At 32.8% G+C, this 72089-nt stretch overlaps 2 long non-coding RNA genes across 8 annotated transcripts; both read right to left on the bottom strand.

Annotated features, from left to right (window-relative positions):
• Window positions 1-19752: 19752 nt before the first annotated feature.
• LOC140875339 (uncharacterized) lies at window positions 19753-23344 on the bottom strand. Its single transcript, XR_012148406.1, has 5 exons — window positions 22594-23344; window positions 21245-21428; window positions 20794-20908; window positions 20063-20327; window positions 19753-19961 (listed from the first exon to the last, which is right to left on the bottom strand). It is a non-coding gene; the product is annotated as an uncharacterized lncRNA (long non-coding RNA).
• Window positions 23345-49135: 25791 nt separating this feature from the next.
• On the bottom strand, window positions 49136-53074 carry LOC140874953 (uncharacterized). 7 transcript variants are annotated; one of them, XR_012148270.1, is made up of 8 exons: window positions 52406-53074; window positions 52166-52215; window positions 50991-51174; window positions 50280-50653; window positions 50017-50068; window positions 49801-49874; window positions 49622-49699; window positions 49136-49534 (listed from the first exon to the last, which is right to left on the bottom strand). It is a non-coding gene; the product is annotated as an uncharacterized lncRNA (long non-coding RNA). The 7 variants fall into 7 exon arrangements; XR_012148268.1 differs by having other exon boundaries at window positions 49801-50068; window positions 52406-52458; window positions 52597-53074; XR_012148269.1 differs by having other exon boundaries at window positions 49801-50068; window positions 52406-52458; window positions 52749-53074.
• Window positions 53075-72089: the final 19015 nt, after the last annotated feature.

The following is a 72089-nucleotide window of genomic DNA, read 5'->3' as shown; positions in this document are numbered from 1 at the left end:
TTCAGAATCTTGACCAGTTTTTCTTCTTGCTCGGCTTCCAAGCTACTGGAAATTATGACAGGTAGTGTTTCTCATTCTCCAAGGAAAACATACTTAAGGTGGGTTGGAAGCGTTTTTAACTCAACTGCTGGTGCCTGCAAAACAGATGGAAGGCGCCGAGTGTTAGAGATCGATAAAGACAAATAAGATACATCACCTGACTGTGGTAGCTCAGGAGCATTGTTCAGAATATCCTCAATTTCATCCACTTCTCGGCTGCATCTAATTCCTTCTTCCGTCTTCATAGTGGGTGCTGTAATAGCCACCTCTAGCTCATCTTTTCCTGCATGCTCAAAAACATCTTGGGCCAAGAAATCCACAATGTCAACAGAGAACACACAATCATCACTATCAGGAAATTTCATAGAATCATAGATATTAAATTTCACGACCTCGCCATCAAATTCCATAGTGAGTGTACCACTGTGAACATCAATTTTAGTCATGGATGTTTTCAAAAACGGTCTGCCTAACAAAATAGGACTATTATGATCACCGTTTTCCATGTCTAGCACATAAAAGTCCGCAGTAAAAACTAACTCATTCACTTGCACTAGTACATCTTCGACCACGCCCCTAGGATATGCATTAGACCTATCAGCTAATTGTATGACAATTTCAGTTTTATTCAGTGGCCCAAGTTTCAAGGATGCATAAATAGAGTATGGCATGACATTGATTGATGCTCCTAGATCTAACATGGCCTTTTCAAGTCTAATATTTCCTATAGTGCATGGGATGGAGAACATACCTGGATCCTTGCATTTGGCGGGTAATTTCCTTTGGATCACTGCGGATACATTCTCACCTAACTCCACTTTCTGACAACTCTTCAAGGTTTGTTTCCTCTTAGCTGTGCACAACTCCTTCAAAAACTTTGCGTATCGAGGTACCTGCTTAATGGCATCTAGCAATGGAATGTTAACCTCACATCTACGAAAAATTTCATATAACTCTTTAATTCCTTCACCTTTCCTAGAGTCCTTTAGAGCTAAGGGGAAAGGGGCAACAGGCTTATATTCAGATAGAGGAGGAAACTTACCTCTTGGTGAATCATCCTTGGATGATTTTTCCTCACTTACCTGTTGCTCATCTTCGTGTAGCTTCTCTTTGTGCTCAACCTCAACTTCCTTCTCCTTCACTCTCAACTCCTTCCCATTCCTCAAAGTTATTGCACTCGCATTCTCTCTTGGGTTTATCACAGTTTGAGATGGCAGAGCATTAGAGTGCTGTGCTTCTAACTTGTTGATGGCAGTGGCCAATTGTCCCATTTGGGTGCTCAAGTTCTGAATACTTACCATGGTATCCTGTTGAAAAGATGCAGTTTTAGTGGCAAGTTCTTTAACTATATTTTCGAGCATCTCACCTGGAGTTGGCATCTGAGCTCGCTGCTGTTGCGGTTGAGGATACTGCGGCCTAAAAGTTTGATTATGTGGTGGTCCTTGAGGACCGGATTGACTTGCTTGGGGATTCCCATATCTTAGAATTGGATGATCCTTCCAACCAGGATTGAATGTATTGGAGTAAGGATCATACTTCCTTTGTGGTGGTCCAGGAAATCCGCCAGTAGCATTTACCTGTTCAATTGAGTCCTCTTGAAGTGTAGGACACATATCAGTAGCGTGTCCTATTGCGGCGCAAATCCCACATACCCTTGCAGTCTGTCCATTCCCTACAGCCATCTGACGTACAAGAGTCGTCAATTCAATCATTTGTTGTTCAAGGAAAGAAACATTTACCTCGTTGTCCTTCATGGGTACATGCTCATTCCTGTTGGTGCCGAATTGTTGAGAATTGGCAGCCATATTCTCAAGTAAGTTCCTCTCTTGTACCGGTGTTTTGTCCATGAAGACACCTCCACTCGCCGCATCCAACATGCTCCTGTCATGAAGTAACAAACCTTCATAGCATAACTGAATTAACTGGTTTTCACTTATCTGGTGTTGCGGATAGCTAGCGCAGAGCTTCTTGAACCGCTCCCAATATTCGTTCAGTGATTCCCCGGAATATTGCTTGATGCCATAAATCTCTTTCCGGATGTTAGCAGCTCGAGAGGCTGGGAAATATTTGTCCAGAAAGATCCTTTTCATCTCCGTCCACGTGGTGATAGAGCCAGAGGGCAAGTAGTATAGTCAATCCTTAGCAACACTCTTCAAAGAGAAAGGAAAGGCCCTCAGTTGAATCTGTTCCTCTGTTATTCCATGAGGTTTCATACTCGTGCAAACCACGTGGAATTCCATCAAATGTTTATTCGGGTCCTCACCTGCAAGACCATGAAAAGCAGGCAGTAAATGAATTAAACCAGATTTCAGTTCAAAAGTAGCATTATTTTCTAAAGTAGGAAAAGTAATGCAAAGAGGTTGTTGATTAGGATCAGGAGTGCCCAATTGTCGCAGACTCAGATTAGCATTAGTGTTAGTGTTAGCGTTAGCGGCCATCTCTTCTTCTGGAAAGGCAGCTCGAGCAGCAGCTTCTTGTTGTTGCCTTCAAATTTCTCGCCTTCGCCTATGCAGAGTTCTTTCGATCTCCGGATCGTAGAAAAAACCTTCTTCAGCAGGATCACCTGAAAGCATGAACAAGAAAAACTAGAAACAAAGAGAAAACAAGAGAGTGAGTTTAAACAAATAATAATAAAACACAAAAAGAAAAAGAACACAATAAATTAACACCGATTCCCCGGCAACGGCGCCAAAATTTGGTCGCGCTTATCGTGTACGCCCAAATTAACCCGACTCAATCAGATCAATAAATTAATGCAGTAGTGTGAGTAGGGATCGTTCCCACGAGAAAAGGTAAATCTAAAGTGTTCTAAATAAATAAAATAAGGGGGTTTTCAAATTTTGATTAACTACTAAGAAATTTAAACAAATAAAATTTACTAACATTCAAGATTAAATAAAATTCTGGAGAAATTCGATAAGAAACAGGCCTTGGTTTCGGTCAACTACACCCTTGATTTCATTCGTTCGATCATCGATTATCTAAAAATCTTTAATCACGTTGAATATTCATCATTGGAAATTAAATTCCTGTTTTACCTTAATATTAGTTAACTAGACACAAGCGTTCTAAGATAACCCTTATCAATGAATCAACCCAATACAAGCGATTAGATTTAAACTCATGATAGCATGCAAACTAGTAAAACTGATAAAGCTAGACAACCCATACACAAGCGGATGAATTTAGCCTAGTCAATTATTATCCCTACAATTCCTAATATCACAAGCGGACGATTATTAATTGTAGTTGCTTCGCAAATCAGATAATTTGAACAATTACGGATTCAAACTCCAATTTAGCAGTAGATTATACATAAGAATTATTAAGTGATCAATCTAATAATCAAACATACAATCATGAAATAATTCAGAATAATAACTGATACTCAACAATAATTAAACTTTATAAAACAAAAATCTCACAATTAAATTAATCAAGGGCTTCGTTTTCCTTAACCAAGGATTAAAAACTAGCCAACACAATTCATACTAAAATTCATAAAAATTCAATTAACAGAAGAAAACTTAGGAAAATAGTCTTCAAGCACCAACCCTAGCCTCCAAGAAGTCTCCAAAATGTCTGATAATCTTCGTAAAAACGGAATTATGGTCTAATAAATGCTAGGGAATAAATTACAAAAGTTTCCAAAATTAAATTTTTCTTCCCGGCACACGGCTCTCGCTCGATCGGTAAAAACCTGTGGATCGAGCGAGAGCAATAAAGATAGCCTACTGTCTTGAAAAACTTGGGTCTCGCTCGATCGGTATAATCTTGAGGATCGAGCGAGACCATCTTCATCACCCTACTATCTTCAGTTCTTTTGTGCTCGCTCGATCCGTAAGATTCTGCGGATCGAGCAAGAGCTTCTCTCAGAAAGTTTTCGGCTTTTTCTTTACTTCAAATCTTCGTTTCTCCGGAGTTCCTTCTTAGCTCGCAAAATAGGTGACCTAACCATAAAATTAAGAATCCCGTCATGCAAACACTGAAAATGCAAAATGAACAAAATGCTAAAATAAAACATATAAATGCATGCTAAACGACACTAAAATGAAACTAACAAATGCAACAAAAACAACACTATCACCTAAATCCTTCATCGAGAATCTACCTGATAACCATATCTTTGTTGACTGCAACATCCCTTCATCATTCCCCATGAGTAGGATGTCATCAACATAAAGTACTAAGAACGTTACCATATCCTTAACTACTTTCTTGTACACGCATGGTTCCTCCGGGTTCTTGATGAAACCAAAATCCTTTATTGTTTCATAAAATTTCTGGTTCCAACTTCTTGATGCTTGTTTGAGACCATAAATTGATCTCTGAAGTTTGCATACCTTATGCTCGCTTCCCATGGATGTGTATCCCTCAGGCTGCATCATATAAATCTCTTCCTTAATGTTTCCATTAAGAAATGCAGTCTTCACATCCATTTGTCATATCTCATAGTCATACCAAGCTGCTATGGCAATAAGAATTCTTATAGACTTGAACATTGCGACTAGTGAAAAGGTTTCATCATAGTCAACTCCTTGTCTTTGAGTGTAACCTTTTGCTACCAATCGTGCCTTGTAGGTCAATACATTTCCATCAGGCCCAAGTTTTCTCTTGTAGATCCATTTACACCCTATTGGAACAATTCCATCGGGAGGATTTACTAAAGACCAAACTTGGTTTAAATGCATCAAGTCTATTTCCGACTGCATAGCTTCAAACCATAAATTTGAATCCGCATCAGAAATTGCTTCCTTGAAGTTTCTTGGATCACATCCAATGTTGGTTTCACTTTGATCCCCTTAAAGAAGAAGACCATATCTAATAGGAGGCCTAGAAGTCCTCTCGGATCTTCTAGAAATAGGCGTGTCTTGTGATGATTCCTGAGGTGTAGGATCGTTATTTTATATCTCGGGTTCTTCTCGAATTTCTTTGAGTTCCATCATCTTGCCTTTCTTATCAAATAATAATTCCTTCTCCAAGGTGGCATTCCTTGAAACAAACACTTTTGTTTCAGTAGGATGATAGAAATAATATCCGATTGAATTCTTCGGATACCCTACAAAATAACATAAGGTGGATTTGAAAGAGTGGGTGCCCGGATAGCCAACTTGTGGCTAAGGGCTTTGATGACTCTTTATGTAAACAATCTTTTGTTTAAATATAATTTACACTTTTATCATGACATTGACTTTATCTTCCTTCATATTGTTATATTATGATATACTATTGTTGTTTTGATAAAGACCTTGAATATACTATAGTGTATGTAAGATGTGGTAGCACATGGGGATGGCTGTCATGAAACACATCTTATAGTCACTGTATATTCTAAACAGTTCCTAGTCAATTGAGCCGTCCGCTAATAAGGATAAGGATCGCTCGAGATTGAGACTAGCATTTGCGATGCCGAGTACCACGTTTTATTGGTATGGAACATAGAGATGTTCAAAGCATGCAAATGGATATTCATATGATGAATGATCGAACTATCCTATCCGGACTTTCCAAGTGGTTATCACTTATCGAGTGGATAAAGTCCGCGGTTTTGGTTGTACATCATTAGTCCTTATTACTTGAAACATCATTGAGACTCTATATGCTAGTACTGTACTTTGACTCGTTTAACGACTCTATTGGGGTCATCAGGTGTCGGGATTGGATACAGTTACGACACATATAGGAGTCGATGCTTTATTGTCAAGGATTCACCACATACTTGCGAGTGTGGATATCCTATGCGATCTGAGGAGATATTAGTGTGACGAATCTCTGGCCAGAGTACTTGATGTGTTTTAGGTTAATGGGTTTTCCTAGTAACACATGCGATGTCACTATTTGATCTTCAAGATATTATGCATAGTTATCGAATCTCGAACGACTCTCGATGTACCAATGGTTGTTGATTCGATCGGGATATTTGGATGAAGGGACCGTACTGTACGCTAACCAAAATCTACTGGTTCTTGCAGGCACTATCAGTAATACCTAGGGAATCATGGGGCGATGTTGCTAGACGCTCTTACCATGATTCGATGGGTAAGTCGGAAATTGTTGTTTCGAGTCACAAGGAGTTGTGAGCCCACGGCTAGCTGTATTCCTGAATCATTGAGGGTTACACAAGTAATGGATTACTAAAACCCCGTAGAGATAGTTAAATTTAAAGAGTTAAATTTAATGAAAGAGAAGTTGGACTTCTTAACTAAAGAGAGTGGGATTTCCTAAAATGACATAGGGATGGGCATTTTTGGAAATCACTGAATTCGGATTCAGAAAAATTATCTTGACTCTAAAAGATGCAGAAATGGTTTCTGTGCACATTGGTGAAATCAGTTTATCAATCGGAGTCACGATGAATTTTATATTAATTTCTATAACAACGGGCTTGGCTTGTTGGGCTTAAGTTATGGATTGTGGGTCCTAAGGAGTTAGAGTCCAAATATAATTATAACTTAATCTAGTCTAGAAATTATCTATAAATATGTATGCAGTGTTCGAAAATTCTCATGATTTTCAGTCTTGCAATTTTCGAAAATTACACTGCATATTTTGAAGAGAGTTTTCGAAAATCTCTCTGTCCCTTTGGAGAAATTCTCATAATCCGAATTAACAGATCATATCTGTTTATTCTCTACGCAAACTTCTGATTGATTTCTAGTGCAGTCAATCAGAGAGTTTCTGTTTTCTGTTCGTGGACCTTATTCCGGTGATTGATCGTGACGCCATCGGTTCTCGGGATATACAAGAAGAGCAGATTAAATTCTGTTGGTGTCCATAATCTCGCTTCGAGATTTCAAGGTAAAATATTTAATAGTGATTATTATTTCACTTACACATATTTAATCGTAAAAAAGTTTTGATACCCAGATATGTAATCGTTCCATATTAATAAAATAAATTTTTTAAACTTCCGCTGCACCGGGTATCAATTCTTGATTGATCTGAACACAGTTTTCCAACAGTGGTATCAGAGCCAGGTTGTCGTTAAGATCAAACGATTAAATTAATCGATTGTACAAATTTTTGGCCTCGGTTTTTAAAACAAAACAAATTTTTTAAAAATCAAAATTTTGACGGGCAAAACACGGGCGGGCAGCGATTGGATCGCTGCCCGGGGCAGCGCACGGCGCTGCACAGGGCAGCGATGAGATCGCTGCCCAGGGCAGCGCACAGCGCTACCCAGCGCAGCGCTGGGCGCTGAGCAAGGCAGCGCACGGCGCTGCCCAATTGGCAGCGACGGGCTGCCCGGGATTGTCCCGGGCAGCCCGGAAAATTAAAATTTTATTTTTTAAAAAAATTTTAAATTTTTGAAATTCTAGTGTTTGATCCGATCGAAAATTATTTTTGATTAGATCACGAGGCATCGGATCGAATTGTTCGAGTCCGAAATTTTTAAAATTGATTTTTGGATAAATTAAATTTTTGGAAAATTTATAAATTTTATCCGTTAAATTGAATTTTATAAAATTAATTATTTTGGTACAATTGATGATAAGATATGATCTTATGGATGGATAAGATAAAATATGATTTTATCTTTTAATTATGATGTCATTGCATGTTTATCCAATTATTTTAATTATTGAATTAATTATTGGATAAAAGGATGATCGATTGCCATGACCAATATTTTAGGTGTATGTTAGGTGATTTACATTTGTCTTATTGTTGTTGGTATTTATTAATGGGCTTGGTTTATAGCCCAATATCATTGTCTGCTGGGCCCACCCCTAAAAATGTATCTCATATTTGTCATTGAAATTTATTGTAAATTTATTAGACTTAGTGGAAGATAATATTTTGAAGAAAAGGTGGGCCCAGCAGACAATGAAGACCGAAAAAATGTAAATTGGAAGCTCAATGTAATAGGATTGCATTGCATACTTGCATAACCTAGGATTGGACTAAGACTCGTGATTGGCAACCACGGGTCGATTAGTAATGAAATCGATCATCCTAAATAATATATGATATTATTGATGTATGCATGTTTAGACATTAATTGTATGAATCCCGCATGCATACATAAAATGCATGATGAGACAAATTTTCAAAATAAAATCCCTCATTTTAAATATGATTTAAAATTGATATCAAGATAAACAAAAGGGAATTTTAAATATTGTTTAAAAATTCCTACCTTCCATCAACGATCAATGTATGAGATGCTACCCGCGGATACGGTCCGGCTCATATTATTGGGGGGCCCGTCCGTCGGAAAGCTGTACATTGGATCGACACATGTTGTAAGTTGGGTGGAACTCCCATGGGATTGGCTCATATTATTGGGGATCCATATGGCGACCGTCCATCACAACTTAATATTGATGGGTCATCTTGACATGTCACAATAAACGGCGTCATATTATTGGGCCCTTATTGGACATAAGGAAAACATGGGGATTGCTTTGGAAGCAATTGGGCTCTACCTTTTAAAAATTATGGTTGGCTGATATTATTCGGGACTATAGTTTGTCAATTGGACTCCATGATCCCACTAAAGAAAATGTTTCTCGTTTTCACTAGAGGGTAGTGAAATCGTCAAAATAGTGGGAGTGTGATTCATAAAATAAAATTCGTCATATTTTATGTCTTAGTAAATTAATTAAACAAATCATCGATTATTGTCTGTTTCATCTCAGTATATCATTATGGTGAATCTTCGTAATCCACATGTTTCAATTCTCGAACAAAACAAACGTTCTGGCGCAAAATATACGGAATGATTCTATAAGTTTAGATTGTCCTGAGTTCGAAAAAGATTTTCTAAGTGTTAAAAAAGGCTCCTCCGAAAACAGCCCCGGCTGATGTAAAGGTTGGCCAAACTAGAGAAATGGTAGGACCATGATCTCAAGGCCAAATGTTACATGCAAAATGGACAAGTTTAAATAAGTTTGCCATCACTGCAAGAAACCCGGTTATTGGAAGCGCAACAGCAAAGAATATATATATCGAGCAGTTACGAACTGAAAAGGATATATTTTATATTGAAATAAATGTTTTACTTAATACTACTTCTTGGGTATTGGATACCAGATGTAGATCTCACATTTGCAATGAGTTGCAGATGACGACAAGAAGTAATAGGCTAAGGATGGGTGAGACCCAGTCAAGACTCGGGAATGGTTCCAGAGTTGAAACCAAAGCTATGGGAAACATTTGTTTAAATTTGCAAAACACTTTTAAGTTATTTTTGAGAGATGTTTTATATGTTCCGGATTTGGTCAAAAACATTATTTCTATTTCTATGCTTGATAGAGATGGTTTTTCTTGCAATTTTGTGAATGGGATTTACAATATTTACAAGAATAAATGTTTGATTGAAAAGGGACAACTTGAAAACGATCTATATAGCTTAAAATTAAAAGACGTTCCAATTAATTATGTTGATAAACCGGTAACAACAAATAAAAGGAAAAACGATAGTCAAAACCCAGCAAATCTTTGGCATGCTAGACTAGGTCATATTTCCTCAAGTAGGATGAACAAGCTAGTGGGAGAGGGCATGTTTGATATGTCTGATATTAACTCTCTACCTACTAGTGAGTCCTGCCTAAAAGGAAAAATGACTAAATCTTCTTTCAAGGGGAAGCCTGAGCGTAGTCAAAATCTATTGGATTTGATCCATACGGATGTTTGCGGACCATTTAGTATTGGTACTAAATTTGGTCACACCTACTTCATTAACTTTACTGATGATTATTCGAGGTATCGGTATTTATATTTAATGAAATATAAGTCTGAATCATTTGAAAAGTTCAAAGAATTCAAGGCTGAAGTAGAAAACAAACAAGGTAGAAGTATTAAAGCACTTCGATCGGATCGAGGTGGAGAATACTTAAGTACCGAGTTCTTGAGCTATCTAAAAGAGAATGGGATTCTCTCTCAGTGGACTCCTCCTATGACACCTCACAAGAATGGTGTATCGGAGCGTCGCAATCGAACTTTGTTGGACATGGTTCGATCTATGATGAGTTTCACTGAGCTCCCACCTTCGTTTTGGGGCTACGCGCTTGAAACAGCGGTATTGTTGTTGAACAACGTCCACACAAAAGCAGTAGATAAAACAACATACGAGTTATGGAATGGCAAAGCTCCTAAGTATTCATACTTGAGTATTTGGGGATGTCCTGCTTACGTGAAGCAGACAGTGGGAGATAAGTTGGATAGTCGATCCACCTTATGTTATTTTGTAGGGTATCCGAAGAATTCAATCGGATATTATTTCTATCATCCTAATGAAACAAAAGTGTTTGTTTCGAGGAATGCCACATTCTTGGAGAAGGAGTTCTTATTGGATAAGAAAGGCAAGATGATGGAACTCGAAGAAATTCGAGAAGAACCCGAGGTACAAAATAACGATCCTACACCTCAAGAATCATCACAAGACACGCCTATTTCTAGGAGATCCGAGAGGACTTCTAGACCTCCTATTAGATATGGTCTTCTTCCTGAAGGGGATCAAGATGAACCCGACATTGGATGTGATCCAAGAAATTTCAAGGAAGCAATTTCTGATGCGGATTCAAATTTATGGCTTGAAGCTATGCAATCGGAAATAGACTCGATGCATACTAATCAAGTTTGGTCTTTAGTAGATCCTCCCGATGGAATTGTTCCAATAGGGTGCAAATGGATCTACAAGAGAAAGCTTGGGCCTGACGAAAAGGTATTGACCTACAAGGCATGATTGGTGGCAAAAGGTTATACTCAAAGACAAGGAGTTGACTATGAAGAAACCTTTTCACCAGTCGCAATGTTCAAGTCCATAAGAATACTTATTGCCATAGCAGCATGGTATGACTATGAGATATGACAAATGGATGTAAAAACTGCTTTTCTTAATGGAAACATTAAGGAAGAGATCTATATGATGCAGCCTGAGGGATACACATCCATGGGAAGCGAGCATAAGGTATGCAAGCTTCAGAGATCAATTTATGGTCTCAAACAAGCATCAAGAAGTTGGAACCAGAAATTTGATGAAACAATAAAGGACTTTGGATTCATCAAGAACCCGGAGGAACCATGCGTGTAAAAGTAAGTAGTTAAGGATGCGGTAACATTATTAGTACTTTATGTTGATGACATCCTACTCATGGGGAATGACGTAGGGATGTTGCAATCAACAAAGATATGGTTATCAAGTAGATTCTCGATGAAGGATTTGGGTGAGGCCTCCTATATTCTAGGGATACAGATTTATAGAGATAGATCTAAGAGAATGATAGGACTTACTCAATCAACCTACATCGACACCATATTGAAAATGTTTTCAATGGATGGGTCCAAGAGAGGACATCTACCTATGTGTCATGGAGTTTCTCTATCCAAGTCTATGTGTCCTAAGACTGATGAAGAGATAGAGAAGATGACACACATACCATATGCGTCAGCCATAGGTAGTATCATGTATGGGATGATATCTACCAGACCAGATGTGGCCTATGCTCTAAGCGTCACGAGCAGATATCAAGCCAATCCCGGTCAAATGCATTGGAAAGCCGTGAAGGATATTCTTAAGTACTTGCGAAGGACTAAGAATGTATTCATGGTTTATGGAGGAAGAGAATTGAAGTTGGAAGGCTACACCGACTCTAGCTTCCAATGTGAATGGATGACTCGAAATCAACCTCTGGATTTGTATTCGTGCTCAATGGCGGTGCTGTCTCTTGGAAGAGTTCCAAGCAGGACACCCAGCGGATTCCACCACTGAGGCAGAATACATTGCAGCATCAGCTGCTGCTAAAGAGGCGGTTTGGATAAGGAAATTCATCCAAGAGTTGGGTGTAATTCTTGAAGCTGTTGGTCCAGTCCCGGTGTACTGTGACAACACGGGTGCCGTTGCTCAGGAAAAGGAACCAAGGTCTCATCAGAATTCCAAACATGTACTGAGGAAATACCACATCATCCGGGAGATCGTGGAAAGAGGAGACATCATTGTCGAGAGAGTGGCCTCTACAGACAATATCGCTGATCCGCTTACTAAGCCCTTGTCAGGACCATTGTTTGACAAACATCGCGAAGCAATGAGATTACGTAGTATGACTAGTTGGCTTTAGGGCAAGTGGGAGATTGAAAGAGTGGGTGCCCGGATAGCCAACTTGTGGCTAAAGGCTTTGATGACTCTTTATGTAAACAATCTTTTGTTTAAATATAATTTACACTTTTATCATGGCATTGACTTTATCTTCCTTCATATTGTTATATTATGATATACTATTGTTGTTTTGATAAAGACCTTGAATATACTATAGTGTATGTAAGATGTGGTAGCACATGGGGATGGCTGTCATGAAACACATCTTATAGTCACTGTATATTCTAAACAGTTCCTAGTCAATTGAGTCGTCCGCTAATAAGGATAAGGATCGCTCGAGATTGAGACTAGCATTTGCGATGCCGAGTACCACGTTTCATTGGTATGGAACATAGAGATGTTCAAAGCATGCAAATGGATATTCATATGATGAATGATCGAACTACCCTATCCGGACTTTCCAAGTGGTTATCACTTATCGAGTGGATAAAGTCCGCGGTTTTGGTTGTACACCATTAGTCCTTATTACTTGAAACATCATTGAGACTCTATATGCTAGTACTGTACTTTGACTCGTTTACCAACTCTATTGGGGTCATCAGGTGTCGGGATTGGGTACAGTTACGACACATATAGGAGTCGATGCTTTGTTGTCAAGGATTCACCACATACTTGCGAGTGTGGATATCCTATGCGATCTGAGGAGATATTAGTGTGACGAATCTCTGGTCAGAGTACTTGATGTGTTTTAGGTTAATGGGTTTTCCTAATAACACATGCGATGTCACTATTTGATCTTCAAGATGTTATGCATAGTTATTGAATCTCGAATGACTCTCGATGTACCAATGGTTGTTGATTCGATCGGGATATTTGGATGAAGGGACCGTACTGTATGCTAACCAAATTCTACTAGTTCTTGCAGGCACTATCAGTAATACCTAGGAAATCATGGGGCGATGTTGCTAGACGCTCTTACCATGATTCGATGGGTAAGTCGAAAATTGTTGTTCCGAGTCACAAGGAGTTGTGAGCCCACGGCTAGCTGTATTCCTGAACCATTGAGGGTTACACAAGTAATGGATTACTAAAACCCCGTAGAGATAGTTAAATTTAAAGAGTTAAATTTAATGAAAGAGAAGTTGGACTTCTTAACTAAAGAGAGTGGGATTTCCTAAAATGACATAGGGATGGGCATTTTTGGAAATCACTGAATTCGGATTCAGAAAAATTATCTTGAATCTAAAAGATGCAGAAATGGTTTCTGTGCACATTGGTGAAATCAGTTTATCAATCGGAGTCACGATGAATTTTATATTAATTTCTATAACAACGGGCTTGGCTTGTTGGGCTTAAGTTATGGATTGTGGGTCCTAAGGAGTTAGAGTCCAAATACAATTATAAATTAATCTAGTCTAAAAATTATCTATAAATATGTATGCAGTGTTCGAAAATTCTCATGCTTTTCAGTCTTGCAATTTTTGAAAATTACACTGCATATTTTGAAGAGAGTTTTCGAAAATCTCTCTGTCCCTTTGGAGAAAAATCGGCTTGTGATTTTTGTGAAAAATCATAATCCGAATTAACAGATCATATCTGTTTATTCTCTACGCAAACTTCTGATTGATTTCTAGTGCAGTCAATCAGAGGGTTTCTGTTTTCTGTTCGTGGACCTTATTTCGGTGATTGATCGTGACACCATCGGTTCCCGGGATATACAAGAAGAGCAGATTAAATTTTGTTGGTGTCCATAATCTAGCTTCGAGATTTCAAGGTAAAATATTTAATAGTGATTATTATTTCACTTACACATATTTAATCATAAAAAAGTTTTGATACCCAGATATGGAATCGTTCCATATTAATAAAATAAATTTTTTAAACTTCCGCTGCACCGGGTATCAATTCTTGATTGATCTGAACACAGTTTTTCAAGAGGATTGACTATCCAACTTATCTCCCACTCGTCTGCTTCACGTAAGCAGGACATCCCCAAATCCTTAAGTACGAATACTTAGGAGCTTTGCCATTCCATAACTCGTATGGTGTTTTATCTACTGCTTTAGTGTGGACGTTGTTTAACAACAATACCGCCGTTTTAAGCGCGTAGCCCCAAAACAAAGGTGGGAGCTCAGTGAAGCTCATCATGGATCGAAACATGTCCAACAAAGTTCGATTGCGACGCTCCAAAACACCATTTAGCTGAGGTGTCATAGGAGAAGTCCACTGAGATAGAATCTCATTCTCTTTTAGATAGTCCAAAAACTCGGTACTTAAGTATTCTCCACATTGATCCGATCGAAGTGCTTTAATACTTCTACCTTGTTTGTTTTCTACTTCAGCCTTGAATTCTTTGAACTTGAACATCAATAGAAACTCGTAATGCCCATATCATGTACGGAATGCAGTCTTGGCTATATCTTGATCTCAAACCCTATCTGGTGATAACTAGATCTCAAGTCAATCTTGAAGTAAACCGAAGTACCCTACAACTGATCAAACATATCATCAATACGAGACAAATGATACTTGTTCTTCACAGTAACTCGATTCAACTGCCGATAGTCAATGCACAGCCACATCGACTTATCTTTCGTTTTTCACGAAGAGAACATGAGCTCCCCAAGGAGATACACTAGGATGATGTACCCCTTATCCAAAAGATACTGTAACTGATTCTTCAATTCACGCATATTTGACGGAGCTAGAGGATACGGTGCTCGAGAAATAGGCTAAGTACCCAACATCAACTCGATGTCAAACTCGACTTCTCTAACAGGTGGAAAACCCGGAATCTCATCAGGAAATAAATATGGGAATTCATTCGCAACTGGAATAATCTATATACCAACACTCTCAGCGGACGAATCAACTGCATAGATGAGATATCCTTCCCCGCCAGACTCTAGAGCTCGATAGGTTCTCAAAGCTGATACCAACGGCATCGGAGTCGCGCTCCCTCACCATAGAAAACCCAGCTATCACCCTCAATCGGATTAAAGCGTACCAACCTCTGATAGCAGCCCACTGAAGGGAAATCGCGGCGATGTTCGTGTTGCACCCATGGCTTATTCGACGGTGCTCTACTCGCACGACAACGCGGCGGATATCGGGCATATGTACAAGCTTTTCATTTAGCCCAGAATTCATCTCAGAGTTAATCTCCTCAGGTAATTCTTGTTGCACCCGTTCCTGAATTGATGTTCTGTGCATCTTCTCTGGTGAGTTCAGCGCCAATTTCTATTCGATTCTTAGTGTTCTAGCTTGATTTCTAAGCTTAAGTTAGTATTTGAGCGAAGCCCATAACTTTTTTTCTCATTTCAGCTACGATTTTAGGTTCTCCGGCGAGCTACCGCCACTACACTACCATGGAACAAGTGTTGTTCGGTTTCTATCCTGGTTTAGCTTCGATTATTTATGTTTTTTTAGCTATCGAAAAGATCCACTATTAGACACTCAAGGTATATATACATAGCCGTTCCTATGTGGAGTCCAAAGATTCAATGGACTCAGGCCCACAATTTTTTAGGGCCCATATTTTTTTTAAAAAAAATCTCATTATATAGATATAGTAGTATTTAATTTAAATTTATTATACATCAATTTTTTTTCTAAAACAAAAGTAATACGGCTCGCATAAAAGATTTGTGTTTCCAAACAGTTTGTGATGCTTATCGAGACTAAACTCAAGGCCTCGATGAATATTAATAAAAAAAATATCATACTGTTTTCAAACTTAATTTGGATTTTACCGAATTTTTTCTTGTAATTTTTAATTATTTTATTTTTAGTATTTTCATTCAGTTTTACATACACAGATCATTAGGGAGGAAATGTTAAATCTAATCATGTTATTTAGAGAATTAATTTTAAGTCAAACTGTTCAATTTTAGGTCAATCTTATGTCCCAAGTACATGCCCGAGTTTTAAAAGAAGAAAAAAAAAGCTAAAAATTGAAAAATTAATTCAAAGTCAAGCCGATAATCTATTCTATATTGTTAAATTTGAGGCATACATAGTATAACTACTTTGGTAGGTTATGTCATACCAATTTTATCTTCGAAACTCATATCTCATAACTAACATAGTTCTTTAAATAATAATAAATTAATAATAAAAACATATATAACATAAATATAAATTATTCAAATTTTATTATATTTCATATAAAATTTTGTAATGCGCAAATATAAAACTATATTTTAGATATTAATTTATATGCACGCATCATGTGCATATAAATTACTATTATCAATAAGTAATTAGTTTTTAGTTATCATTTTGGACATCTTTTAACTTATTATTTAATTAAAATAGAAATAATTTGAATATCGCGTGTTTAATTTTTTTATATTGACTTTAATGTATTGATTTAATTTGAAATAGTTGTTATGTGACTAAAAAAATATGAACATACATTATGAATTAGAGGCCTTTTTTATATATGGACTCAGACCTAAAAGTTGTTAGGATCGGACCTGTATATATATGTGTTATTAAAGGTTCACTGATGTTTTATGATTGTAGTGATGGTTTGTTGAAAAATTTATGAAGGGTACATTGACTCAGCTAAAAGAGTGTTGAAAGATTACTAATGTATTGTTAACTTGTGTGATGGGTTTTTTAAAAAAGAGAGGACGCCAGACATATATTAGTGATGTATTCTATAATTTTTCATCCACAAGGGGGTGGTCAAGCATCAGATACAAGTTCCATATCCAATCTAGAGTTCACTTTTGTTCTTCAAGATGTTCGATCTAAGGACAAAATTATGTTGTGCAAGTTCACTTATTGTTTCTATCTGTTATGTGCTGACTTTTCATTATGTAATAGGTGTGTGACTATTGGAATTTTTAGAGTTCCAAAGATGGGGCATTAGAAAGGAATATTGACAACGATACTCAACTTTTATTAATTGTTGCCGAACGATGCAAAGGATCAGTTCTATGAATTATTGGGAAGTATAAGTTAATTTCTCTTGTGTAATTAGTCTATGAACGTGAAATTTGTAAAAGTGGAAAATTAAGAATAAAGAATAAGATTTTTATAAAAAAATATTTTGTTAAAGAAAGACAAGCAATAATTGTTTGTGAAAAGTAATAATTTTTCAAAAAAATTTGGGATCAAACTAATATTTAATGGTTGCGTGTAAGACTCCGTGTAAAACTCTATGTACATCTAGCATAGCCATGTATGTATAGGTGGACTAATATATTCTTGGTTGCCTTTTCTATTTTTTTTATCAAAAAGAACAAAATGATAATTTCACATGAAAAACTTTATCACTCTCTCCATAATTTCCTTCCACGTTTCTCAATCTCTCATCCATCATTTTGTTACATATTATTTCATAAATATCCTCTTAATTTAGTGTTCCTCCACAATAAGTTTTAAATTTTAACTATTAAGTATCATTTAAATCATAATATTAAAATTAGAATACTGTAACAACACATAATATTTTCAAATAAAATCATATGTATTCCCATGTCTAATAAAATATTCATGTATCATGTTATACACACAATACGTATGCTTCGTTGGTTAGTTTTTAGTAATCATAAGTATTTTTCTCTATTAACATAAATAATTTAAAATAATATTTAAAATATTTTTAAAAAAATTAATAAGATTTAAAATCTCTGTACGCACATGAAGGGAATAGAAGGTAAGAAAACGAGGTGGTCGGTTAGGGACAACACGACATAATTGGATCGGAGGAAACTTTTACGCGATAATTTGGTCCGAGCTATTACGTTTTATTGATTTGGTATCTATTATATGTTTTAATTCGATTTCTCCAGAGGAGGGAGACGATTGGATTTTGATTTCTTTATTTACAAATTGGGAATTTCGTATCCTAAACTTTGGTTAGTGAGAACGACGGTACTTTTGGTTTTGGAATCGTATATTTTGTTAATCTTAGGTTTTGTTTTGGAAATTTTTAATCGGAAGTTGATATAACACTAGAAAATACTGTCTGATATTATTGAAGTTTCCAATATTACATTAAAAGATGACAAGAATATTTTTTTTGTCATATATAATTAAATACTATTGAATGTATTTGATAATATTATTGTTGCTAATGTATGTAAATCAATTATATATAATATATGTTTATGGTAACTAACAAATTAATATGAATGAATGGTCATCGTGGAGAAAAAGTAGGTACGCAGCGCTGCAATTAGCTAGGAGAAATATGGAATCCGGGGATTTTGTAATTAAACAAAGTCTTGATTAAACTATTTAAATCATAATAAATAAGGTAACAAAAAAATATAGTATGTATTAATTAATAGAGTTTTGATATTATTGGATATTATTGTGATCTTTTATGTATTTGATATTTTAGATATACCATATTTAAAAAAGATTAGATCTTATATCAATAATATGATCTCATGATATTATTTGATATAGAATATTTGATATATCAAAGTGGATCCGCAGTTTGAGATAAGTATTTGATATAATATCAAATTGCATACACAGTTTGAGGTGAAATATAATTTTAGTTTGGTACATACACAGTTTGAGGTGGAGTATAATTCTAGTCATACCAAACTAAGTGTCTATAAATATAGATAGTCTCTAGTTGGTAGATATACATGAATTATACACATTGAATAATACACGTAACCAAATATACTTTCTAGCAATATTTCGACCACCGCAAATATGACCACCGGACGTTTCAAAGAATACTCTCCCCGACAGTTAGCCATAGAGAACGCGAGAACATACATAACTCGTTCTTCTTCTGATGAGTACTTTGAAGTAATCTTCAACTTTACTGGGAGACACATGTATCGTCAATGGAATATAAAGCGAAACAGGACCCAGTTAGATGAATGGTGTAATGCTAATTATGAATTAAGACCCAAAACAATCTTGTTCAAACCCCCATCAATTACCTCCACCCAAAAAGATAAAATGCATCGTGCGCTGAATGGAGGTCTGGTGGGACTTCGTTTATCGATTTCGGATCGAAGAAACCTGGCCATACAGGCAGTAGAAGAGGCCTGGAACAGTCTTGTCACCGCCGCCAACAAGCTGCAGTTGCATATTTACATTGATTTTACTCTCGTCCACAGACAAGTTGCTAATAGGAATCCAAACCATCGCGTAGATATTCTGGATTTGGAGCGTCACCCGGATTATAGCCGTCCTTATCTTACTGAAAGAGAGATGATCATGAGGCACCGTCGTCGTCCCACAATGGTTCCTGCTAGCAAAGCATCCATCCAATCTTTGAAGCCTTTTCATATTCATGATGCAATTAGTAGTCATGGGATAATTAGCAGCTGCTGCTACATCTGTTTGGAAAATTTCGTAGACAAACCGCAGGGCGGCGTATTTTTGCCGTGTTCCCATACGTTTCACGGAGATTGCATCACAACATGGCTCAACACCAATCACTCTTGCCCCCTCTGCCGCTTTCAGATGCCCACCCACACTAATTGATATATCTATTCTAGTTAATTACCTATAATATAACTTAGTTAATTAGTACGTAGTACTTTAATTTGACAGTTATTGATCTACTTCTTCATACATTTATATGTACGTAAGGTTTGATTTTCACTCTCTATTATAAACAATATTCAAGTTGGTCCTAACATTCGATGTTATATATATCATGCATTAATTCAAACTTGTAAATGACAACCAGGTGAATATATACGCAAAAGTAAATCTTATTTTAGATTAATTAAATTATGTGTATGAATTCAATACACGCACGTAATTTGTTATAGGTCAACACCTCATGTCAAGTAAAAATCCTCTCCCTGATGTCTTGCAGATGCAAGATTGTAGTTGCAAGGATAACAAGGTGCCGTCTTGTTCAGCTTTTCCACATGGTACTCTAGGTTGTCTAGACAGATCATAATACAATCACAGTTTAGTGAAAATTAAAGGAATCTCAATAACATTTAGAAAAAATAAATGTGAGCAAAAAAAACATTCAAATTAAACCTTATGGTGATCCCAATTCCTCGAACAAAAGCATATATGGAAGTAGCAGTGATCTGTCTACGGTGTAATCCTCGAACAAAAGCATATCATAAAAAACAGAATAATGAAAATTGTGTCAAGAAAATAAAGAAAATTAATACATCAGAAGCCAAAAGTAAACAAAAAATTAATACGTCAGAAGCCAAAAGTAAACAGAGTAGAAATTCGAGTCACCATCCTGTGTTTGTCCAGGTGGAACAAATGCTCCATCTTCAATGCATTAGCCCTGCATAAGTGCCAGAAGGAGCAAATAAGCTTTCAACTTTGCAAATTATTTCAGAATTTATAATTTATTGAAGGCAACTAAAGAATGTTCAAGGAATCAAAAGATAACCGTCCGAAAAAAGTTGTCTAAGAAACCGAACGTTGTAATATAAGCAAAACAATCTTCACCAATCCCAAAATCGTGATGATTTTGAACACGATTGCTGTACTTACTATAACCCATGAATTATGTGATGTCATGTTTGAGGTTCCAAGGGTCCTAGGCTATTTTTTCCATGGTGTATGGCCTTAAGAAATCCTACAGTTCTAGCTGGAATATCAATCCTATTATACACAGATGTCATGCTCAAGCTGAGTTAGATACAAGGAATATAAAATAATGTGAATAGCAAAAATAACCAACTTAAGATATGAGAGAACAGAAAACATTGACACAGAGACTTAAATAAGGAGATGGGTTACACAACCTCCCGCAGAGAAAAGACCCAAAGCCAGGAGATCTTCCATAGTGGTACTCAAGACAGATCTCAGAAGAGACGTAGATATACCAGCTACCCCGAGACCACCAACAGTACCCTTAAACTGACAAAAGAAAAAGATGACAAACCGGTAGTTAGGCTGATACATGATATATTTTCAAAACTACGAGTCTTTGCAATTTTAATCACTAAAGCTAGAGAGAGATATCCAGTTCAACTTTGTACATATCTACTTGGAATAAGATGCTGCTTTAATCTACTTCTAGAAATTAGACTTGACGAAATACAAAAAAAGATCCAACATCCATGTATACAGGTTATACGAGTAACTTGGACATCAATGACAATCAACTTGATGAATTTAATTTGATACACAAGAAGGCTGCCATTGAATGTCAAATGCAGTAAAATTCTATATTTTAAACATCCGAGAACTTACCACTTCAAGCATTTCTTTCTCCAACAGTTTAGAAGCAACAGCACCACTAAAATCCTCCATCACACGTCTGCCCAAATCATGCTTTGTTCTTAGCAACTCACTGGCCTCCAGTTAGGACAGGATAGATGGAACAATAAGTGAAGGCCATCTTTTCACAAAAGATTCTTTATAGAAGTATCCTTTCCTATGTCGATACAAGTATGCACATTAATTTCATATAAACAAGAACTTGTATGGAGTATATATAGCGAGGCACTATAATCAACAAGATCAAAATCGAAAGAAAATGAAGAAATTTACCACAACATTGTATAGTTACAATTTCAGATACTGTATTTGGCAGCGGAGTTGGCGGAACAACCCCATCCTTCAAATTTGTACGATTTTATGTTTCATTAATACTAAATTTAATTATTTTAAAAAGTTCATGTGTGTCAAATATGGTCAAATTTTCACTAACCAAATGTTGAAAAACACTGCAGAAAGGGAAGAATATATACACATCCAATATTCAAAAATGCATTGCGTGTACTGTTATTGTAACATACACATACATACATACATACATACATACATATACAAATGATATGCAAATAAAATAACGACAATAAAATAAAAGTAATTTAAAAACTGGGTCCATTAATTTTATTAAGTTTGGGAAATAAAGCCACATGGTTAAATCCACATGGTTAAATCTATATAGTACTTACTAACTACTGATTAATAAAATCTCAGTTTCATGAATATTTGATTCCTATGAAATACGTAGCATCCACTTCTATACAGCTGTCGAGTTTTTATTGATCTATATAGTTCTATATTTCTCGTGCATCAGTTGAAAAATCACGTATAAATAATGGAACCAGGTCTCAAATAAATAGTGATTATATACATTGTTGTTTAATTCTCACTTTCTTGGAATTGGCACAATAGCATTTTAGCACATAAGCATTCCGAAAATAATCAAACATATATCGATGATACTCTAATAGGTTAAAGCAGAAATGGTAGCACGAGATGCAGAAAAAACTTTAAAATATCATCGCCAGACAAGTGAAGGTATTAAAATTGATACATACTTTCGGAACTTTAACATACTAGCATGCATATATGGAAGAAATTTCGCTACAGCTTCGAGAAAGTTGACAATCAGATGCTGAAAAATAGACGCCGATGCAAATTATTATATAGAATAACAAATTGGATAAGCCAAGGCATTAACGATCATTCAGACTCGAGTCTTCATTTCCTTTCATCATCTTCGAAATAAGATATATAAACTAACCACAAAAAACATCAAAATAATTAACAATAGAACACAAATAACGAGAAGAAAATTAATTAATTACCGATTTCTCATAGTGATCCCTCTCAGCAGCAGCGCACACCTCCCCCGTATCACCATCTAGCATCAATCAAAACATTTTCAACTACCCTACTTTAAATATCAAACAATATTCAGAGCTAAAAAAACTCAAATTCGATCAATAAAAACTGAAATCATCCGAACTAAAGGCCAAAAAAGAGAAGAACACTGCATACGTAGAAGCTGAAAAGCAGCTAAAAGAACAATAAAGAGCGATGGATGAAGAATAAGCACGATTAACGATAAAATACGGGATTTATAAATAACCAATTAGAGTATGGTCGGAATAGGGGTGTTGATTTTTGAGTGGCGAGCTGTGTCTCCATCACCTGCAGAATATCACTCTTCGTCTCCTGTGCCGCCACCCGCTTCCCCATTTCCGCTCTTAAGTCGAAAAACCCATCACCTGCAGAAAATCAACAATACACGGCGGTCGTCGGCCCTTCTCCGACGAAGTACGATGATTGCGATGGTGACAACACAAAATCCGAAGGAGACGGGTTGGCGCTAGCTTTTGGACGGGATGTGATTTGGGTTCGATGGCAGATTCCGATCGAAACAGGGGTGATGGCTCGCCCGATCTAACCCCATTGTTTCTTGGATTCAAACCATAATCGAATTCATCGGGTGTCTTCGGCTAACATCCAGGGTGGCCTTCGGTTGTTTCGGTCGGAGTTACAGCTGCGATGGCGGCTGATTGGCGCTTGTCAGGAGGTGAATTTGATCACGGTGCGTTTTTTCTGTTATTTTAAAAATATTTAAATCGAATTGTCTTTGTGATTTTGTTATACTTAATTTTTTTATTTGCAATTTTATATTTATTAGTTTTGCGATTTTAAATAATTTTAAATGATTGGGGTCGGTTAGAGATTTTTTTATGATAAATAAAATTTAAAAAAATCAATATATTTAAAATAATTTTAAAAAAATAATAAATAACATATTTAAAGATAATATAACCATAAATAGTATAAAACATAAATAATTAGATAAAATAGATAACATAAAAAATGCATCAAAATAAAGTTAAAATAGATAAATAGGATGCTATAAGTTTTATTTTTAGTCCTGATTAAAATAACTTTGAATATTGGTGTTAAGAAAGAAATATGAAAAAATATCGAAAGAATGTTGTAAGAAAAAGTGACGGAGTGCAAGTTATAAATAAAAAATTTATTATATATTAAAGTACCGTTAATAACATTATTTAAACATCATTTGCGTCCATCTACGTGCATGCGAGTTCGGAACCACCAAAGTCGGGATCCTAACAACCAAACTATGATGTTAGGAAACATGACGAGCATGGAGAGATCCGAAGATTCGAAATCCAATTCTGAACTATCGATCTCCTTCTATAAAATAGGGGGCTTCAGACGACATTTTACTCACAATTTCAATAGTTTTTCTTCTTGCTTCAATTTATAATCGAGATACCGACGATATAAGTGAGGTGCTTTGTTGGTATAACATCCATTAATTGGTAGTAAAACTAGGGTTTTGACATAAATAGGTGCTTTGATTGACGTATTCATCAATGGATAAGATATTTTGGATGTTTTATGTAATTTCTTGTTGATTATGGAAATATACTTCATGCAAATAAGCTCAAGGTTTTTGAATATTAATAGGTAAAATTTTATTGCTGAATTATCAATTGAATTTACTTAATTCTATTTTCTGGTGGACATTGGATATAATTTTTTATAGTGATGCGCTATAAATAATTATGAAAACAACCACTCGCATAAGATGAATCAAGCTGTAATATTCGAAATTTATTATTATTATTTATATAAGAATCTTTTTTACCCATAATAAGCCAGTGAACAATTTCCCGTACCAAATTAACGGGCGTTAAAGATTCTTATAATTAGTATATTTAAAAAGGTGTCATGCACAAGTCTAGCTTATATATGTTCTTCCAAAAAGCTCAAACTTAATTAGGTCATTAGGTTAAACATATATATATATATAGCTAATTACACCGAACACACTATGGTAGTGTTAATTTGGAACCGGATATAGAAGCATGTAGCACTAGAGACTAATCATATCCTAGAACGTCCCCAAGTCATCTAAAAATCAAGTTTGAGTCTATCTTTCAATCAAGGAGATTAAAAATGTTCTTGAATAACCTCGATCGACCGTCCATACATGAATTATAATATAATATAATTATAATTAATGATGAAGTAACAATATCATGAATAGATTAAAAAATATTATTCTTGCTGTATTTGAATCATGCATATATGGCAACTAATTAATTAACAAAGATATATTAGTGAATACTAATGGAGAAAAAACTAACTAGGATAATTAATTTATGGCGTGAATTATCGATCCCGGAAAATTTCAAAGAATTAATACACAAGCTAGATATGTACACCAAGACTACTACGTACGTACGTACCCCTATGTCTATGGATGCATGCTTAATCTAATTTAGAGGATGCATAAATGGATATTCAAAGTAAGTGTAATTTCCCGGCCAAATGACGTTCGATCGAATCACATGATATCAAAGTACGTACTCGATCAAGAATATGAATCTGAATTACATCATGAGTTTGAATGAAAATAGCTAAAAAGGAATTAATATTTGTCGATCGATATATTCAATATTCTGAGATATACCGATCGATCGAAAGATCATCAAAATATGATCATCAAAGTCGGAAAAACATGTCCCTAGATCTCACTGCTAATAAAGTGATAGCCACCATGTAAACACAGTAAGCGGCAAACATCACCGCCAAGTAAGCACGTCGATCCCCGTCACCCACGGCGGCGTAGACACCAGCCACCGCCGCCATAAGAAAAATCCTATTCCCAAGATCCCATTTCAGATACGACCAGACTTGTTCCACAATCACATCCAACGCAAATTCCTCAAACTCAGCCTCATTAATAGATCCCAGAAGCGGCGAGTGCGGAAGGCCCGGTTGACTCGACTCCAAGAAGGAGTGAAGGGAGCCCGCCTCCTGTAGCCAGCTTGCAGTGAGTCTCCCAGAAGTTCATGGACCCGAACCACGGCGGCGTGAAGCTCGAACGGTCCAACTCCGGGGGCGGCGTCGTGGCTGAGGAATTCGTTGTAGGCCGTTGTGCACGCCTCCCCGAAGTGGCGTGTGGCGTTGAAGTGTGCTCGAATTCTCCTGCGAGATTCCACCTCCATTCTTGACGGTTACTGATCGAGTTGAAATTGTTAAGAGTGAATTTCTTTATTTATTATTTATATATATATATATATATATATATTTTTTTTATATAGCTTTTCGGTTTCTTGGAAATCGTTCTGATTGGAGGATTTTTATATTTTAATTAATTTTAGTGTCATTTATTTAATTATATAAATTGTTCAGTAGGAAATCCTTTTCTAGCATGCTTTAATTTGCTATCTATATAATTTGGTTATTTCTTAAAAAATAATAATAATAATAATAATTTGGTTATAAATATAATGAGAAAAAAAATCATGGGGCCGGGTCATATGTATTTAATTTTTCAAATACCCCTCTTCACTTTTTATTATTTGTTTTTTAAATTCAAATTTATTTGTTTTACAAATTTAGTGTATTTAAAAGTTTTTAAATTTAATTAATGACTTAAACAAGTTCTTTAAATATTTTTATGAAAATTTGATTTATAATTTTTATATGTGAGTTGGGACGGATGCGAGCATTTGTTTGACGAAGCCTGGCAACGTGATCAGAAATTGAATTATAATGTACCAGTAGATTTAATATTTTCTATTTTAAAATAAAATGTTCATTGTGAAAACAACCAAGCCAACTCAAATCCGAACCAACCCAATTTGAATTTTTTATTTTTTTTATAAAATAATTAAATTCAAATTCAAAACAAAGAAGAAAAAGAAGAATAATAATAATATTTTAATTTAAACACATACTAACAAAATATCACTTATATATGATTTAACTTAATTTGAAAGTTTAATTATAAAAATTTTAAAGTATATTTATTATGCAAAATAAATATTTTTTTAAGAAAATCAAATTTTTAAAAAATAAAAAAAAATTCAGACATATAATATATAAAAATATATTCAATAATAACCCAAATGTTACTCTGATTTGTTTATTTTGGGGTTTTGGATGGGCTAAACTTTGTTTATATCGATATCACATATGAGAAGCGCGAATGGATCAGTTACACATTTGTTGGCTTGGAAAGCTCTTTTCTCTTCAACTCCTCTTTTTAGGTTGCACGATGGTTTTCCACCTTGGTTGTCATTGTATCTTGTGATTGGAACTTGGAAGTAATCAATATATTTTATGGTGTTTGTTTAAAAAAAAAAACAAAACAAAACAAAAATAGAGTTTAATTATACAATAAATCCGTTTTGTCTTTGTGGTAGCGCAAATTAAATAAGAGAAATTAGTTTTTCTGTTCCATTTTTTTAACACATAACTTCGGTTTGGACCTGCACTTATAAAATATTTTTATAAAATTATTTTTCAACAAATTTTTATAAAATTTGTTCATATTTGGTTTCCATAATTTCATTAAAAACATCTAAAAACACATCTCTCATATGTTTTTTAAAAAATTATACTTGAAAAACATTTTTTAAAAATATTTTACAAGAAGTTTATCCAAACACCTACTTTAAATGTTCATATTTTTTAATCAGCACGTTTTTTTGGTTTTTTTTTTTGGCTAAAAAAACGAACGAAAACGTCTACAGTCTGCCGCTAACCTCGAAATCGTCATTTTCTTTCTTTTTTATGACCGTGAAAGTTTAATTTTCGATGTTTATTATTACATTTGTGAGAGCTAGCGCCCAAGGAGACTTAAAATCAATATATATAATTCATGAGTCTCGGATTCGCGATTAATTTTACCATTCCATAACATATTTTATAAAAATAATTAACATCTTTTATTAAAAAATTCAATTATTTCAATATTACTTCATCAACTATATTTTATTAATTAAAAATTCAATATTTCCATATTTTGGGTTTTAATTTTATCTTGTTTGCTATAAATTTTGGGGGTGTGCCATCTACGCGGATGTTAGTTTGAATGTGAAAATTACAAATTAGGGATTAAGCCACACTAATCAGAATAAAAACTATAAAAAGTGACTTTGGTAGCTCGAAAGGAACGAACCAAGTTCGGTAGATCCGAACTCTATACTCTTCAAAAGTAGCGAAGTCAACATTAAAAAGAAAAAGAAAAAAAAGTAGCGAAGTCAACATAGTAAACTTCGGAAGCAAATGTGCAATTCAGAACAATTGAAGATCGGAATTGCCGAACCTAGTCAGCCAAGTTTTCCCTGCGTAGTCATGAGATGAACTGACATGTGGCACACTTCGGACCATCCGAAGTGACAGATCGAAGTTTTCGATAACATGGCCCGATGAATAAGTAATGAAACTGGACGCATGTAAATGCATGCATGCTAGTTCGGAACCACCGAGCACAGATATCCGAAGATCCAAAATTCAGTTCGAAACTATCGATATCTCCGTCTATAAAATAGGGGGCTTCAGACACATTTTACTCACAATCTCAATAGTTTCCCTTCTTGCTTCAGTCTATAATTGAGGGACCGACGATATAAGTGAGGTGCTTTGTTGGTAGCATCCATTTGATAGTAAAACTCGGGTTTTGACATAAATAGGTGCTTTGATTCGACGTATATATTCATCAATGGATAAGATATTTTGGAAGTTTTTTGTAATTTCTTGCTGATTATTGTAATATTCTTCATGCAATTACAATGGCGGAGCTAGGATTTCAAATTTACCCGGGCTACAATTATTTGTTTAAAATTTGAGAATGTTTATATTCTTAGTCGTTTTTTTTCAAAGTAGATCATTCCTTTGGGTTGTGTTAAAATTTTTTTGTCTTAAAAATTGGGTTCATTGGGCTCATGTATGGTTCGTTGCAATGGTCACGGACTCACAATGACTACCATTTCAACTGTAATATCATTTTATGAAACGGTGCGATGCGGATTTTTAAAATAACTTAAAAATTATTTAAACTTTGAAAATATGTATAGTATACATTAATTAATAGTAAAATAATATACACGAATCATTAAAAATCAATACATTAATATATAATGTTTTCCAAAATACATAATATATGCAATTCTACCATATATCGTCATAAAATATTAAAACTTAAAGTCAAATTCTTTAAATAAAAACATTAAATATTAATTTTAAATAATTTCAATCACGGTTTTTTAATAAGAAAATTTAGTTAAAGTAAATTAAATATAATATTATAGTTATGAACTAAAAGAAATAAAATAAAATAATTATTTATTAAAAAATGAATGATTTTCTAAATAATAATCATTTTCAACATTAGATTGATAAATTTTAATATAAATCATAAACAGAGGGCAAAAAACCAAAAGAAAAAGAATGTTGTACTTGATTAAGTTGTTTGTATATCTTATTTAATTAATAACAATAAAAGGAATATGAAACAAAAAAATTAAATAATTTGGTTCATTTATTCTCTTTCAATCACAATTCATATTTATCTTTCGTACACATTCTTATCCATTTACGTATAAAAATAACAAACGTGAACAGAAAAAACTATTTTTCTTGTTTTCACTCTGTTTTATGGGTTGCAATAATTTTTTTTTATTTGGGAAATTAGGTTAGGAGCTATTATTAAATTAGACTCATATTCAATTGATTTTTTTTCTTTAGCCCACTTTGTTTATGAGTTAAGTTGAACTCTTTTATTTTTGATATTGAGATATCCGGACTATTCATAAAATATTCTCAAATTTAATATATATTAATATTAATATATAAAAAAATTAAATTTTTTTTTGCCACCCGGGCTACAGCCCAGGTGGCCATGGCTTTAGCTCCGCCTATGCATGCAAATAAGCTCAAGGTTTTTGAATATTATAAACGAGAAAAAAAAAGTTTATTTGTATAATAAATTTCCTCAGAGTTATGTGTGAGACAAATATGAAAGAAGGAGAAATATATTACTAAATATTATTACTTAATCATAGAGTAAAATATATTTTGGTACACGAACTATTGGTAAAATGTCATATTGGTACACGAACTATTGAAAATAGCTTAATTGGTACATGATCAAATTAAAAGGTCGATTTTACCCTTAATAGGAATTAATATTATATTTATTAATTTTAAAAGAGTAAAATGTATTTTGGTACACGAACTATTGGTAAAATGTCATATTGGTACACGAACTATTAAAAATGGCTTAATTGTTATATAATCCAATTAAAAGTTCAATTTTACTCTTAATAAAATATAATATTATATTTATTAATTTATAAATATCGTATTTATTTAAAAATTAATTATATATATAATGATAAACAATTTTTAAGTCAAATTATACAACAAATATTATAATATATGATATGATAAAAATATATATCACCGAAATCTGTTGATCTTGTGTTCAAATGATTGAAACAAGCATAATCACCATTTTAGTTTTTCAAAATTTAGTATAAAAATTTTCAACATTAAAGATTAGATCATGAAAAAACAAATATTACAGAAAAAAAATCTCACTCATTATCTCAATTTACGTAGTTTTAATAACTCAAAATTTTTTACTCGATTTAATAATTTGTAATTTATATTTTTTTACTCGCACTTAAATTAATTATAGATAAATAAATATTTATTAAATTATATTTTATCATTATTAAATATATTTTAGTCTTTCATATGATTTATTTATTGAGTTTGTGATTTTATTATTATATAATTTATATCAATTTTTTAAATGGATAATTATTTACATAGATAGCAAAAAATACCATTTTATTTTATATTATTAATATTTTAAAATTTTAAATAATTTATTAATGAGTAAAATATAAATAAATTATAAAAATATTAAGATACTTATTTTTTATTATTTTTAAATTAATATAAATTTTAATTTACAATAAATAAAAATTAATTTAAAAATAAAATGTACACTTAGTTGAATTTATTAATAAAAATAATTGAACTTAAAATCAATTACTAAAGGATAAATTAAACTTTTTAGTTAAATTATATACCAATTAAACCATTCTCTTATAGTTCGTGTACCAAATTGACATTTTACATATAGTTCGTGTATCAAAATGAATTTTACTCAACTAATTTTTAAATAGATATGATATTTTAAAATTAATAAATATAATATTAATTTCTATTAAGGGTAAAATTGACCTTTTAATTGGATCATGTATCAATTAAGTCATTTTCAATAGTTCGTATACTAATATGACATTTTACAAATAGTTCGTGTACCAAAATACATTTTACTCCTTAATCATATCATAGGACCTACTTCATTCGATTATTTTTAATTTTTAATGAATGTATTTGTTCCATTTTCAAAGAGACTTCACATACAAATGAAATGATCTATTAGAATAAGATCAAAATAATTTAAATTTTTAAATGAAAGTTTAATGTTTCTTCAAATATCATATGTATTCATGCGAGACCCTTTGCATTAAGAAAGTTATTATACAATTACAAGACAAAACGGTCTTGCAAAGTTGTTGTGTAAACACCCTGGATTATAATTAATAGGTAAAATTTTGGTGCTGAATTATCTATTGAATTTACTTCATTCTATTTTTATGGTGGGCATTTGATATAATTTTTATAGTGATGGGCTATTAATATAATTATAAAAAACAACGTCCATTCGCTTAACATGAATCAAGTTGTAATATTCGAAATTTATTATTATTCTATATATAATAATCTTTTTTACCCATAATAAGAAGTCAATGATCAATTTCTCGTACCAAATTAACGGGCGTTAAAAGATTCTTATAATTAGTATTTTTAAAAAGGAGTCATGCACAAGTCTAGCTTATATATATATGTTCTTCCAAAAAGCTCAAATTTAATTAGGTCATTAGGTTAAACATATATATATGCACATTAGCGATAATAATTCCTCAAACTCCGCCTCACTGATCAAAACCGATCGAAGAGCCCAGAAGTGGCGAGTGCGGAAGGCCCGGTAGACTCGACTCCGAGAAGGAGCGAAGGGAGCCCGCCTCCTGTAGCCTTGCAGCGAGTCTCCCAGAAGTTCATGGACCCGCACCACGGCGGCGTGAAGCTGGAACGGCCCAACTCCGGGGGCGGCGCCGTGGCTGAGGTCTTCGTTGTAGGCCGTTGTGCACGCCTCCCCAAAGTGGCGTTCAAATGTGCTCGAATTCTCCTGCGAGATTCCATCTCCATTCTTGACGGTTACTGATCGATCGAGTGGAAATTTAATTAATGATTTAAACAAGTTCTTTAAATATTTTTATTAAAATTTGATTTATAATTTTTAAATGTGAGTTGGGACGGATGCGAGCTAGCATTTGTGTTGACGGAGCCTGGCAACGTGATCAGAAATTGAATTATAATGTACCAGTAGATTTTAATATTTTCTATTTTAAAATAAAATGTTCATTGTGAAAACGAGCAAGCCAACTCAAATCCGAACCAACCCAATTTGATTTTTTTATAAAAATAATTAAATTCAAAACAAAGAAGAAAAAGAAAAATAATAATAATACTTTAATTTAAACACATACTAATTATAAATTATTTAACTTAATTTGAAAGTTTAATTATAAAAAAATTTAAAGTATATTTATTACGCAAAATAAATATTTTTTTAAGAAAATCAACATTTTCAAAAAATAATATTAAACATGATGAAAATTTAATAAAATAAAAAAAATTCAGACATATAATATATAAAAATATATTCAATAATAAACCAAATGGTCCTCTGATTTGTTTATTTTGGGGTTTTGGATGGGTTAAACTTTGTTGTAGACCCTTCAAATATTTGATATGATATTTCTCATCTACTTTTTCTTCATTATTAAAATAAAGTTTATATCGATATCACATATGAGAAGCTCGAATGGAGTGACACATTTGTTGCCTTAATTGGAAAGCTCTTTTCTCTTCAACTCCTCTTTTTTAGTTGCACGGTGGTTTTCCACCTTGGTTGTCATTGCATCTTGTGATTGGAAGTAATCAATATATATTTTATGGTGTTTGTTTTAAAAAAAAAACACAAACGAAAATAGAGTTTATACTTAATTAATCCGTTTTGTCTTTGTGATAGCGCAAAGAATAGAAATGAGTTTTTCTGTTCCTTTTCTTTAACACATAAGTTCGGTTTGAACGTGTAGTACTTATAAAAGATTTTTATAAAATTATTTTTCAACATTTTTTTATAAAATATTTTAAAAAAATTTTAAAAATAAATATGTATTTGAATAACTATTCTACAAAAATATTTTAACATTGCAATTCGTTCATCTTTGGTTTTCATAATTTCATTAAAAACATCTAAAAACAGTACATCTTATGTGTTTTAAAAAAATTATACTTGAATAACAATTTATAAAATATATTTTACAAAAATTTTATCCAAACACCTACTTTAAATGTTCATCTTTTTTAATCAGCACGTTCTTTTGGCTAAAGAAAGAGCAAAAATGTTTACGGTATGCCGCTAACTTCGAAATCATCATTTTCTTTCTTTTCTCATGACCGTGAAAGTTTAATTTTTGATGTTTATTATTGCATTTGTGAGAGCCCAAGGAGACTTAAAATCAATATATATATAATTAATGAGCCTCGTAGCGATTAATTTTACCACTCCATAACATATTTTATAAAAAAAAAATCAATTACTGTTAAATATAAAATAAAACTTATTTTCAATCATTTGTGTGAGCTTCTTGTTTGCTATAAATTTTGGCGGCGTGCCATCTACGCATATGTTAGTTTGAATGTGAAAATTACAAATCTGGGATTAAGCCAGACTAATTAATCAAATAATTAAAAGCTATAAAAAGTAACTTCGGTGGTTCGGAAGGACCGAACCAAGTTTGGTAGATCCGGAACTCTATACTTTTCGAATGTAGCGAAGTCAACATAGTCAACTTCGAAAGCAAATGTGCAATTTAGAATATCTGAACTGAAGATCGGAATTATCGAATCCAGTCAGCCAAGTTGTCCATGCGTGGACACTAGATGAACTGACACGTGGCACAGTTCGGATCATCCAAAGTGATAGATCGGAGTTTTCGATGACATGGCCCGATGACTAATTAAGTAATTAAATTGGACGCGTGTAAATGCATGCTTGAGAGTTCGGAACAACCAAAATCGGGATCGAAACGTCCAAAATCTAGCGTTCGAAAACATGGCGAGCATGCAGAGATCCGAAGATCCGAACTTTAGTTCGGAACTACTGATCTCCGTTTATAAAATAGGAGGCTTCATACGACATTTTACTCACAATTTGATCAATAGTTTCCCTTCTTGCTTCAGTCTATAATTGAGAGACTGATGATATAAGTGAGGTGTTTTGTTGGTAGCATCCATTTTATATTACGTATTCATCAATGGATAAGATATTTTGGATGTTTTATATAATTTCTTGCTGATTATTGTAATGTTCTTCATGCAAATAAGCTCAAGGTTTTTGAATATTAATAGGTACTAAAATTTTGGTGCTGAATTTACTTAATTCTATTTTATGGTGGGCATTGGATATAATTTTTATAGTGATGCGCTAATAATTAATAATTATCAAAACAACCAATCGCTTAACATGAATCAAGTTGTAATATTCGAAATTTATTATTATTCAATATATAATAATCTTTTTTACCCATATATAATAAGCCAGTAATATTCAAGTCTAGCTTATATATGTTCTTCCAAAAAGCCCAAACTTAATTAGGTCATTAGTTTAAACATATATATATGCACATCAGCGGAAATAATTAAGCTAACACCGAACACACCATGGTATAGTATATCTTTCAAAAATTTGTGGAAAAAAAAAAAACTCAATTTGTGGGGAAAAAAAACACAAAAGTACATTTTAGGAACAAAATCACTAAGACACTAATCATCCCGAAGGTCGATCGTCGTGAGACGAACATGAACTAGCACCATAATTAGCATATTGCATGCTAATATATGGATATATTTCTATCTCTTGTTTTTAAAAATTATAGCTACTTGACAGAGATCACGAACAAATTTAAACACTGATGAAAGCTAGTTTGTTGAAGTGGATCAGAGGAAATCAATAAATCATTAACTTGATGAAATTGAAAATTGGTCCCGCGGTGCGACTCGGAATTAATATTAATTTCTTGAATTTCTAATTCGACTCTCATTCCCCTTTGACCTTTATATATCCTTTGAATTGAAGATATTTTATATTTTTATTCACAAATAAATAAAAAAATCCCCCAAAGTACATTCTAGCTATTGGCATTATAATTAAATAACGTGCCTGGCCTAAAATCAAATTTTTATACGGGAAACCTACAGTACTACATATTCGACGTAAAAATACATCCATATATATAATGAATCCAAGGAGTAGTGGTTTATCGATCGAGAAAGGTAGCTAGATTCAACTGCTTGTGTTCATCTTGATCGATCAATAACCTCGATCGATCCTCCATACCCTATGCATGCATATGCTAATTAATCGATCTAATTTAGAGGATATATATATGGATGGGATATTCAAAGTAAGTAATTTCCAAATGACGATCGAATTAATCACATGATATCAAAGAATATGAATCTGAATTACATGATGAGTTTGAATGAAAATAGCTAGCAAGGAATTAATATTTGTCGATATACCGATCGATCGAAAGATGATTCACAAGAAAATAAGATCAAAATATATCATCAAATTTAAAGTCTAAAAAAACTATCCCTAAATCTCACTTCGAATACATTGATAGCCACAATGCAAGCACAGTAAGCCGCACACAGATTCGCCAAATAGTTACGTCGACCCCCGTCACCCACGGCGGCGGCTTCACCGTCGGCGACACCAATCCTCAAGGCCATAGGAGAAATCCAATTCACAAGATCCCATTTCAGATACGACCAAATTTCGTCCACAATCACATCCAACGCAAATTCCTCAAACTCCGCCTCACTCAACGCCGTCTCCTCCGTCACCAACAGTGTGAGGAAGGCCATGTAGACTCGACCCGGAGACGGAGGGAAGGGAGCCCGCCTCCAGTAGCCGGCCAATGAGCCACCCAGAACTTCGTGGACCTTCACCACGGCGGCATGAAGCTCGTACCATCCAAATCCGGTGGCGGCGCCGCCGCCGTCGTGGCCGAGGACTTCGTTGTAGGCCGTGCTGCACGCCTGCGCGAAGTGGTGTGTGGCGTTCAAGTGTTGTCGAATTCTCCTGCAACAATCCATCTCCATTATTACTGACGGTTACTGATCTCGATCAAAGTGGAAATTAATTAAGAGTCATTTTTCTTTATTTATATTATTAGCTTTTCTTGAAAATCGTTCTCATTGGAGGATATTTTATATTTTTAATTTTTAATTATATATATATATTATTATTATTATTATTATTATTATTATTATTATTATTATTATTATTAAAATAAATTGTTCATGAGTAGTAAATTCTTTTTAATTATCTTGCGTTGCTATTTATATCTATATTATCTTATAAATGAATGATTTACGTTGGTGTGCTAAAAAAAATACGTAGCCCTCTTCACTTTGGTTATTTTTTTTAAAATTCAAATTTATTTCTTTACACATTTATTGTATTTAAAAGTTTTTAAATTTAATTAATTATTTAAACAAGTTCATTAAATATTTTTATTAAACTTTGATTTATAATTTTTATATGTACGGATGCGAGCATTTGTGTTAATTATGTCAAAAATTGAATATTATATTAATGTGTGGCGTTTGTATTATATATATATATATATATATATATATATATATATATATATATATATATATAAAAATAAGATCTTTGTCATGCACATGTTTTTTAAAATATTTTCTTATTGCATTCAATGTCTATTCTTGGAGTTTTGCCTTTCTTAGACAAGTGTTAAAGTTGGTAATATTTATTAATTCTGATACGAAATATTTAATATCTGATTATATTTTGTTTCTCTGAATTGAAGGTTCTTATTTATGAAAACAAGTTGAAGATCTATTTAAAGGAGTGCATAGGACCGATCAAGTACAACGAACGAGAGAAACATCAAGAGAGTAGAGAGCAAAATACATAGAGAATTACTGCAGAAATTCTAGAGCTTTGAAGATCAATTATTGAAGAATTTTTGGAGTGATTGTTGTTATACTGTGTTACCGAGTAGTGTTGGAAACACTGAAGAACACACGAGTGAAGTGTTGTTCAGAAAGTGTTTCTTTTGTTTTTGTTTTTCGGCTTAGTACTTCCTATTGTTGTTTTATTCTAGTTATTACTAGTTTCTAGGAAGTCGTTTATTTTTTTAATCTGTTGAGAAAAGTAGTTTTTCATAAAACAATCACTAGTTGGTTTTTGTAAACTGATTTTATTTTTCTAGTGGTTATTTTGTCATGAGGCATCGCGCAAGTACTTGATACTTGTGCATAATTATTTGTGTGCTATTTACTTTTACGGTTAGTAATTATTCTGCTGCACAGTGTTATCGAGAAGTGTTGACAACACTGACAGATAACACTCTCTCAAAAATTTATTTCTGGTATTTATGTGATTATAGACTGTCCAAACCTAACAATATATATTTGTGTGAATAGTTGAACTCTTAATAAATTGTACCTAGCTAGGTAGGTAAACTAATCAAACAGTTCGTGAGCTATTCGGATCTCGGCTCGATAGAAAGATAGTTCAAGCTCGTTCGGTAAGCTTATCTAATCGAGCCCAAGCTTGATTTTGAGGCTTTGAGCTCGACAATTTTCACGAGCCAAGCTTGAGCTCAATGATGTTCGGTTCGTGAGCTCACGAACATGTTTGTTAATAGGATCAGGAGCTCAAGCTCAGGCTCGGATCGTTTAGAAGGCTCACTAGTACGGGCTCGAGCTCGGCTCATTTAGTAGGTTCGCGAGCTCCAGCTCGGGCATGGCTCGTTTAGGAGGCTCACGAATATTCATTTAAGTTATGTGACTTTTTCTAGTTTGAATTTGAGTGGACAATTAAAAAATATTAATATTAATACAAATAACATGATTAGAACATAATATTTTGTTAAAAGAAAGATGAATTTATAATACATAAGATGTGGCCATAATTTGTATTTTTTTATTTTAACTTTAAAATATTTGTATTAAAATTCTTTAAAACGTAATAAATAAAATATTTGTATGTGCAATATTACTACTTAATGGCAATTCAATCATTATAGTTTTAAAGAACTAAAATAACAATTTTATTTAAAATATCTTACGATAATTAGAACTATATGTGATGATGAATGATATTAAAAAATTTAGTTAAAAGAAGTTAAGAATTTATATAAATTAAATGTTTTGAGTTAAAACTTGTTAATATATGTATATATGCACAACATTTTAATAAAATTATATAATATCATTAAATACAATATTTCATATATAAATAGATCGTATCACAAGTAATGATTATATCTCATTATAAAAAAGAATAGTGTGATGATTTCTTAAAAAAAATTTAAAATAAATATACTTTTTTTTAAATCTAAATAAATATGTATTATAATAATTAAACCACACAATAAATTTTATATACTTGTGAATTAAGCATTGACAGTGTTGATTTTATTCAAAGGTAAGTGATCGAAACTTGAGTTTAGCATTTTTAGTTGGAAGCTTTAGGTTTTAATTTATATAAAGAATAACGAAGTTTGAATTTTTGAGTTTATTAATTATTTGATCGAGTGATGAAATTTTTGGAATGATGATTACAATTGTGTATATCTATACAACAGAAGATAGTGCACAATGAACTTGTCAGATTGAAAGCAATCGAATGATTGTGCTTGAAATTTGCATTTAAAATTTGATCATGACTTGAACAGTTAGTAATGATATAGTACATTCATAAAGATTAAAAACTTTGATAAATAAAATTTGTGGATTTTTCAAATTGGGTTGTGTTGGATGTTGAAGTTTTAGATCATGGTAAGCTTATAAATCAAGTTCTAGTCAATTTGATCGATAAATTATAATCTAAAAAAAAAATCAAACTTGAGCTATGTTATATGTCCGACGAGCTAGAAAACGAGTATATTCATAAAGATTGAAAACTTTGATAAATAAAATTGATAGATTTTTCGAATTGTGATGTGTTGGAGGTTGAATATTTAGATCCTGGTATGCTTATAAATCACTTTATAGTTAATTTGATTGAAAAATTATAATAAAAAAAATCAAACTTGAGCTTTGTTATATGTCGACGAGCCAGAAAATAAGCCTACTTAACGCGCTTAAAAGCAAGCTCGCTAACGAGCCTATTTAACGAGCTCACTTAACGAGCCTGAGTTTCTTTAATGAGCTCGCTAACGAGCCGAACTCGAGTCAGGCTTGTTTAATATGATAAACGAGCCGAGCCCAAGCTTTTATTTATAGTAAACGAGCCGAACCTTATGATAAAAGCTCAGATCGAGCTCGAGCCTTTATTTCTGTCAAACGAGTCAAGCCCGAGCTTGTTACTGTTCGGCTCGGCTTGGCTCATTTACATCCCTAAATTTTACTGCTCAAAATAGGCTTCTATATTTTTAAAAAAATAAAATTTTCATTCGTAACTATAGATTTTAAAATTTTCTATTTTTTTTTTTTTGACACGAAACCTGCAATATTATTGAATACTAGAAATGTCAGATATTACAAGTTTAACTAGCCAACTAGGAAAAGTCCCAAACACCCAACAGAAAGGTACAGGGGAAGAAACATCAAATTTTGCTAAAGAATGGGCCACCTCATTGGCCGAACATCAAATTTTGCTAAAGAATGGGCCACCTCATTGGCCGAACATCAAATTTTGCTAAAGAATGGGCCACCTCATTGGCCGAACGCCTAACATGAAATAAAGAAACAACATCCAGGTCTAACATGATAGCCGTAATCTCCGATGCACACAGACCCACATAACTCAGATCCCCAGTTGGCTATGTGATTGGTTACACTGCCAATAGTGAATCCGACGAGATCAGTACTTGTTTGATTGCTTTTTCACGAATATAGTCAAGGCCTGCTTTGATAGCTAATAGCTCTCCAAGAACAAGAACAACAGACCCCGGCATCAAAATAGACTTTCCGAAAGCCGCTAAAGGCTGTCCCTCCTGATCCCTTACCACCCCTCCAATTCCACACCTGTTATTCTCCTCATCAAAGCTAGCATCCACATCTAAACGAATAAAACCAGCCGGCGGACAAGCCCATTGGCGAGGGGATGAACATACCAACACTGGCTTAGATAACCCCATCTCAAGCATGGATTTCTGGTAATCCCGCCCTACCGCCAGTCCATTCCCTGAAGTGTCTCGTATCTCCTTAGAATCCTTGCTATGCACGACACGACACCTCTCACTCCATAATGACCAAGCAACACACACAAATTCCTCAACTTGACGTCGCTCAGGTTCATACAGACATCCCGTGTAACAAGGTTCAAGCAATGCTTCATATCTCCCCAGACAAAATTTTGCTTCCAAAATCTCTTCACCACCGGACACAAAAAAAGATCATGGCAGGTCGTGTCCTCAGAATAGCCGCAGAGCGGGCAACTGCTAGACGTTGGAACGTGATGGGATTTAAGATTTACACCTGTAGGAAGGATGTCATGGAAAACACGGATCTTTGGGGGAATAGCAAGCGACCAAATAAATCTCCACCATTTGTGCAGAGCCGAAAAGCTCGAACTCTGTTCAGGAGGATCTTCCAGCCCCATACCAACACTATATCCACTCTTGACAGAATATTTACCCTTCACTTCAAATTTCCAGAACCTCGTATTTTCTGAACTACTGCCAGAAATCGGTAAAGAGATTATGTCTTGCACCAGATGGGGTAAACTCACATTTCGAATTAACATTTTCTATTTTAAAATGAGATGTTCATTAATAAAAAAAATATTGATGGATCTTACTTTTTTTTTTTTTTTCGAATAAAATATTGGCATTAATACATTAGACAAATACAAAAACTAGGAGACAAATTAACACCCGTGATATAGCATAAAATCATTCTGTGTAGCTGAAACTAAGGGTATCAATTTGTGTAGATCAGGAGATTTTCCCAACCCGAGAACGACCAAGCCAAATCAAATCCGAATCAACTCGATTTGATTTTTTAATTTTTTTTAAAAAAATAATTAAATTCAAATTCAAATGACATAATAATAATAATAATAATAATAATAATAATAATAATAATAATAATAATAATAATAATAATAGTAATAAAAAAATAATAATATTATTTTTATCAATCTTTTTTCGATTATGTAAGTTATTCCTTCGGGGAAACAAAATAATAATATGAAATCCGGGGGATTTTGTAATTAAACAAAGTCTTGATTAAACTATTTAAATCATAATAAATAAGGTAACAAAAAAAATAGTATGTATTAATTAATAAAGTTTTGATATTATTGGATATTATTGTGATCTTTTATGTATTTGATATTTTAGATATACCATATTTAAAAAAGATTAGATCTTATATCAATAATATGATCTCATGATATTATTTGATATAGAATATTTGATATATCAAAGTGGATCCGCAGTTTGAGATAAGTATTTGATATAATATCAAATTGCATACACAGTTTGAGGTGAAGTATAATTCTAGTTTGGTACATACACAGTTTGAGGTGGAGTATAATTCTAGTCATACCAAACTAAGTGTCTATAAATATAGATAGTCTCTAGTTGGTAGATATACATGAATTATACACATTGAATAATACACGCAACCAAATATACTTTCTAGCAATATTTCGACCACCGCAAATATGACCACCGGACGTTTCAAAGAATACTCTCCCCGACAGTTAGCCATAGAGAACGCGAGAACATACATAACTCGTTCTTCTTCTGATGAGTACTTTGAAGTAATCTTCAACTTTATTGGGAGACACATGTATCGTCAATGGAATATAAAGCGAAACAGGACCCAGTTAGATGAATGGTGTAATGCTAATTATGAATTAAGACCCAAAACAATCTTGTTCAACCCCCCATCAATTACCTCCACCCAAAAAGATAAAATGTATCGTGCGCTGAATGGAGGTCTGGTGGGACTTCGTTTATCGATTTTGGATCGAAGAAACCTGGCCATACAGGCAGTAGAAGAGGCCTGGAACAGTCTTGTCACCGCCGCCAACAAACTGCAGTTGCATATTTACATTGATTTTACTCTCGTCCACAGACAAGTTGCTAATAGGAATCCAAACCATCGCGTAGATATTCTGGATTTGGAGCGTCACCCGGATTATAGCCGTCCTTATCTTACTGAAAGAGAGATGATCATGAGGCACCGTCGTCGTCCCATAATGGTTCCTGCTAGCAAAGCATCCATCCAATCTTTGAAGCCTTTTGATATTCATGATGCATTAATTAGTAGTCGTGGGATAATTAGCAGCTGCTGCTCCATCTGTTTGGAAAATTTCGTAGACAAGCCGCAGGGCGGCATATTTTTGCCGTGTTCCCATATGTTTCACGGAGATTGTATCACAACATGGCTCAACACCAATCACTCTTGCCCCCTCTGCCGCTTTCAGATGCCCACCCACACTAATTGATATATCCATTCTAGTTAATTTCCACTACAAGAAAATTGCAAAACGACAACGGATATTATCCGTTGTCGTAGGGGGGATTAAAACCGTTGTAACTGGGGGCGTTGTAAAAAGCGTGCCCTATAACAACGGTTTATATCCGTTGTCATAGCCATCCTACCACAACGGTTTTGCAACAGTTTGTAACCGTTGTCGTAAGTCTCCAAAGACAACGGTTCTGCAACAGTGTAAATCCGTTGTCATTGACTATTTAAGACAACGGTTTTGTACAATTTATATCCGTTGTTGTTTATGGCTTAGGACAACATATTTGCAACAGTTTATATCCGTTGTCGTTTGTGGATTACAAGAACGGTTTTGCAACAGTGTATATCCGTTGTCGTTTTTGAATGACGACAACGGTTTTTGCAACAGTGTATATCCGTTGTCGTTTGTGATATACGACAACGGTTTTGGCAATAACATAAATCAGTTGTATTTGGAGTCATTAAAACCGTTGCCTAATTAATCTTCATACGAACTATAAATATTAATAAAGAAATCAATATAAAATAAAATATTTACTACATTGAATCCATGAAAATATTCAAGTTCCAAAATAGTTACACACATCTAATTTGGAAGATAATACTATGTAGTCGAAACTCAAAATATCCCATCTAATATAATATAAATGTAACAAAAGTAGTTCCAAAAGATGGTTGTATCAAAACATAAATCATCATGTGTTTGTTCTTGATAACGATGTTCACGAGATGACTTCTACGTATTACCAAGGCAATCTGAAACACAGCTCAATCCTTGCATCAAAACCCCTTATGCATTACTCCCGAGTTACCTACAAGAAAACACATTCTCAGTCCAATAACTCAAACCACACACCATTTCAAGTTCCACTCCACATCCCAATAAGCTAGCCTCCCAACTTTAATTCATACTAGCATGGATCTGCCTTCTTGTTTGATATCATAAGCAAATTAACATTATTTTAGGTACATGTAAAATAAGCTATGCATATTTAATCTCTCCTATTCTACAGCATATTTCTTTTAACTAAAAGTTGACTTAAGATCCTATGCAGCTAGTTAGGCCTTGTTCGTACCTTAGGGAATCCAAGCTCATAGAGCCCAAAAACGACAAGAGCCACCAAAGGAACAACAGAAATTGGAGTCAGAAACCTGTAGTTACACATGCATGAGTAATAGCATAATCACTATAAGAAGTGAACTTGTTCACACTAAAATCTTGTGTGTATGTGTGTGTCTCAATAATAGATTTGTCAATTGTCTCATTCAAGGTAGATGCTACAGCACAAAACAAAGTGTCTTACAGACCTAGACATTGACACTACCAAAAAGCATCCAAAATTCCAAATCATGATGCATTATCTAACGAAAGCACCTGGTCAAGAACATGTGAGATTTCTCCTCAAAAAATAGTCTTTACTTAGGAGGGCTAAAACATTAATGAAGGATAGTTCCCATTAATTCCAGAGTCCAGACCTCTCCTAGCTAGTGTTTTATTTATGCACCTTCTAATTAATCTTTTACAAAAGAAAAGAAATTTCAATCTTAAGATTTTTACAGATTATTAGAACACCTTGTTAGAAATTTCTGCAAACTACAGGTAGTGAACTCCAAATTTATTTTACTCGAAGATTATAACGATGCACAATGATAATGTGATTTCCAGGAAGTCACGCATAGAAAGTACAACTCGTTAGAGAACCATCATTAATCAACAACACATTATGTGCAGGGAACTTAATAAAAAAACAAGAGTCGATTATCACAGCAGAAAATAAAAACTCATTAAGCAAAAGTGAACAATAAGAAAATAAAACAATATTAATTAAACATACCTAGTCATAATTAATATAGTCTAGTATGCATTCCGCCCATTCGGATCGCACTTCATCAATTTCTTCATTAGAGTAAACTGTTTTCATGAACTGTTATCCAAACACAGTGCAACAAGTCAGTCGTGACATCAATCAGAAACACAACGGAAATTCCAGAGCTACCTAGAGTAATCTATTTCTTATATTGGACTGTTAGCTCCAAAATATGAATCAATTTATAAAAATATGTTGAGGTTAATCACATGAGCAAACAATGAGAAAGCATCTTTGGCAAGATTATAACATTTTGGGAGAAAACCACCACTGTAGAAGAAATACCATAGTACAGGAGGTCCAAGTGCATTATTTTCAAGACCAAAGAAGCCTTCTTCCATGAAAACAAAATTATATAAAAATTAAAATATGGATTAGTTCAAAATTTACCTTGAAATAATAAGAAAAAGGAAATATGAGAGAAGCCAGTTGTGAGTCTCAAAAAAGGTCAATTTTGGGAATCACCCGGCACAGTTTAATGGACATATCAACATCTTCATGTCCCAAGTCCATTGGCTGAGCAGAAGAAAATAATATTTTTATCTTAACAGTTTAATGCATATGATCAAATGAAAAATAAGAGAAAACAATTGTGTTTGAGCATTACCGTCCATCCAAATGTTCCTTAAATATGCCATCAAATGCACGACACATTTCCAAAATTTTGTACAATTGTGCCTATAGATAGACATAAAACTCTTAAAATTGAAAACAGTTCTAGAACCTCATCATGATCACTTTCAGCTATTTATTAAGAAAAACATTACCCTAATCAAGCTAAAAAAATAGAGTTCAGCCTGGGGTTAACTTACCTGAGACAAAAGCTTTGCCAGATATTCTGATCTCATTTTGTGAGCAAGATGCCCATATTTTGGGCTTGATTCAAAATATTCCCTTTGTTTTTGGCGAGCATAATTCATGTCAACATTCTTATTGATATCAGCTTGTGAACGGTTCACTATTCCAAACCACCTAACAAAGTCAAAATTAAATTTTAAAGTTAAATAAAGGAAACATTGCAGAGCATGAAAAATTAGAAAGTAAATGTATTATGGTTCAATAAGATTGATATTCAGTAAGAGTTAGCTGCACATCATGCAAAAACAGTAAGGGTGCTAACTTCAAAGGATTCATTAACAAGAAACCAAAGATACTAAAAAATAAAAAACCTATCCTTAACAAGAATTCTGCATGTCATGCATCCATCGTTGTCATATGAATCATAACTCACCATTCACAGAGGGAGAAAAAAAATGGATCTCCATGAACTCATCAATGCCTTCGCCATCACAGGATATCTACTTCATCGAGCACTAAAATCACCCGCCATTTATAATAAGAAAAATTTATTAAACTTCAATTGAACAAGTACAAATTTTCATCTTTTTTTGGTGCTGGTACCATCATGGTTACAGTTGTCATACTTCAACTTAATCTACACCCTATCATTTATATTAGCTTGCTAGTGCCATCATATGAAACTGTTTAAAAAACACATCACGTACATGTAACAAGCGTGGGTGTATATATGTATGTATTAACAGCTTATTCCTACTCATGATGCAAAAGTGTTTTTTTCATCTTGTTCTTCATATCCAAGGGACCCTGGAATTTGTTTACTACATGTCAGAGTCCTGTAAACAAAATGATCTGCAAGAGACAGAGCAATAGCATGCTCTATATCTTCAGTCTCTGACCACGATTCCTACACCAATGTTCATCAATAAATAAACTTTTTATACAAAAAAATATAATAATATGTGAAAAAAATAATTAATTCATCTGTCAAAAAGTGAACTCGTGCCAGGATGCGACCAAGGAAACATTTAGTATATAAGAGTGAAAAACAACTACAAGGGAAAGGACGTCATCTTTGTCCCCTCAACATATCTATTTGACTTGAGACTATAATAAGACCTATCACCATACTATATAATAACGAGTTTAAAAATCCAGCTCTTCCAAGCTGACTTATGATACTTCATGTACAATATTCCTGTGATTTTGTTGCCTTCGTTGGCCAATTTTGGTTCTTTACAAAATCATTTAGCATATTAAATATAATATGCAAACAACAAACCTAAACTTAATACATCAATATCTTGGAGCACCAAAGCATAATAGTTACACATCAGGCAAATCAGACCAGTGAAGAACATAAATCGATGGCCTTAATTTAGCATATTTTCACAATCCATTATTAACATCAAATTTGAGAGAACATGTAGTTATGGTTAGTGCCATTATATACTAATTACTATATACAACTTTCCGTCCCAAATGGACTATTAGATCCACCAATTTAGTTATCTTTGATGTGGCTTGATTTGAACTGTCGCCAAAATATGAAGCTGCATTTTGAAACATGAACTTGGAGTAAAAATAAAATTATAAGAATTTCAAGAGTATCCAGTTCTATGATTGTGGTAGAAAACAACACGTAGAATCAACTTTCAACATTCAGGAAAAAAATTGAAATTTGTAAAAAACAATTAATTAAATCAGCACTAAACCTCATGTAGGTTAGTCAACATGTTAGACTTGTGAGAAGAAGATAGAAAAGATAAGCACTTACCAATGAACTAGATGGACGATTAGCAACATTATCTTCTTCATTTCTCCAATTATGTCGCCCCTCAGAAAGTTTATGGTTTGAACCTTTGAAAATTTTGCTAAGCCAGCCCATTGGTTAACTGCAAATGGTTCGGGCCAGTGGAGCATCATCAAGCACCGAACCATAGATAAAGAAGTAGAAGCAGGACACACCATTTTGAGGGATAAAAAGAGATGAATGAGGAAAAAATGAAGAGCCTCACGAACAGAGAGACACATATACAAACTAGACACTGCGCCGTTCATTTTCAGTTCTTCTCATCCCATTTGAAATAAAAAAATGATGTGAATGGAGTTTCACAACTATTGCAGAATTTGTTATTGACGTAAAAAAAATTGCCAGGACAGCACAAATGCTCAACAATGATCTGTCTGCACCCACATTCTCCTCTAAAATAAAAGTTGTTATAATGAAAAAACTTTTTGATCAATTTATTTGACAAAAAACCATAAATCAAATACTTGAAAATATTAGACTTATTGGCAAACAATAACAAAGTAACATTACCACATGAAAGCGTAGCAACACTCGCTAAAATGCGAAAAAACCACAATTCATTGATAAAACATAAAAATACCTAAGGGTTCAATGAAGAGAAAAAACAAATGGTGCACGTTTAACAGCGTCAATCAGTACAGGTCACTCAGCTCTATTGAGTTCACAATATCAATCAAATTTCTATAAATCGACCAAATTATAGTTCACGACAAAAATAATGAAACATCATAATTAAGGACAATATCTGATGAATAAAACTTTACGATGTGGTTGAATTCGTCACATACCTTTTGAGCTTTGATTTTTCTGAAGTCGTGCATGCCGATGATCTATAGTAAACACAATAAAATCAAGCCAATCGATCAAAACTGTAAAAAATGAAACGATAAATGATTTTCAAAAAAAAAACAAAAGATATTGGGGGAAATCAACTAAAAACATGAGCAGTGTAAGGTGAATCTGACAAACGTGTAACCTGTTGAAGTTGATTTACTGTGAGATGGAGAGCGTCTCGGTAATATTCCACAAACAACAGCTTCGATTTCTTCAAATGGTTTAAATTTTAGGGAACACCACAGTGCACAGTGGTTTGTCCAGCAGAAGCTCGCCTGAGAGTGTGAATCGCGACTTGTTTTGCACAAAAATTTCTGGACTTGGTTCAAACTGGTCCTAGGGTCGCCTACTACCTCCCATCGGCCAACAAAACACCTAAACCACCGAGAGATCAGCCAGAGATGGCGACACGATGGTGTGTCCGAGACTGGTTTGCAACTCGCGGTTTTTTCTCTGAAACTTGGGTATCAACGTGTAGCTCTCGATTAGATTTACTCAAAAACATGATTTGAAAGTTTCCAATATCAAGGTAGCGGCCATCGGCCAGAAAAGCGGCAAGGTTAGGGTTTTTGAGAAAGGGGATCGCGAATTAGACTTAGAGAGGGGAAGGAAGAGAGATATGACGGTGTGTTTATATTTGTAAGTATATATTTTAAATCCAGCTAATCCACAACGGTTGATAAAATCCGTTGTTGTAAACTCATCAAAATCCGCTCATAGCAACGGTTGATAAAAACCGTTGTCGTAACTTCTTAAAAACTCGCTCATAGACAACGGTTTTTAAAACCGTTGTCTTTTACCCCTCAAAGACAACGGTTTTTGAAAAACCGTTGTCTTTGATACAAAAAAACGCTCAAAGACAACGGTTTTTGCTAAAACCGTTGTTAAAAGGTAAATGACAACAGTTTTGGTATAAAACCGTTGTCTTTTCAGTGTTGTTGAATTAGAATTTTCTTGTAGTGTTCCTATAATATAACTTACTTAATTAGTACATAAGGTTTGATTTTCACTCTCTGTTATAAACAATATTCAAGTTGATCCATCTATCTCAAATTAATAATTAAAGTTTTTAATTATTTTCAAAGTTCTTACTTGGTCCTAACATTCGATGTTATATATATCATGCATTAATTCAAAATTGTAAATGACAACCAGGTGAATATATACGCAAAAGTAAATAAATCTTATTATTTTATTTTTTTGAAACAAATAAGAATCATTCCATTAAGACCTCAACAAATCCTTAGAATCAAAAGTAAATCTTATTTTAGATTAATTATTATGTGTATGAATTCAATACACGCACGTAATTTGTTATAGGTCAACACCTCATGTCAAGTAAAAATCCTCTCCATGATGTCTTGCAGTTGTAGTTGCAAGGATAACAATCACATTTATTCTGTATTCATTGTGCAATATTAATCACAACAAAAAAAACTAATAGATAAGAGTGAAAAACCGTTGTTAAAAGGTGTTTAAACAATTTTTCACCGTTGTCATTTTGAGGCTACGACAACGGTTTTTCACCATTGTCAATTGAGTGAAAAACCATTGTCGGTTGTTAACGACATGATATTTAACATCGATTTTAAACATATAATATACAACGTTTTTTCACCCTTGTCTTTTTTCAAATATACAAAAAAAAAATTATGCACATTAGAATTTTTTAGTATTACAACTCAATATTAAAAATTCGAATCTTAATTCTATGCACATTAGAAACTATAACTACACTGATAATATACAGGGAATCGACAGAGAACAAGGATCATAGGCTTCTTTAATCCTCTTTCTTCAAATCAACCACAAACTACTTCTCACTGAAATTTATCCACTATTATAAGTACCTCACAACATCAAGCACATCCCCAATGTAAGCCTGGAAATATTCAACCATTAGAGTGTCTTCCAGAGTTCCATTGTGCCGCGTCTCCCAACTTGCAATATAGTTGGAACAAAGAAAGTGATTTCCTACACAAATTCATAATCATGCGTTCAAATTGAAGTCAAAACAAAATACACTCACAAATATTAATAGATTAAGCTAAAGCAACTAACCTTTAGAGGGTTTAACTAGCACAACCATTGATCAAGGTGCCGTCTTGTTCAGCTCTTCCACATGGTACTCTAGGTTGTCTAGACAGATCATAATACAATCACAGTTTAGTGAAAATTAAAGGAATCTCAATAACATTTAGAAAAAATAAATGTGAGCAAAAAAAACATTTAAATTAAACCTTGTGGTGACCCCAATTCCTCGAACAAAAGCATATACGGAAGTAGCTAGCAGTGATCTGTCTACGGTGTAATCCTCGAACAAAAGCATATCATAAAAACAGAATAATGAAAATTGTGTCGAGAAAATAAAGAAAATTAATACATCAGAAGCCAAAAGTAAACAGAAAATTAATACATCAGAAACCAAAAGTAAACAGAGTAGAAATTTGAGTCACCATCCTGTGTTTGTCCAGGTGGAACAAATGCTCCATCTTCAATGCATTAGCCCTGCATAAGTGCCAGAAGGAGCAAATAAGCTTTCAACTTTGCAAATTATTTCAGAATTTATAATTTATTGAAGGCAACTAAAGAATGTTCAAGTAATCAAAAGATAACCGTCCGGAAAAAGTTGTCTAAGAAACCAACGTTGTAATATAAGCAAAACAATCTTCACCAATCCCAAAGTCAAGATGATTTTGAACACGATTGATGTACTTACTATAATCCATGAATTATCAATCATGTGATGTCATGTTTGAGGTTCCAAGGGTCCTAGGCTATTTTTCCACGGTGTATGGCCTTAAGAAATCCTACAGCTCTAGCTGGAATATCAATCCTATTATACACAGATGTCATGCTCAAGCTGAGTTAGATACAAGGAATATAAAATAATGTGAATAGCAAAATAACCAACTTAAGATATGAGGGAACAGAAAACATTGACACAGAGACTTAAATAAGGAGATGGGTTACACAACTTCCCGCAGAGAAAAGACCCAAAGCAAGGAGATCTTCCATAGTGGTACTCAAGACAGATCTCAGAAGAGACGTAGATATGCCAGCTACCCCGAGACCACCAACAGTACCCTTAAACTGACAAAAGAAAAAGACAACAAACCGGTAGTTAGGCTGATACATGATATATTTTCAAAACTACGAGTCTTTGCAAGTTTAATCACTAAAGCTAGAGAGAGATATCCAGTTCAACTTTGTACAAATCTACTCGGAAATAAGATGCTGCTTTAATCTACTTCTAGAAATTAGACTTGACGAAATACAAAAAAAGATCCAACATCCATGTATACAGGTTATATGAGTATCTTGGACATCAATGACAATCAACTTGATGAATTTAATTTGATACACAAGAAGGCTGCCATTGAATGTCAAATGCAGTAAAATTCTACATTTTAAACATCCAAGAACTTACCACTTAACGCATTTCTTTCTCCAACAGTTTAGAAGCAGCAGCATCACTAAAATCCTCCATCACACGTCTGCCCAATTCATGCTTTGTTCTTAGCAACTCACTGGCCTCCAGTTAGTACAGGATAGATGGAACAATAAGTGAAGGCCATCTTTTCTCAAAAGATTCTTTATAGAAGTATCCTTTCCTATGTCGATACAAGTATGCACATTAATTTGATATAAACAAGAACTTGTATGGAGTATATATAGCGAGGCACTATAATCAACAAGATCAAAATCGAAAGAAAATGAACAAATTTACCACAACATTGTATAGTTACAATTTCAGATACTGTATTTGGCAGCGGAGTTGGCGGAACAACCCCTTCCTTCAAATTTGTACGATTTTATGTTTCATTAATACTAAATTTAATTATTTTAAAAAGTTCATGTGTGTCAAATATGGTGACTCTCCAACTCCGATCCGACCTTGAATCCCAACTTTGAGTCCCATTTTCCCACATATCTTTAGTTTTGAGGGAATTTTTTATCTTTAACTTTCTAAATCATAATTTTATTTATTTTTTCAGATCGTATATGGTCAAATTTTCACTAACCAAATGTTGAAAAACACTGGAGAAAGGGAAGAATATATACACATCCAATATTCAAAAATGCATTGCGTGTACTGTTCTTGTAACATACACATACATACATACATACATATACAAATGATATGCAAATAAAATAACGTCAATAAAACAAAAGTAATTTAAAAACTGGGTCCATTAATTTTATTAGGTTTGGGAAATAAAGCCACATGGTTAAATCTATACTGATTAATAAAATCTCAATTTCATGAATATTTGATTCCTATGAAATACGTAGCATCCACATCTATACAGCTGTCAAGTTTTTATTGATCTATATAGTTCTATTTTCTCGTGCAACAGTAGAAAAATCACGTATAAATAATGGAACCAGGTCTCAAATAAATAGTGATTATATACATTGTTGTTTAATTCTCACTTTCTTGGAATTGGCACAATAGCATTTTAGCACATAAGCATTCCGGAAATAATCAAACATATATCGATGATTCTCTAATAGGTTAAAGCAGAAATGGTAGCACGAGATGCAGAAGAAACTTTAAAATATCATCGCCAGACAAGTGAAGGTATTAAAATTGATACATACTTCCGGAACTTTAACAGACTAGCAGCTTCGAGAAAGTTGACAATCAGGTGCTGAAAAATAGACACCGAAACAAATTATTAAATAGAATAGCAAATTGGATAAGCCAAGTCATTAACGATCATTCAGACTCTGTTCATTTCCTTTCATCATCTTCGAAATAAGATATATAAACTAACCACATAAAACATCAAAATAATTAACAATAGAACACAAAGAACGAGAAGAAAATTAATTAATTACCGATTTCTCATAGTGATCCCTCTCAGCAGCAGCGCACACCTCCCCCGTACCATCTAGCATCAATCAAAACATTTTCAAATACCCTACTTTAAATATCAAACACTATTCAGAGCTCAAAAAAACTCAAATTCGATCAATAAAAACTGAAATCATCCGAACTAAAGGCCAAAAAAGAGAACAACACTGCATACCTAGAAGCTGAAAAGCAGCTAAAGGAACAATAAAGAGCTATGGATGAAGAATAAGCACGATTAACGATACAATACGGGATTTATAAATAACCAATTAGAGTATGGTCGGCATAGGGGTGTTGATTTTGAGTGGCGAGCTCTGTCTCCATCACCTGCAGAATATCAACAAGACACGGCGGTCGTCGGCCCTTCTCCGACGAAGTACGATGATTGCGATGGTGACAACAAAAAATCCGAAGGAGACGGGTTGGCGCTAGCTTTTGGACGGGATGTGATTTGGGTTCGATGGCAGATTCCGATCGAAACAGGGGCGATGGCTCGCCCGATCTAACCCCATTGTTTCTTGGATTCAAACCATAATCGAATTCATCGGGTGTCTTCGGCTAACATCCAGGGTGGCCTCCGGTTGTTTCGGTCGGAGTTACAGCTGCGATGGCGGCTGATTGGCGCTTGTCAGGAGGTGAATTTGATCACGGTGCGTTTTTTCTGTTATTTTAAAAATATTTAAATCGAATTGTCTTTGTGATTTTGTTATACTTTATTTTTTTATTTGCAATTTTTTATTTAAAATTAGTTTTGCGATTTTAAATAATTTTAAATGATTGGGGTCGGTTAGAAATTTTTTATGATAAATAAAATTAAAAAAAATCAATACATTTAAAATAATTTAAAAATAATAATAAATAACATATTTAAAGATAATATAATCATAAATAGTATAAAACATAAATAATTAGATAAAATAAATAACATAAAAAATGCATCAAAATAAAGTTAAAATAGATAAATAGAATAATATATGTTGTAAAAAAAAGTGACGGAGTGCAAGTTATAAATAAGAAATTTATTATATATTAAAGTACCGTTAATAACATTATTTAAAACATCATTTGCGTCCATCTATGTGCATTTAAGTGCGTGCATGCAAGTTCGAAACCACCGAAGTCGGGATCCTAACATCCAAACTATGATGTTAGGAAACATGACGAGCATGCAGAGATCCGAAGATCTGAAATCCAATTCTGAACTACCGATCTTCTTCTATAAAATAGGGGGCTTCAGACGAAATTTTACTCACAATTTCAATAGTTTTTTCTTCTTACTTCAATTTATAATCGAGATACCGAGTGAAGTGTTTTGTTGATATAGCATCCATTTGATAGTAAAACTAGGGTTTTGACATAAATAGGTGCTTTGATTGACGTATTCATCAATGTATAAGATATTTTGGATGTTTTATGTAATTTCTTGTTGATAATGGAAATATACTTCATGCAAATAAGCTCAAGGTTTTTGAATATTAATAGGTAAAATTTTGGTGTTGAATTATCAATTGAATTTACTTAATTCTATTTTATGCAGGTGGACATTGGATATAATTTTTTATAGTGATGCGCTATAAATAATTATGAAAAACAACCACTCGCATAAGATGAATCAAGTTGTAATTAATATTCGAAATTTATTATTATTTTTTATATAATAATCTTGTTTACCCATAATAAGGCAGTGAACAATTTCCCGTACCAAATTAACGGGCGTTAAAGATTCTTATAATTAGTATATTTAAAAAGGTGTCATGCACAAGTCTAGCTTATATATGTTCTTCCAAAAAGCTCAAACTTAATTAGGTCATTAGGTAAGGTTAAACATATATATATGCACATCTGCAGAAATAATTAAGCTAGCTAACACCGAACACACCATGGTAGTGTTCGGAACCGTACGACAACAAATTTATTAATTAACCACACTAAAACGACAACGGTTTTATATGTAAACCGTTGTCTTTTAGTCTACGACAACGGTTTTTAGAAAAACCGTTGTCGTAGAGCGTGTTTTTCTGACCTACGACAACGGTTTTACTTAATCGTTGTCTAATCTGCGTTGTTTTGGTGTCTACGACAACACAATTTAAAACCGTTGTCGTTGTTATTATTATTTTTTTAAAAAAAAATTACACATATATATTCATAATAACCTACACCACACACTCTACAAAAATAATAACCACACTCAGAAGCGGCACAGTAGCGATGGAAATAAAGAAACCCAATCCCTAGCCCTAACCCGTCGCCCCTTCAACCCGGCTCTTCTCCGGTGCCCAAGACGCCGATCTATCGCCGGAATCTAGTCGCCCCGCCTCCTTTCAGCTAGCCCAAGCCTTATCAACTCCAATCGCGACTTCAATCTCAATTTTACAGCTTAGATCTATACTACAGTCGTGACCCTCACTTTTTTTATTTTGTTAAAAGAAAGATGAATTTATAATACATAATATGTGGCCATAATTTGTATTTTTTATTTTAACTTTAAAATATTTGTATTAAAATTCTTTAAAACGTAATAAATAAAATATTTGTATGTGCAATATTACTACTTTAATGGCAATTCAATCATTATAGTTTTAAAGAACTAAAATAACAATTTTATTTAAAATATCTTACGATAATTAGAACTATATGTGATGATGAATGATATTAAAAAATTTAGTTAAAAGAAGTTAAGAATTTATATAAATTAAATTTTTTGAGTTAAAACTTGTTAATATATGTATATATGCACAACATTTTAATAAAATTATATAATATCATTAAATACAATATTTCATATACAGATAGATCGTATCACAAGTAATGATTATATCTCATTATAAAAAAGAATAGTGTGATGATTTCTTTAAAAAAATTTAAAATAAATATACTTTTTTTGAGTGGTTCATTAATAAAAAAAATATTGATGGATCTTACTTTTTTTTTTTTTGTTTTCGAATAAAATATTGGCATTAATACATTAGACAAATACAAAAACTAGGAGACAAATTAACACCCGTGATATAGCATAAAATCATTCTGTGTAGCTGAAACCAAGGGTATCAATTTGTGTAGATCAGGAGATTTTCCCAACCCGAGAACGACCAAGCCAAATCAAATCCGAATCAACTCGATTTGATTTTTTAATTTTTTTTTAAAAAATAATTAAATTCAAATTCAAATGACATAATAATAATAATAATAATAATAATAATAATAATAATAATAATAATAATAATAGTACTAAAAAAATATTATTTTTATCAATTTTTTTTCGATTATGTAAGTTATTCCTTCGGGGACACAAAATAATAATATGAAATCCGGGGGATTTTGTAATTAAACAAAGTCTTGATTAAACTATTTAAATCATAATAAATAAGGTAACAAAAAAAAATAGTATGTATTAATTAATAAAGTTTTGATATTATTGGATATTATTGTGATCTTTTATGTATTTGATATTTTAGATATACCATATTTAAAAAAGATTAGATCTTGTATCAATAATATGATCTCATGATATTATTTGATATAGAATATTTGATATATCAAAGTGGATCCGCAGTTTGAGATAAGTATTTGATATAATATCAAATTGCATACACAGTTTGAGGTGAAATATAATTTTAGTTTGGTACATACACAGTTTGAGGTGGAGTATAATTCTAGTCATACCAAACTAAGTGTCTATAAATATAGATAGTCTCTAGTTGGTAGATATACATGAATTATACACATTGAATAATACACGTAACCAAATATACTTTCTAGCAATATTTCGACCACCGCAAATATGGCCACCGGACGTTTCAAAGAATACTCTCCCCGACAGTTGGCCATAGAGAACGCGAGAACATACATAACTCGTTCTTCTTCTGATGAGTACTTTGAAGTAATCTTCAACTTTACTGGGAGACACATGTATCGTCAATGGAATATAAAGCGAAACAGGACCCAGTTAGATGAATGGTGTAATGCTAATTATGAATTAAGACCCAAAACAATCTTGTTCAACCCCCCATCAATTACCTCCACCCAAAAAGATAAAATGTATCGTGCGCTGAATGGAGGTTTGGTGGGACTTCGTTTATCGATTTCGGATCGAATAAACCTGGCCATACAGGCAGTAGAAGAGGCCTGGAACAGTCTTGTCACCGCCGCCAACAAGCTGCAGTTGCATATTTACATTGATTTTACTCTCGTCCACAGACAAGTTGCTAATAGGAATCCAAACCATCGCGTAGATATTCTGGATTTGGAGCGTCACCCGGATTATAGCCGTCCTTATCTTACTGAAAGAGAGATGATCATGAGGCACCGTCGTCGTCCCACAATGGTTCCTGCTAGCAAAGCATCCATCCAATCTTTGAAGCCTTTTGATATTCATGATGCATTAATTAGTAGTCGTGGGATAATTAGCAGCTGCTGCTCCATCTGTTTGGAAAATTTCGTAGACAAACCGCAGGGCGGCGTATTTTTGCCGTGTTCCCATATGTTTCACGGAGATTGTATCACAACATGGCTCAACACCAATCACTCTTGCCCCCTCTGCCGCTTTCAGATGCCCACCAAAATATTTAGGTTCGTATTTCTTCATGATTTTTCAATTGTTTAAAATTTTAGCCCTTTTTGCAATTGGAAATGAGTTAAATGTTAATTTTTCGAATTGTATATTTTATATTTTCTATCAATTTTTTTTCGATTACGTACACGCTGTTTTTCTTCAGTTTTGCGTATTTTCCCATCAAACAAGGTGTTATTGACTGTATAGCTAGCTTGTGTTCAAACATTATAATAAATTATTTTTGGTGGTCGATCAACCGGTAGTTTTTTTGCTTCACTAATTATATAAAAGTATATTATTAATGTTTATTTATTTTTTCTAACAATAGCCCAAATGGTTCTCTGAGTAGTTTATTTTGGGTTTTGGATGGGTTAAACTTTGTTGTATACCCTTCAAATATTTGATACTTCTCATTAATTTTCTTAAATATTAAAATAGCGTTTATACAATTAATCAGTTTTGTCTTTGTGGTAGCTGCTCCACGTACGTTCAATTTGAATATGTACATATAAAATATTTTATAAAAGTGTTTTTGTACAAATTTTTATAAAATAATTAAAATTAAATTTATTTAAGATAAATATTTAGTTTAACAAATATTTTAACATTGCAAAAATAATATTACGTTGTTTATTTTTGGTTTCAATTGCACTATTCTAAAAATATCTAAAAACACATATCAAGTGTTTTTAAAAACTATATGTAAAACAAATTTACAAAAAAATTATACAAACACATACTTTAAGTTTTTTTTTTTTTTAAAAAAAAAAAAGCTAATAGCCTTAAACTGAGTCTACCAAAATTACATCCGAAATCCCTCAGAATCAGTCATATATAGAACCTTCTGCTCTAGACATAATGTGAGTAACTTGGTTCGCTGATCACATGACAAAACAAAACAAACAAAATTGAAATCCTAATTTGGAAAGGAATTGACAAACCCAAGCTAAATGGATTGAATATTGATGAATTTAATGACGAGTTTTACGTCCGATATATTCTATCTGAATGAGCAAACTAGTTCAAATCTTTAAGTCAGCTCAAATTAAGCCTCCCGGATTCCTAAAGCTTCCGCAAGAGCAGGATATTCTTGTACTGCCTTGGATTCCTACAACCTTCCTTCCCATGGTCTCTGAGAATGCATGCACCCATATATAATAGCTACCTGATAGAGATAGGCTAAATTTAACCACGGTTTTATACAAAACCGTGGATTCGTGGTTAAATAACCACGGTTTTTAAAAAAACCGTGGCTAGCCACGGAATTAAAAAAACCGTGGTTAAATTAGCCTCGGTTTTGAATAAAACCGTGGTTAATTTAAAAAAATCTGGCTTTAGCCAAAAAAAATCAAAAAACATAGAAACCAATTAAAACGTCTAATACAACAACATGACAAACACTAAAACCCATCTTAATTATATCGTTTAACAAGTAAAAATCTAAATACATAAAAATCTAAATACATAGCTAAAACAACATGAACATAATATTATTATATTAATTAACTCTTTCCAAAATAAAATAAGGAAACTCGTAAAACGAATCCGAAGCTAGATGCAAATAACACCAAAAATGCTCATAAAACACTTACAATTCGAGTAGGAGAATATGTGATGATCGTAAACTTGTTGTCGCTACTCAAGTACTCCTTGTTAAGAAAATCTAATTCCACATGAAAAAAAAAAAATCACAGCTAGCAAACATAAAAAAATGAAAAGAAACAAACACTAAAATTAATAAAAACAAATAGCCATATTTAACGGAGTACTTCAAATTTAAAGGACAAAAATACTGTTAAATGGACAAATCCCATAATAACAATATTTAGCACTTACTATTCATTGTGAAAGTTGACAAGTACACCATCAAAGGGAATAGGTTCCACCAGAAAGTATGTCGATTAATTGATTCAATCATCCAGTAGCTATAAAAAAATTAAAACTCAAACAAAGGCTAAGTGTAAAGGAATAAATAAATAAATTGATATCCTTTTGGTAGAACTTACAAAACTGAGAAGGAGCTTTAGCTCGCAAAGGTTTTACCTTCAACTTCTTCGACAGGTCCAAATTCCTCTATTTCCCCCCAAAAACACGAACAAGTACAATAGAATCAACCCATTCAGAGTAAATATACTACAAAAAAATATTTCGTGCGTCATTCAAATCGAAAGAAAATCGAAGCTGAGTAGCGAGTACCTAGGAGAAATGTTGCAGAAACAGAATGCAAGTTTAAAATCTCACTTCGGGACAGCCTGCTCAAACCAAGAGCTAAGCTGGAAAACAAGTTTAAAAGGTTCAATACTCAAATCTAAGATGATCTAAAACCTGACATCCCAAAAGTTTAAAAGTTAATTACTTGGTCATGAGTTATATTAATCATCCAAAGTAATTGTTTGATAACCTGACAGCCCAAAAGTTTATGTCTCACATTATCGAACGTGTCATCCTTCCTCTTTTGCTTTTCTATAATAAATATCCTACAATTTCAATCAATAGACCAAAGAAAAACGTACAATACTCAATCCCAGACGAAACAACATAATAGATATCCTTCCTGTTTTACTTTTTTTTTAAAAAATCTTAACACAACAATAGCATACCAACTAATTGAGCTATTCTTCAGTAGACATGCACCATCAACGTATGGCAATCTTCAAAAGACACGCACGAATCATTGTGAAAGTTAGCAAGTACACCCATGAGAGGTAATAGGTCCCACCAAAAAGAAAGTTTGTCCATGCATATAACAAAATTAAAACTCAAAACAAAGGCCAAGTGTAAAAGAGAAATAAATAAATTGATACCCCTTTGGTAGAACTTACAAACATATGTATTGGATAGCATAATTATAAAATCTAGCATAATTACCCTTTTATGAAACATGCTAATTAGGATTGGAGACTAGAATATAAATTCAAGATGAAACATAATCTCCCATTGCATTGAATACCAGAGGTCATAAACTAAGGTAAATAATAGAACTCTTTGATGTTCTCATCACCATGATGATCAATCATTAAGCAAGAGCATAAAAACAACCCAAAAGATGAAGAGAAAGAACCAACTTATGAGAATTTATGTAGACATGCCATATGTATTGACCTACGGGTAACAAAGCAGGCATAGTAAAAACACAATTACCCTTTGAATCATCCAGCATATCAGCCAACATTTTGTCCTTATCATTCGCAATTCAACCTTCATTAGGAAAACATATCTACAAAATTAAACATGTAACAAACCAAAAACCATTTCTGCAAATCGATCTAACTAATTCTTCAAGAACTTCTAGTATTTTCATTAATTGTAATTATAATATAATGAAAAATAAACAAAGCATAGACAATCAAGGATACAAGTTGAGGCCAAAAAAATTAGCTAAAAAATTAAAATCATAGCCAGGAAAACATGGAGGTAGACTAGACTGTGTTCATAAATAAGCAACATATATGCACGTAATTACAACAATTACAGCTAAAAAACATGTATTTTTACTTATGGTTTAAACTGCATACCGTTTATTTTGTTCTGACCTGCATAATCAAGGAACAACTAATTTAAACTAGAGAGTCTCAAAACAAGAATATTGCAAACACACCAAAAAAAAAAGCTTCTCATTACATCTTCACGAACATCCTCCGGAAAGTCATAAACTTCATCCAATGGGTAAACTTTTGTGATTTCCATCAAAGAACCATCTGGCAGCCTATAGCATAAAATTCCAAACCATTAAACAACACATTAATACAGATATAAATATTAAAAATATAAATGATGGATATAAGCAAATCCATGCATAAACGCGTGATTGGAAATCAAGTCACATACGGGATTGGTTCGAGGCAGATGCTAAGACAAATAACACAACTAACATGTCAGCAAAAAACTTAATAAAGAACTGATTTTTTTCTAATTATATTTAGTTCCACTCAAGGCAAGTAACACAATAATATTGGCATGAAAGTTTGCAACAATTAATACTCATAACCGAATATAAATTTGAAGGAATTTAAATATTTGAAGGAAAGCATGATCGATCAAATGATGTAATGTTAATGGACCGCATTGAACTAGCTCCCCAATCAGATTAAATTGGCTGTGAATATTAGGATTAAAAAAACAAATCGATCTCATAAGATATTCGATTGGATTTATTGGATTGTTACAAGTATCAATAAAATTAAATTGTATTAAAACATCATGGGAATAACATTTTAATCTTTGATAATCAATGTATACTTACTCCGTAGAGAAGTCACAGATGAAACAAAAAAATAACAAATTAAATAAATAATCGGATCTGATTCCACCAGATTAAATTAGAATGGCTTTGAATCCGCAATAGCTCATGGTTCCATAAAACTCGAAATTAGTGCCAAAAAATAGACTAAAATCAAAGCTGAAACTCGGAATGAACGAACGAGATTACAGCAAATTTCTCACAAATTCTGAAAAAAATTTATATCAATTCTAGCACATCTAAATCTCTAAATAACGGTTCAAACAACTATAAAAATCGAAGAACCAAACTCAATAATTATGGAATTTCGAAATCAATCCCAAATAATTTCTTCAAAATAGTCAATACCTTCAACCGACACCAAAATAGTACGTACAAACAATAATACATAAAATATCAATTACCGGAAGTCAATTGAATCGACATTCCCAAAATTCAAAACCCTAGGTTCGCAAATTGTATATCGAAACTTCGAAACAAGTTTCAAACGAACTAAAAAACCTGGAACTAGGCTGAATATCGGTCGGCGACGGCGGAAAAGGACGGCTGGATCACGGCTGCCGATTTTGGTTCGAGTCAGTTACGAGAAAACCTTGGAAAATTGGTATTACTACCTAGCTTCCGTCGCGAGGATTCCGAAACTATGATCGATTTTGAAAATCGATCACCGGAGGAAAAAATACGGTGATTTAAATCGACGGAAAATGTTTGAAGAAGAAAAGAAAGAAGATGGAAGGGAGGATCGAGTGTGTGAGGCGGTGGAAGTGGGGAAATTCGAACCTACCCCAATGGTTTTAACCCCACGTGACAGTTGTAAGCATTTTATTGGTTTAAATCATGTAGACTTCACAAAATTAAGTGGAGCCCACATAAGTTGAATTAATTAGTGAGTGCCACCTACCCATGAGGGTAATACCCATGGGGTAGGATCGAGAAGTGATGGGTTTGTGTGGAAAGAGAAGATATATCTATATTTTATCATTACTATTGTAATTAAATTAAATTAAATATGTGTATTTAGTTTTTTTTTTTTGAATGTTAAATGTGTGTATTCTAAGGGAGTGTTTGCAATATATTGTGCTTTTGTAAAAGTGATTAATTTATATACTATAAAAAATTTAAGAAAAATCAAAAGTTGGTAGTGATTGGAAACAATCTAAAAATCAAAATTGATAGTGTTTGATAAACAAGTGATTAGAGTGATTTTAGTTATGACCTTTTTATTAGAATCAGTTTTGGAGAATCATAATCACCACATGACTAACTTTTGGATTTCAATTAAGTTAAGCATAAGCCAACACATAATCTAGGTTTAAAAAACACACAAAAATGAATTTTTTAAGGCAAAAGCTAAGAATCACTTTTTTTTAGTGATTGCAAACACTCCCTAAATATTTTTTTGGATTTAAAATTTGATCTGATTTAATTTATTTCAACTTTTATGTGATGTATAAATCAAATATATATTTTAATATTATCTATATATGAACCTATATTTAGGAAAACTATGTTGACAAATTTATTAAAAAAAAACTAAAATTGTCAAAAAAAAATTAATTTAAATGGGAAGAGGATATGAGAAATATATGTGAATGAATATTTAATTTTTAAGTATATTATTTTATGACAAAATGTGTATTTAGTTTTTTTTTTTGGAATGTTAAATGTGTGTATTCTAAATATTTTTTTGGGTTTAAAATTTGATCAGATTTAATTTATTTCAACTTTTATGTGATGTATAAATCAAATATATATTTTAATATTATCTATATATGAACCTATATTTAGGAAAACTATGTTGACCAATTTATTAAAAAAAACTAAAATTGTCAAAAAAATAAACATAAATGATCAGAAGAGGATACGAGAAATATATGTGAATGAATATTTAATTTTTAAGTATATTATTTTATGACAAAATGTGTATTTAGTTTTTTTTTTTTGGAATGTTAAATGTGTGTATTCTAAATATTTTTTTGGGTTTAAAATTTGATCAGATTTAATTTATTTCAACTTTTATGTGATGTATAAATCAAATATATATTTTAATATTATCTATACATGAACCTATATTTAGGAAAACTATGTTGACCAATTTATTAAAAAAAACTAAAATTATCAAAAAAATAAACATAAATAATCAGAAGAGGATACGAGAAATATATGTGAATGAATATTTAATTTTTAAGTATATTATTTTATGACAAATATTCATGTTAATTAGAACAAAATGAAAAACTAATATGAGAAATAATTTAAAATATATTGGGACAAAAATTTATACTTTACATTTATAATTAATATATATTTAATATCGATTTATAAATATTCAATATACCAAACATTCATAACGATGTTCGAAAACATAATATTATTATTTTTTTGTAGACGAAATTTGTCCACAAAGTGTATGACAATTTGTTGAGCCAAAAATTTATTAATATACATTAAATATATAATAATTAAACTTTATAATCACTACATAAATAAATTAGGAATAATAATAATAATTTAATGCTTGTAATAAAAATTTTGACAATAATTATATAAAATAATAATTAATCAATAACAATAATATATTCGATAAGTGTTTTTTTAACGACTTGTTTATAAAAATAATAATAACAATAATAAGAATAAGAATAAGGAGAATATTATTTACACTCTAAAATATAATAATCAATAACAATTTAATTTTTTTATTATATATATTGGCAATATTATCCTTTCATATGTTTAGTAGGTTTTTAAATCATTATAAAAATTTTAACACATACCTAATATAATAAGAAATCAATTAATTTTAGAAAAAATCAATCAATAAATAACCACGGTTCATTAAAAACCGTGGTCAAAGTACATACGATTTAAAAAAACCGTGGTTAATTTAACCAAGGTTTTTTTAAACCGTAGGTCTTTAACCACGGTTTTTCAAAGTCGTGGTTATTCTTCCACGATTTGAAAAAAATGTAGCTAAATTTAGCCACGGTTTAAAAAACACCGTGGTTAATTAATCACGGTTTAAAAAACCGTGGCTAAATTTAACCACGATTTTTTAAAATCGTAGGTAAGTAACCACGATTTTTTTAAAACATGGTTATTCCTTCACGGTTTTTAAAACGTGGTTATTCCTTCACGGGTTTTTCACACCGTGGTCAAATTTAGCAACGGTTTTTATAAAACCGTGGTTAATTAGCCACGGTTTAAAAAAACTGTGGTTAAATTAGCCACGGTTTTCTAAAACCGTGGCTAACTAACCACGATTTTTATAAACCGTGGCTAATTAACCACGGTTTTTTAAAATCGTGGGTAATTAACCACGGTTTTTATAAAACCGTGGCTAAATAGCTTGTTTTTTTGTAAACCGTGGCTAAATAGTTTGTTTTTTTGTAGTGTATATATATCACGAAAAAATTTAAATACCGAAGAAAGCTAGCTAGTTTAAATTTGTTGAAGTGGAGAGAAAATCATTAACTCGATGAAGTTGAAAATTGGTCCCGCGGGGCGACTCGAAATTAATATTTCTTGGATTTTCTAATTCAACTCTCATATTTTATGTTTTTATTCATAAATAAATCAAAGGGGGGGGGGGGGGGGGTGGTTTAATTAGCGTATTGAATCCCCCAAAGTACATACTGGCTATTTGCATTATAATTAATTAATGTGCCCTAAAATCAGATTTTTATACGGTACACCTACACTACATATATGACCTAAAAATAAATCCATATAATGAGAAAAAGCTAGCTAGATTCAACTACTGCTTGAGTTAATCTTGATCAATAACCTCGATCGATCCTCCGTACACGAGTAATAATTAATTAATCATAATGATTAACTAACAATATCAATATATAGATTATTAAAAAAAATTTATTAAGTTTTTCTGTATTTGAATCATGCATATATATATATATATATGGCAACTATTAATTAATTCACAAAGAGTATTAGTGAATACTCAAGATAACGTACACCAAGACTACGTACTACCCTATGACGATAGATCGAATCACATGATATCAAAAAGTACGTACTCAAGAATATGAATCTGAATTACATCATGAGTTTGAATGAAAATAGGTAGCTAGCTAGCTACCAAGGAATTAATATTTGTCAATATAATATTCTGAGATATACCGATCGATCGAAAGATGATTAACAAGAAAGATCATTCAAAAAATCATCAAAATTAAAGTCTAAAAAACATATCCCTAAATCTCACTTCTAATAAAGTGATAGCCAGCATGCAAGCACAGAAAGCCGCACACACAATCGCCAAATGGGCACGTCTACCCTCGTCACCCACGACGGCGGCTACATCTTCGGCGACACGAATCATCGCCGCCACAGGAAAAATCCTATTCCCAAGATCCCATTTCAGATAGGACCAAACTTCTTCCACGATCACATCCAACGCAAATTCCTCAAACTCCTCATCACTCAACGCCGTCTCCTCCGTCGCAAACATAGTGAGGAAGGCCATGTAGACTCGACGCGGAGACGGAGGGAAGGGAGCCCGCCTCCAGTATCCGGGCAATGAGCCACCAAGAACTTCGTGGACCTTCACCACCGCGGCATGAAGCTCGTGCCATCCAAATCCGGTGGCGGCGGCGCCGGGGCCGAAGACTTCGATGTAGGCCATTATGCACGCCTGCGCGAAGTGGAATGTGGCGTTGAAGTGTTGTCGAATTCTCCTGCAAGAATCCATCTCCATTATTACTGACGGTTACTGATCGATCGAGTGGAAATTAAGAGTCATTTTTCTTTATTTATATTATTAGCTTTTCTTGGAAATCGTTCTGATTGGAGGATATTTTATATTTTATATTATTATTTCTTTGTCAAATTTATCTTTACAATAATAGCTAACCCCACGTAGTAACCACTTTTGACACTTTAAAAATTAATTTGATGGAAAAAAAGAAAAAAAAAATTACACGGATTACCCTTGAAAGATGAGGGAAAATATATATATATATATATATATAAAGTGCAAAAACCGTCACCTTCATTTGAATTAATTAGTGCAAAAATTAATTAGTTTCATATGAATTTGATACCCGTAATCTTCATATTTCAAATTTTCTCTTCATTATTATATGTATATGTATATAATTTTTCTAATACGTAGCCCTCTTCACTTTGATTAGTTTTTTTAAAATTCAAATTTATTTGTTTACACATTTATTGTATTTAAAAGTATTTAAATTTAATTAATGATTTAAACAAGTTCATTAAATATTTTTATTAAAATTTGATTTATAATTTTTATATGTGAGCTGGGACGGATGCGAGCATTTGAGTTAATATGTCAAAAATTGAATATTATATTAATGTGTGGCGGAGTCTATGCTTTTCTACTCTGGGCATGTTAATTTGTATAATATATTTGTGTGAATAGTTGAACTCTTAATAAAATTGTACCTATATATTTTAACATTTTCTATTTTAAAATGAGATGTTCATTAATAATAAAAAAAATATTGATGTTAGTTAAAAATAAAAAAAATACAAAAACTAGGAGACAAATTAACACCCGTGATATAGCATAAAATTAATTTTAGTTAATTTTTATGTTATTTCACTTATTTGGTAATAATTTTTTTTATCGGTTTTAGTTTAGTTTACAAAATTTTAAATATAAAGTACACTACTTTTTTTTTTTATGAAAGGATATAAAGTACACTATTAATATGCTGGACATGGCGTGTTTGATAAACAGGATAAGAGCTTGATTAATTACCAATCAGTTGTAATCATTCGTTTGATATGATTTTTGCCTTTTTTTGGTTATCTCAATTGCCCGCATAGGGCCCGCACTGTACATGTAAAACGTAAGACAAGTAATATCCTCTGAGGCCATGTGATTACTTTGTAAGTCCAAGGATAAGGTGCATTTTTACTCATCTACCCTTTATAAATAAATATAAAATTAAAGAAACTCTGGACATTATTATTCTTACGCAACACGCTATTAGCTGAGAAAATCTGAGATTCAAAAATAATATCAAAGAATAAAAATTTAAATAAAATAAAAGGGTACACTTTTTAAAAATCGTATTAAACCCAATAAATCGAACTACCACTAACTTTTTAATTTTCATTAAATTTTCAAATAATAATATTTACAAACCTTAATAATAAATAATAAGATATAAAATGATGATGATAATAATAATATAAATGATATGCATAGTGCTATGCAATAAGCAATAATAAAAAATAAAATAAATATAAATATTACTTGAATTAATATATGTAATTATTAACAATAATATAATATAATAAAAAACAATTTAATTGTGAATAATAAGAAATAAATTTGTCTAACTAATAACTATGTACACGGATATTACGAACAATAATAAATGTTGTAAAACTAAGAAAATACGACAATAAAATAATAAAAATAATAATTATTAAGAGTTATATAAAAAATAAAAATAAATTAATCTTAATTATTATAGTAAAAATATTAAAAAGAGTTGGGGATATTTTGGTCATACTAAAAATCCTATTAACTTAATCCCAAATATAAAAATCAAACCAAACATAGTAATATTTTATCACACATTTTACATATCTTCATCTATCATTATTTTAATCACTCATTTACTTATCATTCAATAATCTCACTAATCGTATCAAACATAGCCTTAATTAGTTATTAATTTGAATTGATTTGGTGAATCATGGATTCATGGTGGTGTTGCTAGCTCGTGGACCAAGAAACTAATTATAAATAATTTTATTTTGAAAGCAATGTTTTTTTTTTGTTATAAATCACGAGGAAAATACACATGAGTACGCTGAATTAATGAGAAAAGAGATCATAAAAAGATCATCATATGAGTCAATGCTTGGTGAAATTTTCATTCAACTCAATCAACTTTATTTATACTTTATAGAGAAAGATTACAAGATACAAATATTTAAAAATATTATCTTGACATATTTATCTTGATCAAATATATATCTTTAATAATATATAATGCATCTACAATAATAATATATTTATAACACTTGCACAAGCACCAATTCTTCAAAATATCCATATGGCAAGATGAATGCTCAGGAACTTCATCGGGACTCAAGTGATGCCTCTTTAAAACCTTGACCTTAATTGCTAGCCTACTTTTCAAAAATATGAAGAGGGAATTGACAGATTTTTTATGAGCTTTTGTTAAAAGGTTTGGGTCTATATTTATAAGCACAAAAAAATTTAAAATTGACTAAGATACTGATAATCAAAGTTTGAATGAAAAATTTTATCTCTCGAGATTTGACTTCATCTAAATTTTGATTACTTATCTTATTTTTTTAAACTAAATATCTCACAAAATTACTAAATAATAAATAAATAGATGAAAATATACTTACCAAATCTTAGAAAATTTTGGGGTTTCACATCCTCCCCTTCTTATTGGAAGTTTCGTCCTCGAAACTTGATTTATCTAGATTTTCTAATAACATATGACTAAACTATTTCACCAATAATGTTCAAACTTAAATCCCAAAACTATAACTTGTCAAACTTAAAGTCCAATAAATCAATCTTAAATTTTATATTACATATGCAATATAAATACTAATCTTAAGTAGTTCTTCCTTATTTTAAATAATAATCCAAATTGGTTCCTTCTCGTTATAAATCCTAGTCTCCTATCAAGATCATATATTCTAAATCATAATCTTCTATCATGAACCTGGTTTTGTTTGATACCATTTCTGTCACATCCCGCTCCCGGGGTTGGGTGACATCGCCGTTGCTTTTAAAAACAACCAGGCTCTTGCTATAAAATTTAACTAACCCAATCTATTTCATTAATAAATTTCGTAATAAATATTTTGAACAACTTAAAATTCCTAAAAACAGAATAAATTTGCGGAAGCGTCTTACAACTTAAATAAATAAAATATTAATTTGAAATAATCCCAAAACAAGGAATAACAAAAATCAAGGTCTTCTTATCACCATCTCCAAAACTGATTTTGATATTATCCTCTAATTGTTCTTGAGTGTCATTTGGGAGGGAAAAGATAAGGGGTGAGCGTTTTGGGAAACACTCAGCAAGTGGAGGCCGATCGATCATACCAAAATAAATAAATATATATATAGGGAAAATTGCTTTTTTGGCCATATATGTTTGTCACTTTGCGATTTCAGTCCTTTATATTTTCAGATTTCAGTTTTAGTATGCTATCTTTATTTTTTTTGGCAATTTTAGTCCTTTTCCGAAGTGGCGCTGATGTGGCACCAATTCAGTGCTGACGTGGAGCTGACGTGTACAGTTCCACGTAAGCATTTTTGAATAAAAAGGACCGAAATTGCCAAAAATCAAAACATGCAGGACTAAAACTAAAATGTGAAAACATAAAGGACCAAAATTGCAAAGTGACAAACATATAGGACTAAATTTACAATTTTCCCTATATATATTCATTTGAGAATACTCATACTTGAATTTCAAGCATTTCATATTTCAAAACATATTATCTCATAGCATAAACATCATCATTATAACAAAATCGACATGATTTACATATTTTTTGTCAAACACTGATATTCATCTCATTATTCGTGGCTAACTGATCAGTCTGATATATGTAATCCCTCTAAAGGGTGAGATCATTGAACGATTATTATTACTCATCGCATTAGGGTCATAACATAACATGGTTCGAAAATTTCATTTCCACTCCTAATTCAAGTCATAACAGTATAGAAACATAATTTTAACAAAGTTTCATCATGAAAAAAATTACACAACAATATTCCAACGATTAATTAACATGATCGATTAAGATTTTTAAAAAATACATAAGGTTTTAAAACAAAGCGCATTTACAGGATATATTGATGCAAAAAAAAAAAATCAATAACTTGAATGGATAAAGCTTGGACCCAAAATTCAGAATTAAACTCTCACAAATTCATATTTAAATTCTCGAAAGTACAACCACGTCTTTTGAAAAGTTAGGCTATTTCCTTTGACAATTTTGAAGCACTTTCTTCCCAAATTCGTAGATTTGTTTCATCGAGAATAATTAAGAGAAATTGGACAGCTTTTTGACCTTAATTGCTAGCCTACTTTTAAAAAATATGAAGAGAGAATTGACAGATTTCTTATCTGCTTTTGTTAAGAGGTTTAGGTTTATATTTATAGGCACAAAAAAAAAGTTTAAGATTGACTAAAACTCTGATAATCAGTATTTTATGTAGCTCTTAAGAAAAGTCAAACCAAGTCTTAAACGATAAGATAACAATCAAGAAATATTTATTATCAATCTCCGAATCTTTATTATCTCATTTTTTTCCTTTCAGATTCACCAGTCGTTTGCTCAAATTATCTCTGATTTTTCGGTATCCCGTCTGCCAACGCCGGTAAAATAAATAATTAAAAAGACTTTTATAAATCGAAACTGAAATCAAATTCATGTCAAGCACAACAAACGTATATAATTCCCAAAAAAATACATGTGCATACGAAGAGAAACTCGAAGAATCGAGCAAGCTGGCGAGGCTCAAGCCTGGAGGTCTCGTAAACATTCCGGCCATCGGAGACCTTGCCAAACCCGTTGGCTTACTCTGCTGAAACCTGAATTCGCCACCCCCACTTCCAGATTCTCGACTGGCCTCTCCTGCAGCCTGGTGAGGATGCGCGGCAAAGCCCCTAGCCTGACATAAGGAACATCGGCAGGAGACTACACATCGTCGGCGAGAAGTTGTGAAAAGGAGCAGGAGTCGGCGTCGGGATCATTTTCGTCACGTGAAAGGAAATTTTTGCTTCAAGCTGTAAACTCGAGATTCAAGTTACAATGGAGTTGTTGAGGTTTAGGCTAGCTGACAGGAGGTTGGATGACCTATTCTCGGCGGCTAGGGCGTCGAAAATGAGCTGGGTCGAAGGGTCGACGGGTTGGGGCTAGTGTTTGGGATTCCTTTTTCTTTCCTTTTTTCCATTCTTCACTTGAGCGTGTAGTACTAGTGGGTTATGTGTATATATATAATATAATTATTTTATATTAATTTATTATATTTAAATTAATATATTATATATATATATATTTTAAAAAAACAAAGACAACGGTTTACAAAAAGTGTTGTCTTAGACTACATAAAACAATGCAAAATGACAACGGTTAAAAAAAAACCGTTATCGTAGAGGTCCAAAAAGCTCGCATATAGACAACGTTTTTAATCACCGTTGTCGTAGACCATTAAAAATTGCTCATAGACAACGATTTTGACACATATAAGTTAACGGTATTTTAAAAACCGTTGTCGTTTTTCATTAAAAATAGGCCAACGACAATGGTTTTTGTTAAAACTGTTGTTAAAGGCCAAAACCAACGGTTAATGTATAAAACTGTTGTCTTTTTAGTGTGGTTAATTAATATATTTGTTGTAGTGGCATCACGAATCTTGAAAACAATTTCTTGGTATACTCTTTAAAGGAATAGATATAACCAATTGGGAGGTGGGATATCCTCATCTTCTAGTATGTCATTGTTGGTCGGAGGGTGTGCTGGTGGAATCGGTTGATCGCTCATAGTTAGCCATTCCAAAGGTATTTCATCTTCCTCATCAGCGCGATTCAATTGAGGATTCAAGATTCGGCCTTCTCTATGCATCACATTTCTCCATTCTTTTACTAATTCTTCTTGGGAGAGGCTACCACCATGAGAAATATTCGTTCTTGGAATTTGAGCATTATGAAGACTGTCGCTCCCGTTTGATGACGTATCTCCTGAACTTTTTGAAGAATAATAGTTTTACTTTCTACTGCTGACTTATATTTGTCCTCATGTTGTATCACATGCGCTCCATTCTCGAGACCCGCATGACAGGTGGCAGATGGCAAATAAAAAT

Source organism: Henckelia pumila, chromosome 1 (assembly GCF_033568475.1).
Source record: "Henckelia pumila isolate YLH828 chromosome 1, ASM3356847v2, whole genome shotgun sequence".
NCBI classification, from domain to species: Eukaryota; Viridiplantae; Streptophyta; class Magnoliopsida; order Lamiales; family Gesneriaceae; genus Henckelia; species Henckelia pumila.
This window is presented reverse-complemented; position numbering and strand designations above follow the sequence as displayed.